The 72,089-nt window shown below is 36.8% G+C and overlaps 1 pseudogene; it reads right to left on the reverse strand.

Moving 5' to 3' along the window:
* Positions 1–28,933: 28,933 nt before the first annotated feature.
* LOC116913880 lies at positions 28,934–38,409 on the reverse strand (annotated as a pseudogene).
* Between the last annotated feature and the right edge of the window lie 33,680 nt (positions 38,410–72,089).

The raw sequence follows: 72,089 nt of genomic DNA on the forward strand, positions 1-72,089 counted from the left end.
CCTATATTTGCTAGCAAAACTTGAGTAAGTACACTGAATTTCATTTCAATGTTCAACCAGAGTGAAACACATAGACATTACAAGCTATGCTCCTGTCAGTCACTATAGCTGCACACTATGGTATCGCCAGAAACCATATTATGAGTGGGAACCCATTTTACTCGGTGTCATAAAGCACAGTAATTTTTTATATAGAAATGGCCAAGACACAATGAGAACATTCACTAAATTATAATGAAAGGGACTCACCAAGTAGTGTCAGTAAAATTTACGTGTAGAGATAAAACTAACTTTTTATGACTTGTTCCCTTAAAGACATCTCAGTTGCTGTTTGTTTTCTGTGGAAGATGCTGAGGAAGTTAGACTTTTGTTTTCTTTTGTTTTGTGACATAACCTCACTGTATAGCTCTAGCTGACATGGACCTCACAGTGTAGACTAGGCTGCCCTTAAACTCAGAGAGATACACTTATCTCTGTGTCCGAATGCCAGAATTAAAGGGGTGAGTCACCATACCTGGGAAGGAAGCTATATTAATGGTGATCAACAAACAGACTTATCCTTTACCCAGCTACATTGTTAGAGAGAGCCAGTAAAACAAACGATTTGAATATGACCTGGAGTCCTGTGACACCCTATGAAAATACTCATATGTCCATTAATAATTCCAATAATACTAATAATCTGTACACTCCCATAGTGAATGAATGAAAGTGAAAATAAATGTCAATTCTGATATAACAGAGATGTTACAATTTTTTGGCATAGATTTCAATTCAGCCATGGTAAAAATGCTTCAATGTGTGTGTATCGTATATCCATATAAAGCAGGTAGATTTCAATATGAGCTTTTCGAAAGACCTTTAGTGTAATTTATCCCTCTATGTATTTCATCCTCTATACTACCTTACTTTAATTAACTCCAATTTAAATTCCACGTGAATCTGAGGAATTATTGTTGGTTGACAGGTGCTGGAATGTATTCCATTTTCTATAAGAGAATATTCCCCATGTCAGCCACACTTGAGCGGAAGGATACACATCAAAGAATAAGTAAGGAGCACAATTTGTTTTCTATGGCTTAAAATACAAACAACAACCACAAAGAAGAGGCCGAAGTGAATGAACAGCAAAGGCATGCGGATCCGGCAGGAAATGTGGGAGGGTTTTAACAGGATCCAAACACTGAAAAATTCTCCAAAAATAATAGAAAGCAAGCTAAAAAAGCATCAATCCCCATTTATAACCATAATCATAAAATGAGCTCCAAAATAGTTCTAGAGTTTCTGATTACAAATGCAAATTTAAAGAGTGTATGAAAAAGTTGTAAAGTAAATGGTTAATTCGCAGGCTCATTAAATTCTTGTTCTTATTTTAGGGAAAAACCTGAATGGAAAGAATGTGAATAAGGAGATAATGTTAATTCCACAACCCACGGGCAATTGTGTGAGATCCACAGTGCAAGGACAGGTGCCTCCCTATGAGCATTTACTCTGGAAGACACTAAATTCCCTGAATGTACAGAAAAATAAAATTGATCATTGATCATAATTAACTACTGAAACATGATGGTAAACATCTTTCTGATGAGATAACCCATACTTTGATTGTGGTAACCACACTATTCAATCTGGAACTTAGGAGCATCTTCCTTGCTGACAAATTTTTATTACGCTGCAAAATGAAACACAGGCTTCTGTAGAATGGTCACTGTGAGAGTCACAGTACTGTTGTGCTCGGAAAAATTTGCCTACTGGTACTAAAGTGGTATGACAGTAATTACATTAGTCAATTTCATTTCTGATTAGATTAGAGACATACCATATAGGAGGGAGTTCATTGATGGTACTGTGAATCTGGTCAAAATGTTGGCATCTCAGGAAATAGTGAGACTTATATGATAAGCTGCTACTTTTTCCTGCCAAATTGCCTTATAAACATGTGTGTTATTTTGCCCAAAGATTGGTGATGCTCTTAGTATTAGCCAGAGAATCTTCTACTGCAGGAGGACTGCTATAGAAACTCTTAATTGCATAGTGTTCCAAGAATTGGTGACTAGTCTGAGAACTAACTAGGATTTCTACAGAACTCCTTTGAATACCGTGAGGCATTGAGGAAGGGATAGCGAGGAATGAAAGTACCACTGAAGGAGGGAGGGGGCTAGAAATTGCAGTCATTTGGGCTTCACATGGACATTGCGCTCATTAAAAGACTGCATCTGTCACTATTTGTTTAAGACCTGTATCAGACTGGGTATTCAAAATTTTATCATGGCTGAAGTAAAACCTTGTGAAGTTCTACCTCTCCCTGAGGAGCTGTAGGTAATTAATGCTTATTGGTGGAGGGAAGAGATTTTATTCAGATTTATAGTTAGTGGTGTTATCCATATACTGTAAATTGTCTTTCATTGATGCTCATGTAGGAATTAATGCAACCAGAAATAAGTAAACTCATTAGGTGACAAAAATGATATGAAAGATACAGGTTAATGTAAGTTAAACAAATACATTCAATGATTCATTAAGCCTGACTTACATTGAATTGTCTCATAAGTTTGACACCACTGTCCTATCGAAATGAACAGATGTTCATTCATATCTACTTACAAAGAGTCATAGGATAAAGCTCAGCAGTGGAATGGGATAGCATACATAAGGATCTGTGGGCTGAATATCTAGAAAATATGCAGCATGAAAACTAATCGCACAAAGTCAGAGAAAACTGAAGAAATGTCACAAACCTTGAATCATCACACAATGCTCCATTGCTTTGTCCTGTGATGCAGGTGGGGAATCTTTGCTCTTGAACCACAAATACCCAGAGATACACACATTTGCCAAAATTTTAAGACTCCCGTGAACCACTTTCAAATAGATACAATTTCAAGTAAATCTTAAAGATTGCCAAAACCAACGTTATTTTAGGCAGATGCTTTTGCCAAAACATCTGTTTTTGTTTCCATTCCTAATAACTTCCTTCGAGCCCAATAAATCTATCAAGGTAAGAACAATTTACTTCAGCTTGGAGAAGCATGGATTTACTAAGCACTAATAAAGTATCAGGATGCAGTAAATGTTGGATTTTAAGGTGATACTCTCTTTTCCTAAATTGAGCTCTTTGGCTTTGGTTTGCTTTGGCAAATTCCAGTCTTCCCCAGGGTTAATCTAAATACAGTTTGTACTGTGATTTTCAAAAACGCATGTGACTGCTTCCTGCTTTAATTTATTTTCCAGTGCACCCAGATCCTAGTCAACACAGCATTGTCAGACTTGGTTTCCGTTTTGATTGAGTGATGTACTGAAAACAAGGACAATCTCAATCCACACATTTAATCTCGTGCTCATCTCCTGTAACCAAAAAGAGTGATTTGATGACCTTTATACCAATTTAGTGGATGTTTGCCGTGAGATGGGCCAGTTCGGTTTATATAACTTCCTTCTGAAGTATGTGAGATTCAGTCATTGTTTCCAGTATGGCAATGCTTTATGGATTTTTGAGTAAATCTGGATAAATATTTTGGTTTAATTTGTAGTTTCATGAAAAAGGGAAAAAATGAAGAAATTAAAAGGCTACTGATTAAGTTTGAAGTTTCTTTTTTAAATTCATTTGATAGTTATGCTGGTAAATTGCAGCCACTTGTGGGCAATTTTTTTTTTAACAAAAGCATTTCATTAATTAGGAGAAAAAACTTTCTTTATGATAGCAATAAGAAGAGTTGGAAATTTGTTATGAAAAAAAATTAAAAGATTAATTTAAGCTTAACTGTGATATTTCAAATATTAGGACAAAACCCCACAGTTTTTGTGTTAGTGGTATTTTTGAAAGGATAATACTTATTATCAATTCATGGTATCATATTTTTCTAAACTTTAAGTTTACAAATATTCTCCACTTAACACATTATATTGAAAATGAGTCAATACTTTTGTTATGGGATGGGATGGTTAATACAGATTATTGACTGGACAGAATCTAGAATCTAATAGGAGTTAAGCCTGTGACTAGGATGAGGACTAGATATTATCTAGATTCAGTCAGTTGAGATGGGGAGATCCAGCTTAACTTATGAACTGAAATAAAGGAGAAAAAAATCAAAGGGCAAAATGCATTAGTTTGTGGGTGCAACTTGAGTAGCTACTTCAACTTCCTGTTTTCCAGGATTTCCTCAGTGATGGACTAAGCCCTTTAACTATGAATCAGAAAATCACAGTTTCTTTTATTTTGTTGTTGTCAGGTTATGTTTATCACAGCCACAAGATCAGTAACCAGCAGAAAGTTTCTACATAGGAGTGGAAGGATTGAGGATGACCCTAGGTGAGACCTTTACCCACACTATGGACCTGGAAAGATAACTTCCCATAGCCAGGCTAGACTTCCAGAGGAGGGAGGGGAACATCAACCCATCCACAAACCATTCAACCTGAAATGTGTTCTGCCTACGAGAAGGTCAGGGATAAAGATGGATCAGAGATTGAAGGAATGGCCAACCAGTGACTGGCCCAACTTGGGAGCCATCCCATTGGAGAGAGCTAAGCCCTGACTATTAATGATATTCTTCCATGCCTACCAAAAGGAACCTAGAATAATTGTCTCCTGAGATCCTTTATGCTGCAACTAATAGAAACGGAGGCAGAGATCCACAACCAAATAATATGCAGTGCTCAGGGAGACTCGTGGAGAATAGAGGGAAGAATTAGAGTAGCTGGACTGGTCATGGACCTAGAATAAAATAGCTTGAGCCCAAGAGGCCTCACAGATACTGACCTAACAACCAAAAAGTATGCATGGGCGGACCTAAGCCCCTTACAGATATGCAGCAGACATCCAGCTTGGTCTCCATGTGGCTTACTCCTAACAGTTGGAGCGGGGTCTGTCTCTGTCTCTCTTGTGGTTCTTTGGATCCCTTTCCCATAGCCGGGCCTCTGTGTCTGGCCTCAGTAGGAGAGGTGCACTTAAATCTGCTGGGACTTGATGTATCAAGGTGAGAGGGTACCCATGTAATCAGTAAACTCCTGTTTACTGAGGAAAAAGGAAGGGGTGGAGTTTAATGCGTTAAGGGTGGAACAAGGAGGAGAAAATAGAGGGGGGCTGCAATCAGACTATGAAGTGAATAAATACATTTTTAGGGGAAAAAGCGAACGAAATATAGCTATGTGGTACTTACTCCTCTGGACCTGTTTTGTGGAAAGTCTATGAAATAGTTTTAGAAAGCCCCTGAATGCTCCAAGCAGTGCTTGACAGTTCATTTTGGAGCTAGTTTGGAAGATGAGAATGGAAAGAGAAATGTGGACAGTGACAGTAATGACCAGTTCATTAGATTTCAGAGCTGAACAAGAAATGTATTGTGAGCTGAGCTTCAGGCCATCATTTCTACAACCCGGTCCAGAATCTGGCTTTATTTGGTTCATGTCTTGAGAACTTGAATGCAGATTCTCACAGGAATAATGGTCCAATTTCAAGTCAAATCAGCCCTCAGTCTGTGCCATGGCTCCTGTACAGTGCTCTTACTCAGGTCTCCAACGAAGAAGAACAAAGAGATTAAAAAAATGTGAACGTTACTGAGGATGTTTGTGTGCGAGAAACTTTAATGGTTTTAACAAAGAGAAGGCAGATTAGAAACCAAAGCATTGCTTTAAAAGGACCGTGGTGCACTTGACTAATAGAATGGAAAGATGCTGTAAGAACAACAGCTCCTGGAACACAGTTCTGTCTGGTAACAATGCAGATTCATTTCAAAGAACAAAACCTAAATTGAGAATGCTGCTGAAATACTCCTATGCTTCCTGAAAATGATCGTGTAGGGACATAATTATTTCAGTATCAGCACATGGAAGCTGATGTTCCTGGGGATAAAGCAGACGTGGATCCATACTGATCTAATAACAGAGCTTGACAGAGCTGTTGACATCAATCTAATTCTGAAATCATGAAAGATGCAATATTGAGGGTGTCACGTGTCCTTGCTTCATAGCTTCAGAATGATTTGAGGTCAGGCAATGTATGTCATTTTTAGAGTTTATGTAAGAAGTCCCCAGAAGTCATTGCCTTGAAGCTGTAAATATGAAGTTTAGGTTCAGAGACCTAAACTATCAGAGACTAGACTAAGCTATCAGAGACCCCAGTAATTGTAGATGCCAAGACTATGCACATCTGCTGAGAAAGTTACCGTCTTGGAACTGATGCAGCCCAAGGATAGGAAATGTCTGTCGTAGTTATCATAACATTTGGGTTGAACTGCCTAAGACATTTAAAATCCAGATAATTACATCATGTGTCCCGATGCTGTATATGGAGCTGCAGAATTTTGTGTTTTGCCTGCCAGGCTTCAGTTAAGTTTGGTCCATTTTTTACTTGATATAGTACCATTAATCTCTTTAGGAATCTTAATTGTACTAGAAGTAGGGGGTTTGTTTTGGTTTTAGAGAAACTCACAGTTAAACATTGTTCAGCATCTGCCTTGAGAATTGGACTTTCAAATAATGGAGTTGTTAAAGAATTTCAAGACTTCTGAAGACATTTTGCTTTATGAGAGGCCCCTGAAAGAATGGGACAAGAGGTGGTAGTTATGGTATAATGAGATATGGATGGATGACAAATGAGGAAAAAAATGGACTTCTAATGGTTAATAGTGGCTTTTGATTTGGCAAGGTGTAGAGTCATTTAGGAAAGAAAGCTCTAAAAATAATTTTTTGATTAGGTTTGTTTCTTGATATGTATGTGGTCAATTATATAGGTTAGCGTACCTGAGTTGGACAGACTCACCCTAACTAATAGACTGAATAAAAGGAAGAAACAGCTCTGAGTCTATCATTCACTCTTTGATCCAACCTTGTGGAGGATGCAGTGGAAAAAGCTATCTGAAGTTACTGCTGCCAGGACTTTCCTAGGTGTATGGAATATACCCTGAAACTGCGAGCCAGAACAAATCCTTTAATCATTAATGTGATTGTATTGGGGCATTTTATGAAACAAATAAAATATGTATTAGAACAGGGTCAACATTTCCAAACACTATAAATTATAAATCTCTCAAGATCCCCAAATATTGACATTTAGATCAAATTAATTTAATTCACTGTACTAAGTTTTGGGAAGGATGTTTCTCATTGTTTATATCGCTGCATGTAAGTAGATAATGACCACTGTCTTACCACAGGAATATTCTTTTTTTTTTTTTTATTAACTTGAATATTTCTTATATACATTTGAGTATTATTCCCTTTCCGGTTTCGGGCAAACATCCCCTCCCCCCTCCCCTTCCTTATGGGTGTTCCCTCCGACCCTCCCCCATTGCCGCCCCCCCAAGAACAGTCTAGTTCACTGGGGGTTCAGTATTAGCAGGACCCAGGGCTTCCCCTTCCACTGGTGCTCTTACTAGGATATTCATTGCTACCTATGAGGTCAGAGTCCAGGGTCAGTCCATGTATAGTCTTTAGGTAGTGGCTTAGTCCCTGGAAGCTCTGGTGGCTTGGCATTGTTGTACATATAGGGTCTCGAGCCCCTTCAAGCTCTTCCAGTTCTTTCTCTGATTCCTTCAACGGGGGTCCTATTCTCAGTTCAGAGGTTTGCTGCTGACATTCGCCTCTGTATTTGCTGTATTCTGGCTGTGTCTCTCAGGAGCGATCTACACTTCTGCACTTCTTTGCTTCATCCATCTGGTCTAATTGGGTGGCTGTATATATATGGGCCACATGTGGGGCAGGCTCTGAATGGATGTTCCTTCAGTCTCTGTTTTAATCTTTGCCTCTCTCTTCCCTGCCAAGGGTATTCTTGTTCCCCTTTTAAAGAAGGAGTGAAGCATTCACATTTTTATCCTCCGTCTTGAGTTTCATTTGTTCTAGACATCTAGGGTAATTCAGGCATTTGGGCTAATAGCCACTTATCAATGAGTGCATACCATGTATGTCTTTCTGTGATTGGGTTAGCTCACTCAGGATGATATTTTCCAGTTCCAACCATTTGCCTACAAATTTCATAAACTCGTTGTTTTTGATAGCTGAGTAATATTCCATTGTGTAGATATACCACATTTTCTGTATCCATTCCTCTGTTGAAGGGCATCTGGGTTCTTTCCAGCTTCTGGCTATTATAAATAAGGCTGCGATGAACATAGTGGAGCATGTGTCTTTTTTATATGTTGGGGCATCTTTTGGGTATATGCCCAAGAGAGGGATAGCTGGATCCTCAGGCAGTTTAATGTCCAATTTTCTGAGGAACCTCCAGACTGATTTCCAGAATGGTTGTACCAGTCTGCAATCCCACCAACAATGGAGGAGTGTTCCTCTTTCTCCACATCCTCGCCAGCATTTGCTGTCACCTGAGTTTTTGATCTTAGCCATTCTCACTGGTGTGAGGTGAAATCTCAGGGTTGTTTTGATTTGCATTTCCCTGATGACTAAAGATGTTGAACATTTCTTTAGGTGTTTCTCAGCCATTCGGCATTCCTCAGCTGTGAATTCTTTGTTTAGCTCTGAACCCCATTTTTTAATAGGGTTATTTGTCTCCCTGCGGTCTAACTTTTTGAGTTCTTTGTATATTTTGGATATAAGGCCTCTATCTGTTGTAGGATTGGTAAAGATCTTTTCCCAATCTGTTGGTTGCCGTTTTGTCCTAACCACAGTGTCCTTTGCCTTACAGAAGCTTTGCAGTTTTATGAGATCCCATTTGTCGATTCTTGATCTTAGAGCATACGCCATTGGTGTTTTGTTCGGAAATTTTTTCCAGTGCCCATGTGTTCCAGATGCTTCCTAGTTTTTCTTCTATTAGTTTGAGTGTGTCTGGTTTGATGGAGGTCCTTGATCCACTTGGACTTAAGCTTTGTACAGGGTGATAAGCATGGATCGATCTGCATTCTTCTACATGTTGACCTCCAGTTGAACCAGCACCATTTGCTGAAAATGCTATCTTTTTCCATTGGATGGATTTGGCTCCTTTGTCAAAATCAAGTGACCATAGGTGTGTGGGTTCATTTCTGGGTCTTCAATTCTGTTCCATTGGTCTATCTGTCTGTCTCTGTACCAATACCATGCAGTTTTTATCACTATTGCTCTGTAATACTGCTTGAGTTCAGGGATAGTGATTCCCCCTGAAGTCCTTTTTTTTTATTGTTGAGGATAGTTTTAGCTATCCTGGGTTTTTTGTTATTCCAGATGAATTTGCAAATTGTTCTGTCTAACTCTTTGAAGAATTGGATTGGTATTTTGATGGGGATTGCATTGAATCTGTAGATCGCTTTTGGTAAAATGGCCATTTTATTATATTAATCCTGCCAATCCATGAGCATGGGAGATCTTTCCACCTTCTGAGGTCTTCTTCAATTTCTTTCTTCAGTGTCTTGAAGCTCTTATTGTACAGATCTTTTACTTGCTTGGTTAAAGTCACACCGAGGTATTTTATATTATTTGGGTCTATTATGAAGGGTGTCGTTTCCCTAATTTCTTTCTCGGCTTGTTTCTCTTTTTGTGTAGAGGAAGGCTACTGATTTATTTGAGTTAATTTTATACCCAGCCACTTTGCTGAAGTTGTTTATCAGCTTTAGTAGTTCTCTGGTGGAACTTTTTTGGCATCACTTAAATATACTATCATATCATCTGCAAATAGTGATATTTTGACTTCTTCTTTTCCGATCTGTATCCCCTTGATCTCCTTTTGTTGTCTGATTGCTCTGGCTAGAACTTCAAGAACTATATTGAATAAGTAGGGAGAGAGTGGGCAGCCTTATCTAGTCCCTGATTTTAGTGGGATTGCTTCAAGTTTCTCTCCATTTAGTTTAATGTTAGCAACTGGTTTGCTGTATATGGCTTTTATTATGTTTAGGTATGGGCCTTGTATTCCTATTCTTTCCAGGACTTTTATCATGAAGGGGTGTTGAATTTTGTCAAATGCTTTCTCAGCATCTAATGAAATGATCATGTGGTTTTGTTCTTTCAGTTTGTTTATATAATGGATCACATTGATGGTTTTCCGTATATTAAACCATCCCTGCATGCCTGGGATGAAGCCTACTTGATCATGGTGGATGATTGTTTTGATGTGCTCTTGGATTCGGTTTGCCAGAATTTTGTTGAGTATTTTTGCGTCAATGTTCATAAGGGAAATTGGTCTGAAGTTCTCTTTCTTTGTTGGGTCTTTGTGTGGTTTAGGTATAAGAGTAATTGTGGCTTCATAGAAGGAATTCGGTAGTGCTCCATCTGTTTCAATTTTGTGGAATAGTTTGGATAATATTGGTATGAGGTCTTCTATGAAGGTCTGATAGAATTCTGCACTAAACCTGTCTGGACCTGGGCTCTTTTTGGTTGGGAGGCCTTTAATGACTGCTTCTATTTCCTTAGGAGTTATGGGGTTGTTTAACTGGTTTATGTGTTCCTGATTTAACTTCGGTACCTGGTATCTGTCTAGGAAATTGTCCATTTCCTGTAGATTTTCAAGTTTTGTTGAATATAGGCTTTTGTAGTAAGATCTGATGATTTTTTGAATTTCCTCTGAATCTGTAGTTATGTCTCCCTTTTCATTTCTGATTTTGTTAATTTGGACACACTCTCTGTGTCCTCTCGTTAGTCTGGCTAGGGGTTTATCTATCTTGTTGATTTTCTCAAAGAACCAACTTTTGGTTCTGTTGATTCTTTCTATGGTCCTTTTTGTTTCTACTTGGTTGATTTCAGCTCTGAGTTTGATTATTTCCTGCCTTCTACTCCTCCTGGGTGTATTTGCTTCTTTTTGTTCTAGAGCTTTTAGGTGTGCTGTCAAGCTGCTGACATATGCTCTTTCCTGTTTCTTTCTGCAGGCACTCAGCGCTATGAGTTTTCCTCTTAGCACAGCTTTCATTGTGTCCCATAAGTTTGGGTATGTTGTACCTTCATTTTCATTAAATTCTAAAAAGTTTTTATTTTCTTTCTTTATTTCTTCCTTGACCAGGTTATCATTGAGTAGAGCATTGTTCAATTTCCACGTATATGTGGGCATTCTTCCCTTATTGTTATTGAAGACCAGCTTTAGGCCGTGGTGGTCCGATAGCACGCATGGGATTATTTCTATCTTTCTGTATCTGTTGAGGCCTGTTTTTTTGACCAATTATATGGTCAATTTTGGAGAAAATACCATGAGGAGCTGAGAAGAAGGTATATCCTTTTGCTTTAGGGTAGAACGTTCTATAAATATCCGTTAAGTCCATTTGGCTCATGACTTCTCTTAGTCTGTCTACGTCTCTGTTTAATTTCTGTTTCCATGATCTGTCCATTGTTGAGAGTGGGGTGTTGAAATCTCCTACTATTATTGTGTGAGGTGCAATGTGTGTTTTGAGCTTTAGTAAGGTTTCTTTTACGTATGTAGGTGCCCTTGTATTTGGGGCATAGATATTTAGGATTGAGAGTTCATCTTGGTGGATTTTTCCTTTGATGAATATAAAGTGTGCTTCCTTATCTTTTTTGATGACTTTTAGTTGGAAATTGATTTTATTTGATATTAGAATGGCTACTCCAGCTTGCTTCTTCTGACCATTTGCTTGGAAAGTTGTTTCCCAGCCTTTCACTCTGAGGTAGTGTCTGTCTTTGTCTCTGAGGTGTGTTTCCTGTAGGCAGCAGAATGCAGGGTCCTCGTTAGTATCCAGTTTGTTAATCTATGTCTTTTTTATTGGGGGAGTTGAGGCCATTGATGTTGAGAGATATTAAGGAATAGTGATTATTGCTTCCTGTTATATTCATATTTGGATGTGAGGTTGTTTTTGTGTGCTTTTCTTCTCTTTGTTTTGTTGCCAAGACGATTAGATTCTTGCCTCTTCTTGGGTATAGCTTGCCTCCTTATGTTGGGCTTTACCATTTATTATCCTTTGTAGTGCTGGATTTGTAGAAAGATATTGTGTAAATTTGGTTTTGTCATGGAATATCTTGGTTTCTCCGTCTATGTTAATTGAGAGTTTTGCAGGATACAGTAGCCTGGGCTGGCATTTGTGTTCTCTTAGGGTCTGTATGACATCAGTCCAGGATCTTCTGGCCTTCATAGTTTCTGGCGAGAAGTCAGGTGTGATTCTGATAGGTCTGCCTTTATATGTTACTTGACCTTTTTCCCTTACTGCTTTTAATATTCTTTCTTTATTTTGAGGCGTTTAGTGTTTTGACTATTATGTGACGGGAGGTGTTTCTTTTCTGGTCCAATCTATTTGGAGTTCTGTAGGCTTCTTGTATGCTTATGGGTATCTCTTTTTTTAGGTTAGGGAAGTTTTCTTCTATGATTTTGTTGAAGATATTTATTGGTCCTTTGAGCTGGGAGTCTTTACTCTCTTCTATACCTATTATCCTTAGGTTTGATCTTCTCATTGAGTCCTGGATTTCCTGTATATTTTGGACCAGTAGCTTTTTCCGCTTTACATTATCTTTGACAGTTGAGTCAATGATTTCTATGGAATCTTCTGCTCCTGAGATTCTCTCTTCCATCTCTTGTATTCTGTTGGTGAAGCTTATATCTACAGCTCCTTGTCTCTTCTTTTGGTTTTCTATATCCAGGGTTATTTCCATGTGTTCTTTCTTGATTGCTTCTATTTCCATTTTTAATTCCTTCAACTGTTTGATTGTGTTTTCCTGGAATTCTTTCAGGGATTTTTGCGATTCCTCTCTGTAGGCTTCTACTTGTTCTCTAAGGGAGTTCTTCACGTCTTTCTTGAAGTCCTCCAGCATCATGATCAAATCTGATGTTGAAACTAGATCTTGCTTTTCTGGTGTGTTTGGATATTCCATGTTTGTTTTGGTGGGAGAATTGGGCTCCGATGATGCCATGTAGTCTTGGTTTCTGTTGCTTGTGTTCCTGTGCTTGCCTCTCACCATCGGATTATCTCTAGTGTTACTTTGTTCTGCTAATTCTGACAGTGGCTAGACTGTCCTATAAGCCTGTGTGTCAGGAGTGCTGTAGACCTGTTTTATTGTTTTCTTTCAGCCAGTTATGGGGACAGAGTGTTCTGCTTTCGTGTGTGTAGTTTTGTCCCTCTACAGTTCTTCAGCTGTTCCTGTGGGCCTGTGTCTTGAGTTCACCAGGCAGGTCACTTGCAGCAGAAAAGTTGGTCTTACCTGTGGTCCCGAGGTTCGAGTTCGCTCGCGGGGTGCTGCCCACGGGCTCTCCGCGGTGGCAGCAACCAGGAAGATCTGCACCGCCTCTTCCGGGAGCCTCCGTGCACCAGGGTTCCAGATGGCCTCCGGTGTTTTCCTCTGGAATCAGCAATGTGTGTAGAGAGCAGTCTCTTCTGGTTTCGCAGGCGTGTCTGCCTCTCTGAAGGTTTAGCTCTCCCTCCCACGGGATTTGGGTGCAGAGAACTGTTTATCCGGTCTGTTTCCTTCAGGTTCCGGCGGTGTCTCAGGCAGGGCTCCTGCCTCACCTGGGCCCTCTCCCACGGGAGCTCAGAGGCCTTATACAGTTTCCTCTTGGGCCAGGGATGTGGGCAGGGGTGGGCAGTGTTGGTGGTCTCTTCTGCTCTGCAGCCTCAGGAGTGCCCACCTGACCAGGCGGTAAGGTATCTCTCCCACAGGTTCTGGGAGCAGAGAGCTGCTGCGGGCCGGGATCCACGGGTGTGGGACTTCCGGTAAACACAGGATGTGCCTGGTCCTAGAGGGATTCTGCCTCTGTTGTCCCGATTCCACCCGGCAAGTCACTTGCAGCAGATAAGTTAGTCTTACCTTTGATCCCGAGGCTCGAGTTCGCTCGCGGGGTTCTGCCCACGGGCTCTCCGCGGTGGCAGCGACCAGGAAGATCAGGAATATTCTTATATTACTGTAGATAGCGACACAACAGACTGCTGTGTAAAATTCTTGAGATTCCGATTTTTACGCACATCCTTAGAAAGCATGCTATTAGCCTCATTTTTTCTGTCTCATGCTTTTTAATATTCTTTTCTGACAGGCTATCCAAGGGGATGATTTTCTCTGAAATGTCACAAAGAAGTGAAATTATTACCAGTAGTGTTCAGTTTCATGATTTGGGAACAGAACTAAGTGCTTCCCCACTATTAATTCTTTCTGTCTTTGTTTTCTTTCTGCTTATTGATATGTTGAAGCTAAAACAAGTGCATTTTCATATGTGTGGAAAGATAATTTTTTTATTTCTTAGAGTTTAATGTTGTGAAATTTGTGTCATAAGTTGATATAGATTATAATTTAATTCATATTTAGTCAACAAACTGTTAGCTCATCAAAAGAATCAGATCAGCCTCCGTTTTAGAGTTCAGAAAGATAATTGGAGAGTTTTTATATCTTCGTTTTATTTTCTATTTTCAGACATTAATTTCAGTTTCAACACATAAGCCACTGTCTTAGGGTTTCATTGCTATAAATGCACAGATATGATGTAGGCAATTCTTATGACGAAAACATTTAACTGGGCCTGGCTCACAGTTTCCGAGGTTCAGTCCATTGCCATGGTGGAAAGCATGGCAGTGTACAGGAAGACTAGATGCTGGAGGAGCCAACAGTTCTACATACTAATCAGAAGGCATCAAGGAGGAGATGGTCTTCTTCGAGCGGTCAGGATGAGGCTGTGGATGACTCCACTCCCCTGATGCTGCTGTTCTTTGTGGTCATCCCGTGGTACTGGCATCTCGAATACACTGTGTTTCCCCTCTGCAACTAGGACGCATTTTCACCAATATCTTCTCATAGGCGCTACTCATGGTACGAAGCATCAACTAATTTGCATGCACCTTCAGTCCTGGGTCTTCACCGGACACCGAGGCTGCATCTTCACCAATAACCTTTCCTGGCCTCTCACAGTGCCAAGCCTCAACTGCTCTTCATAACCCCTTCAGGCCTTTAAAACAGAACCACTTGCCAGCATTCATGCTTTAAGAAAACACTTCCCAGAAAGATTTCCCCTGGCTGATGCTGCCCTCCTTTACAGGAATAATAATGAAAATAATAATAATGATTATTTTACTTTACCTCCAGATCACAGACCTGCTCCTTCTCCTCCTAGTCTCACCATTACAAATTCCTCTCTCTACTGACCCCTCTTTTCCTCAGAGAAGGGGAAGCCTTCCATGGGCATTACGCCACCATGGGACATCTGTTTCTAGCAGGACTGGGCACATTTTCTCCCACTGAGGCCCAACCATGTAGTCTAGGTAGGAGGAAGGGGATCCAATGGCAGGGAGTAGAGATCTTGTTAGGGGACCCACAAGAAGACCAAGCTGTATATTGACTACTAATTTGTAGGAGGCCTACATGCAACCCCTGCATTCTGCCTAGTTGGTAAATCCATCTCTGTGAACCCCATAGGTCCAGGTTAGTTGATTCTGCAGGTCTTTTTGTGGTGTCCTAGACTTCTATGGCTTGCTCAATGCTATCTCCCATCTTCCATGACACCCCAAGCTCCTCCTGATGTGGGTCTCTGCATCTAACTCCATCTACTGCTACATGGAGCCTCTAAGGAGACAGCTATGCTAGGTACATGTAGGCAAGCATAGTACAGAATCATTAATAGTGTCAGGGGTAGTCCCTTTCCATAGAATCTTTCCTCCATTCCATACCTCCAAATAGTCGTGGAGATGTCCCTATCACTTTCTGTTCTTATTCACAGCTGTCTCCTTCCAGCCCTCTCTCACCTGCCTCCCTTCACATGATCACCATCCACATTCCCCTTCTCACCCCATATCTTACCTAGTTTCCTCTTTACATCACAATCTGAAGACTATTTTGTTTCCCTGTCTGAATGAGATTCTTATCTCCTCCCTTGGGGCCCTCTTGTTTCCCAGGGTTTGTCTGTGGATTGCTGCATGAATATTCTGTGCCTTATGGCTAATGGGTTACATCATTCAGGATATTATTCTCAAATTCCAACTGTCTCTTCTTAAGCACCATTTATTTCTTAGCTCCATCTGACCAGCATAAATTGTCCAATAACTCCTTCTACTCTTGACACCAAAGTGGGAGCCACATGTTGGAAGGTGTCAATTTTTGTTTCTTTCTGAGGTTGCCTTATGGCCACCTTGTTTATCACATCTTATTTAGAGATAATCCTTGCCTCCGTACCCTGGGATTGAAGGCATGCGACACCATACCTGGACCTATGCTTTTATTTAATACCTTTCACAAGATATTTATAAACATGACCACTATGCTTCAAGATCTGGATCATAGTTGTGCCCCTCCATTTCTGGATTGTACTTCATTCCAGACATAGTCAAGTTGACAACCAGGAATAGCCATCACAGCCAACTTTCCAATTTCTACTCAAACTAAAAACAAAATTTAAAGGCAAACATTTTCCACATGTTTGAACATATTATCAAATAAAATTTATCTGAAAGCATCCTTCCATTTTCATGAAAAACAACTTACATTAATAGTAGCACATTCATTTGAATTATTATTTTATTTACCAAAGGCATTCTTACTGTTTTTATTCATAAGTAGAATATAATCAACATTCACTCACAGCATATTTTCTCCCAAATAATAGCACCAATAATATCCACTCTTTTTTAAATGGAACAGTGTGCTCACCGAAACAATGCTTGCTCCAGGATTAGTGGGGCAGCAATTACTTATGGTTATTAAATTGAATTGCACTTATAATTAATCTTCAAAAATAAATTCTAGTTTGATAATTGCATTTCATTCATGCTTAAAGTTTCATTCATATTATCTTTTGCTTAATAAGCATAAAACAAAAGAATAATATGCCTTATTGCTGCATTACTAACATTAGAGTTAAATGATAAATGCATCACTCAAAATGACCTATCTGAGCATAAATATGCTTTGAATCTTTCATTTTAAAATGATGTTTTCAGTTTTAAAAGGAAACTTTTGCAAAAACCACTTGGATTTCCTCACATATTAATTTCACATATCCTTTTTGCATTAGGAAACATAATCTTGGAAAGACTTTGTAGCAACCCTCAATGGGGCTTTTTGTTATTCATATATTTTGGCTTGAACATCACCCATGTAGTCAGTGAAAGTGGCCCTTAAGTAATTAAAGCAAACAGTTCATTTATTCATATTAGTATTTATTTTAGCTATAAATCATCCTTGCCATTTACTGGAGTCTGTGCAAGTTTAGTGCTTCAAATATTATCCTAGCTTTTACATTTCACCACACCATTTCCAGACATAGTGGAGAGTAAAACCAAAGATGAATTCAACTCCATAAGAATACTTCGTATACTAATTAACATAATAAATTTTTGAATCTTGTCTTTGAGGATATATATATGTATCAACCACCACATGTATCATTTTAAAAATCTATTTATGTTTTTCTCTTCACCCGTGTTTTGCTATTATTACTTTGGGGTTAGGTTTTTATTTTCTATTTTTTTTTCATTTGGAAATATAACTCAACCTAAAGGATGACTTGTTTAGAATATAAAACAAGCTTGTGATAACAGAAGCATGTGCTTTGTCAAGAGATTGATTTTATTGTCCATTTTATCATTTGTTCCACTTGTCGAAATGAATTAGTTTTAAAACTACTCTTAATTTTTGTCCTGCTTAATGGAATGGTATAAAGGGTAAAAGGAGAAAAAGGAAACTCTCAAAACCTTATCATGTGTCCAACTAAATATCTCCCTTTGTTGTCCTACGTTCTCGGCAGACTTGAGGTATATGATTCACATATATTATTCCTTAAATATGGATGGGGGAATCTTACTCTATGCATTTTATAAATGATAAAACCTCAACTTTGATAGATAAAAATGTTTATTCACGTTTCTGCAATGAGTCAACCAAATATCAAAAGAATAAGGTTTGTCTAACAGAACTTTGTGATTTATAATGAAGAAAACCCTTTTATTGTGAGTTATCTTCTCATTGAGAAAATTGATTACTCAAAACTCTTTCCAACTCTTTAGTATCATTTAAAGAATTGGTGTCACTATTTTCTACTATTTACATTTAAATTTAACTTAGTTTTTAACTACATACTACAATACATAATAAGTATGAGTTATCCTAAATATAAATTAATGAATCATAGATTTGGCACTCGAGAAACCTTGCCTAGTGTCACACAACTTATAAACAGCTGAACTTTTGCCTTCTACCACACTCTGTATTTCCACTAAATTGGAGCACTATCCTCCTCCCTGTGTGTACCTCACCCTCCAGTTGTGGATTCTCTGTCAGATCCCTACCCCTTAACTCTACCTGCCACCCAGAAGGCATGCTCCAATTGAGGACACCCAGGCAACAATAGAGACAACCAGATGGTGAAAGAGAAGCACAAAACCATAGACAACAGAAGCAAATGTAATACGACACCATTAGAACCCAGTTCTTCTACTTCAGATAGATATTTAAACATACCCAAAGAGTAAGACTATGACCTTAAATCCCACCTCGTGAAGATGATAGAGGCCTTTAGAGAAGACATAATTCCCATAAAGAAATAACAATCATTCATTATTAATATCTCTCAACATATATGGACTCAGTTCACACACACAAAGGCACAGACTAATAGACTTTATGTAGAAAGGGATTCTCATTTTGCTGCATAGAAGATGTATAACTCAACAATAGATGTAGATACTACCTCAGAATAAAAGTCTAAAAATTGGTTTTCAAACAAATAGACCCATGAAACAAACTGGAATAAAAATTCTAATATTTACTGAAATAGATTTTCAACCAAAAGTCATCAAAAGAGGTTAGAAAAACACTTTATACTCAAAGGAAAAATACAACTAGATGACATTTCAATTCTGAACATCTATGCCCCAAATGAAAGAACACCCACATTTATAAAAGAAACTTTATTAAAAGATACACTGACCCCACACAATAATAGGGCGAGACGCAAGACTTCAACACCCACTCTCACCAACAGATAGGTCATCAAAGCAAACGAAACAGAGACACAATGAAACTAACAGATGTTATAAACCAAATGAAATTGACAGATATTTATATAGCTGTCTATCCCAAAACAAAAGACTCTCTCCTTAGCACTTCACATAACTTTCTCCAAAATCAACCATATATTCAGGCACAAAACAATCCTAACCAGAAAGAAGAAATTTGAGAGAATGCACAATGTTCTCACAGATCACCAGTGATTAAGACTGGATTCAAAAACACCAGAAACAACAAAAATCACACATAGCTGTGGAAGGTGAGCAACTCTCTACTCAATGATCAGTTGGTTAGGACAGAGATAAAGAAATTAAAGACTTTCTATAATTTAATAAAGAATAGGACACAGTATAACCAAACTTATGTGACACAATGAAATCAGTGCTAAGAGAAAATTCATATCTCTAGTAAAATAAAAGCTGAAAAATCGTTCTACAAAATCCCACATCCCTTCATGTTAAAATTCTAGGAGAGATCATAGGCACAAGGCAGATATCTAAACATGATAAAAGAAATAGAGAACAACCAATAGCCAACATCTAATTAATTGGAGAGAAACTTGAAGCAATCCTACTAAAATCAGAGACAAGGCTGTACACTCTCTCCCTCTCTATTCAATAGATTACTTGAAGCTCTAGCTAGAGCAATTAAAACAACAAAAGAAATCAAGGTGATAAAATTGGAAAAGAAGAAGTCAAGATATAACTATTTGTGGATTATATGATAGTGTACATAAGTGACCCCAAAATTTCTACCAGAGAACTGATAAAAACCTTCAGCACACTGGCTAGATGTAAAATTAACTCAAAGGAATCAGTAGACTTCTTTTGTAAAAATGATAAATGAGTGAGAAAAATATTAGAAAAACAATATCCTTCATAATAGTTATGAATAATTAAAATATCGTGTTATAATTCTAATGAAGCAAGTGAATGATTTGTATGACAAGAACTTCAAGTCCCTGAAGAAAGCAAATAAAGAAGATGTTAGAAGATTAAAAGATTTCCCATGCTCATGGATTGGCAGGATTAACACAGTAAAAACTGCCATTTTACCAAAAGCAATCTACACATTCAATATAATTCCCATAAAAATTTCAGAATTTTTATAGACATTGAAAGCAACTCTCATCTTAGTATGGAAAAACAACACACCTAGGATAATAAAAAATAAAAAAATGTCTGGGCAAATCATCATCGCTGACCTCAAGTTGTACTACAGACCAATAGTGATTAAAACTGCCAGTTTTTGGTACAGAAGCAGACACAGTAATCAATGAAATAGAATTGAAGACTATGAAATAAACCCAGAAATCTATAAATACTTGTTTTTTGACAAAGCAAAACCCAACAATAGAAAAAAGAAAACATCTTCAACAAATAGTACTGGTTAAACTGGATGTCTGCACAGAGAACAATGCAAATGGATCCATATTTTTCACCTTGCACAAACTCAAGTTTAAGTGGATCAAGGACCTCAAAATAAAACTGGATACACTAAATCAAATAAAAGAGAATGTAGTAAATAGCCTTGAGCACATTGGTACAGGAGAATAGAACACCAATGGCTCAGTCAAAAGTTGATGATGAGACCTAATAGAACTGGAAAGCTTCTGAAGGCAAAGGACACAAAAGAAAACAAAACACTCATAGGATACAGAGGAAGTGAGTGAACTATGTGGGTGAGTGGGGGGATGGTAAGGCAAGACCAGCTGCTGGGAGAAAGATGAGAGCCCTAAAATGTCAGGAGAAAGAATGTTTGTGGTAGGGGTATAATTGAATCTCTATGAAGTTTCAAGAATTTCCACTTATCAATTATTGATCTTAGAGCCTGCCTCTTAGTGTCCTGTCCATGAAATTTTCTCTTCAGTCTCTGACACTATTTCTGATACTATGTTGTGCTTGCAGACAGGAGCCTAGCATGGCTGTCCTATGAGAGACTCTACCAGAGCCTGACTGAGACAGATGCACGTACAGCCAAGCATTGGGTGATGGTTGGAGAACCCTGTAGAAGAGCTAGATGAAGGGTTGAAGGAAGTGAAGGGAATGGCAACCCATAGGAAGACCAACAATATCAATTATCCTGGACCCCTGGGAGGTCTACAAAACTGGAACACACACCAAAGAGCATACAAGGGCTGGTCCGAGGACACTAGCACATATGTAGTACAGAGCTGCCTTTTCTGTCTTCAGTGAGAGGGGATGTCCCTAGTCCTGTAGATGCCCAAGGCTGATGGGATACCATGAGGCAGAGGAATGGAGGACACCCTCTTAGAGGCAAAGGGGAAGGGAGGATACAGGGAAGAACTCTGAGAGGGGATTGAGTTGGGAAACAATATTTAGGATGCAAATAAACAAAACAAACAAATAAACAAATAAAATTTTAGGTATGTCTTCATATGCGAGCATACATGCGACTATTTTGAATATGTGCACTGAGTTCATCTGTACGCTATGCTAAACAGCCCAGGAGGAGTCCAGTGAAGGATATCACCACTTCTGAAACTAGAATCATAGACTGTTGTGAAATGCTGTGTCCTTGCTCAAAATTGAAGCCAGGTCATTTGAAAGAATAATTCATTTAACTACTGAGCCCTTTCTCTAAGCCCTGAGGTGTGTGTATGTGTGTGTTTGTATGTATGTGTTGTGTGTATGTGTTGTGTGTGTGGTGTGTGTGTATGTGTTGTGTGTGTGGTGTGTGTGTGTGTGTGTGTGTGTGTGTGTTGTGTGTGTATGTTTTCCCATTAAAGTTTGTACATATTTTGGCTTTTAACATTTTATCAGAAATTGAGTCTACAAATATGACAGTATTTTTTCCTATTACAAAACTTATATTTTCATCTTGAATTGTTTTGTAATTTTTAAGTGGAACATTTTGATATAAGTTCACCTGGTTACTTTTTATGATTTTCCTTCTAGTTTGTAGTTTAATTATTTTTCCTTCCTGGCATTTGGAAGATTTATCCAAAATAATATTTGCCCATATCTAGTTATAAAGAGAGATTCTGAAAGCTTCAGGCTTCATACTTTAGCAAACATACATGCTAATATTAAAATGTAATCATGGATTCCTACTTATTTGTGATTGTACTAGAACACCATTTAACAATGCATCTGCATTTTATTACTATAGTAAACATACTTCCTTCAATTTTATATGACACATTTATCATGAATTATAAAATATTTAAAATTCCAATATTTTGTAGAAAAATGCCGTTTATAAGTTCAGTAATCTATACCTGTAGTTTTGATTATCCATTCCTGAGAAACCATGTCATATGAATATATTCTTTGTATTTTATATTTGGGAAAATAATAACTTTAGAGGCAAAGACTTTCAAACTTACGCTTGTAAAACATGACAATTCTAATGAACACAAAGGTTTATCCTTAAACCTTAACAATGTAGGGGTTTATCTAACAGGCGTGATGGAATTGAAAAAGACATGACAGACACAAATACAGAAAAGTTATGACTGTGTGGGCCGTATACTCTGATGGACATGTTTCCACAGCATGCTTTGAAACCAAGTGTGCTAATTGTATACACACAAATGAGGAGAGAAGAAGGGTTTACTGTAGCGAACCCCAGGAACGAATCTCTGGAGTGACCAGTTTCAGGTTCGTTGTCCACAGAGAAGGAGCAGTGGTTGACAGTTATTGTGTGCACTGTCGACATCTATAGTTGGACCAGCTTTGACATTTCTCTAAACCTGACCTGGGGAAGTTCCTACTATTCCTTGGGTCTAAGATATTGGGGTCTTTGTTGAGAGAGAGAGAGAGAGAGAGAGAGAGAGAGAGAGAGAGAGAGAGACAGAGACAGAGACAGAGAGAGAGAGACAGAGAGAGAGACAGAGAGAGACAGAGAGAGACAGAGAGAGACAGAGAGGGAGAGAGACAGAGAGACAGAGAGACAGAGAGACAGAGAGACAGAGACAGTCATAGACTGACAGAGACAGACAGTGAAACAGAAAACAGATACAGAGAGAAATTAGACATGCTTTTCTCTACAGTTTTATAACAAACATTTATTTTAACTACAAAGCAACAGGACTATGGATACAAAACACAGAATTGTATTTTATAGTCATGATCACTCAAACAAATGTGAATAGCAAAATGTTAGAAATCACCAAAATTTTATTTTGTAATATTGTGACTCTAATGTCAAATGTTTGTAGATGATATCTGAAACAAACACATTTAAATATGCTAAACATAGTTATACAGAAATTTAATGGACGGATAATTATTATGAAATATGTTGATTTTTTATTGCCTATGAAAATTACAATGTAGCACGTCATTTGCTTTTAACTGAGTGAAAACAGATTTATGACACCAGCTGACAGCATTTTGTAAGTAATTGTCTGGGTAACAATTATATTTTATTGGAGATAAATATGAAGAAATAACTAAAGTGTTTATGTAAAGTTATTTATGTAAAGTGTTTATGTAAAGTATTACTTGTCTTCTTCTTCAAGATTTGTCATACATTTGGAAAATGCTAATTCCAAGTTAAATTTATTGTCACAATGTTCAGTTTAGAACATTTTAAAATTTAGATATGAAAAACATATCAAATATGTAAGTCAAAATTTGAAATAATAAATTTAAATTTACATATTTTGCCACATACTCTTCATTGTCCCTATTACAAAACATAAATTTATTAATTCATCAGAAACCTGGAAATGGACAGCAGATAAAACCACAAGATATCAAATTTCTTTTGAAGCTCAAAGCAGAGAAGGAAAGCATCTGATAATCAATTCTTGGCGATTCATACTGACAGCAGGGAAAGTAATCTATACCTGCAATGCTTAAAGAGCGATATGTTTCTTGTAGCCACTGTGAAGGAAGGATGTTCATTGGCAGCGTGGGGAAAGTTTCTGGCCTGCCACTCTTCTTTTTCTTCACACTGGGTCATCATCAGGGTTTCTAGAGGTCACGTTTAGTACCTCAGAGTCTTGCAATATTCCCCATCTAATGTCCAACACCTGACCAAGAGGCTGGCCAATTTCACTCTTATATTCAACATATTGGTTATTACAGAAATGTATGATGCCTCATACATAAAGCTGTTAATTTGTATGCCTTTCTGAAAGTGTGTTTGAACTCATTTCACTTATAGGAGGCATAGTTAGAAGGCATTTGTTGGTCTCTAATTAGGAATTCATAATTCAGAGTTGACTGATTAGTATCATAAGGCCCTTGATCAAGAATTTATATTTTCAAAGCTCCCGTATGAGTTCATTATACATCATTAAGTAAATATGTAACAGAAGGCTCATGATTAGCATTATAAACACTAAAAAATGTTTTTGGGAAGAAATAGCTTACGTTCATTATTAAGTGCTGCTTTGAAAGAATATAGAGTGCATTTATATCACCACTCCTTCATTTTCAAAACCAAAGGTAGGATGGCTGATCTACTCATCTTATGCATCTTGCCTTAAGCAGAAAAAAAAAAGCCCTAAAAGAGCCTAAACAACAATGTCATAGAATGTACTATGCTGATTGTTGTTGTGTGTCTTTGCTAATAAAATCTCTAATGGCACCAGAACCTATTCTGAGGCCTACTTTCATAGTAATATGTTTGAAGGCAGCAAGGCTAGGGAAGTATTTTATGTATCTACCATCTGTCTCCAGTAATCAGATACTGCCAATGTTTACTTCCCGAGCCTGACAATTCTTGACTGCAAACATTTGCTTAGGTCAATACACAGAAACTGTTGTAATTGTCAGTGACATGCATATCACTGAAAAATTTAGGAACAAAAAGGGGAAACATTTATTTTGTATTTACAGTTATACAATAATTTGCAGCGTGTATTCAGATACAAACATTATATGGTAAGTGCTTGCATAAATTCTAAGCCAGGAATTTGGAAACAATATATGTTATGTTTTTAAAACCAAAACTTTATTCACATAATAGGAAATTGAACCAGTAAATCAATGTGCATAAACTTGTTTATTCCTAATGATGCCTTATAGAGTGAAACTTTTGGGTGGACATATATGGTAAAGATTATATAGATTTTTTTCTTGTTTTTAATCTTTTTTTTACTATTTTGGGGGCTCCTAGGTATTTTTCTGAGAAAAGGCCTTAAGTAGTCTTAATGACTTGCAGTAAAATATGTAATAGAAGATGACAGAATTCTTGATTATTGTCCCCTAACCTCCTATTAAAGGCCTGTGCTATACAACCAGCTTCTTCTTCATTTTATTTTAGATTTATGATAAATTCAAAGCAGTGCCAATAAACATAGCTGGCTGAAGGTTGTTCTCATTAAATGTCCCTTCTAAGTCATGTTTTCTCTAGGGCAAGCCTATGCCCATTTGTTACACTATATTGCAAATAGATTTCTTCTGGGTACTTCTTAATAGATTTTTCTGAATGTTGCTTGTTTACCAGTGAAATTACTTGGTCATATGTTGAAAATCTGTACCTAGAAGGGGCTCTCTGTACTTTTTCTTGTTTTTTAATTTTATTTTTCTTGGACATCTTATGTATTTACATTTCACATGTTATCCCTTTCCATCTCTCCTATACCCCTCTCCCCTCCCCCTGCTTCTATGAGGATGCTCCCACTCCAACCCACCCACTCCAATTTCAGTGCCCTGGCATTCCCGTACACTGGGGGAATGAGCCTTCAAAGAACCAATGGCTTTTCCTCCTATTGATGCTGGACAATGTCATTCTCTGCTACATACGCAACTGGAGACATGGGTCCCTCCATGTGTACTCTTTGGTTGATGGTTTAGTTCCTGGGTGCTTTGGAGGGCGCTGGTTGGTTGATATTGTTGTTATGATGTTGGAAACCCCTTCAGCTCCTTTGGTGTTTTCTCTAACTCCTCCATTGAGGTCCCCTTGTTCAGTACAATGATTAGCTGCAGCCATCCTCGTCTGTATCGGTAGGGCTCTGGCAGAACCTCTCAGGAGACACCCATATCTGGCTCCTCTTAGTAAGCAATCTTGGCATCAGCAATAGTGACTGGGTTTGGTTGCTGCATATAGGATGGATCCCCGGGTGAGGCAGTCTCTGGATGGCCTTTTCTTCAGTCTCTGCTCCATTCTGTCTTCCTGGATTTCTTCATATGAGTATTGTGTTCTTCATTCTAAGAAGGAATGAAGCATCCAAATTTGGTCTTCCTTCTTGGGATTCAAATGATTTGTGTACCTTTCTTGGGTATTCTAAGCTTTTGGGCTAATATCCATTTATTAGTGAGTGCATACCATGTGTGTTCATTTGTGACTAGGTTACCTCACTTGGGATGATATTTTCTAATTCTATCCATTTGTCTGAGAATTTCATGAAGTCATTGTTTTTAATAGCTGAGTAGTACTCCATTGTGTAAACGTGCCACATTTTCTGTATCCATTCCTCTGTTTAAGGACGTGTGGGATCTTTCCAGCTTCTGGAGATTGCAAATAAGGCTGCTATGAACACAGAGCATGTGTCCTTGTTAGATGTTGGAGCATAATTTGAGTGTATGCCCAGGACTGGTATAGTTGAGTCTTCAGGTAGTACTATGTCTGAGGAACCTCCAGACTGACTTCCAGAGAGGTTGTACCAGCTTGCAAACCCACCAACAATGGAGGAGTGTTCCTCACCAGCATTTACTATTGCCTTAGGTTTTGATCTTAGTCATTCTGACTGTTGTGAGGTAGAATCTCAGGGTTGTTTTGATTTGCATCTCCCTGATGACTAAGAATGGTGAACATCTCTTTAGGTGCTTGTCAGCCATTCGATATTCCTCGGTTTAGAATTCTTTGTTTATCACTTTTCGACTTTTTGGCTAAGATCAAGTGTGGAGAATTCTTTGTTTAGCTTTGTATCCCATTTTTAATATGGTTGTTTGATTCTCTAGAGTCTAACCACTTGAGTTCTTTGTTTATCTTAGATATTAGCTCTCTATCAGATATGAGATTGGTAAAGCCCTTTTCCCAATCTATTGGTTGCCATTTGGTCCTATTGACAGTGTCTTTTGCCTTATAGAAGCTTTGCAATTTTATGTAGTTCCATTTGTCGATTTTTGATCTTAGAGCATAAACCATTGGTGTTCTATTCAGGAAATTTTCTCCTGTGCCTATGTGTTCGAGGCTTTTCCCTACTTTCTCTTCTATTAGATTCACTGTATCTGGTTTTATGTGGAGGTGCTTGATCCACTTGGACTTGAGCTTTGTACAAGAAGATAAGAATAGATCGCTTTGCATTCTTCTATATGCTGACCTCCAGGTGAACTAGCACCATTCACTGAAAAAAAGCTGTCTTTTTTCCCATTGGATATTTTTAGCTCATTTGTCAAAGATGAAGTGATCTTAGATGTGTGTGTTCATTTCTGTGTCTTCATATGCCATTGACCTATCTGCCTGTCTCTGTACCATATAGTTTTTATGACTATTGTTCTCTAATACTGCTTGAGGTCAGGGATGGTGATTCTTCCAGAAGTTCTTTTGTTCTTGAGAATAGTTTTCACTATCCTGGGTTTCTTGTTAAGCCAAATGAATTTGCAAATTCCTCTTTCTAACTCTATGAAGAATTGATTTGGAATTTTGTTGGGGATTGCATTGAATCTGTAGATTGTTTTCAGCAAGATGGTCATTTTTATTATATTAATCCTGCCAATCCATGAACATGGGAGGTCTTTCCATTTTCTGAGATCTTCTTTGATTTCTTTCTTCAGAGACTTGAAGTTCTTGTCAAACAGATCTTTCACTTGCTTGGTTAGAGTCCACAAAGGGATTTTATATTATTTGTAGCAATTGTGAAGAGTGTCATTTCCCTAATTTCTTTCTCAGCCTGTTATCCTGTGAGTAGAATAAGGCTACTGATTTGTTAGAGTTAATTTTATATCCAGCCACATTGCTGGAGTTGTTTATCAAGTGTTCTAGGGAGAAATTTTTTGTGATGACTGAATTATACTATCATATCATGTGCAAATAGTGATATTTTGACTTCTTCCTTTCCAATTTGTATTCCATTGACCTTCCCCTCCCCCCCGACCTTGACCTCTTTTTGTTGTCAAATGCTAAGGCGTTTTTTGTATTTTAAAGTTAACAAAAATGCAATTTCAATCTTTTGTTGTTGTTGTTGTTGACAAGAACTATTTTTATGGTCCAAAAGAAACCTATTTTATTCCTCTGAAGCAGGGATTAGGAGTTGGATAATTCTTCTTAAATTCATGATGATTTGTGCAAAGTGAAATAGATAAACCTAGTCATTGAATACAGTTGTCCCACTGGTCATTTAGAAAAAGTGTTTCAAAAAGTTTTTTGTGGAAAATTTATTTTATTCTATTCACATAAGAGATAATTTATTTAATGTTTAACATGAAATATGGTGTATAATATTTTATATAAATTCAAATCCACATTGAGACTTAAAACAGTGGCAAAGGACAAAGTAAAATAAAAGACATCTATATACAGTTGGACATGATTGTATTATGTACACTAGCTCATATTTACATACTAATCATCTTAGGTCAACAGAGGATTAAGCACTCTTCTGTGTCTTCTGTAAAATGCATTGTTTAATCTTTTGCTTTCTTTCAGCATCCTCCTTAAGTAGTCCTGGTGATTATTCTCATGATGAACACACCCATTGGATGCTCTGCTGTAATCTGTTGTAATTGTTGACCACTATAATCTGCATATGTATTCCCATCCCCACCCATAGTTCTTTCTCATCATTATTCCATGTATAATCATACTTGCCATAGGCAGTAGAGTTTTGATCACTACCATAGGCCTTGCTATAATTTCCATTACTTGACCATAATAGTTTTTAAATCCTTGGTTCCAGTTTTGGCCTTGAACACTTCCATGTCCCCTAGCACCACCTCTTACATCCACCATAGCACTTCCCCCCCATATTTTCCAGTTGCTTTTGCTGCTTCTAAACATCTTTGCACAATTTGACTTTGTACTTTTTTAGAACCTACTTGAAAATATCTGCTTTGTAAGAAATTCTTTTTTTTTTTTACTTTTCTATTTTTCGGAGCTGGGGACCGAACCCAGGGCCTTGCGCTTGCTAGGCAAGCGCTCTACCACTGAGCTAAATCCCCAACCCCAAGAAATTCTTTTACTAGATATATATCCATACCACATCTATATATGTGAAAAAATAGAATCCTCTTCTTTCATTACTTTATGTATTCATGGGAAACTCATCATTTCCTATATCTCCAAAGGCTGCAAAATATTCTTTAAATTGTTCTTCTAAACTATCTGGACTCTATTAACCCACTAAAATCTTTTGTAGAAGGGTTAATTTCCCTTAAAGCCTTGGCCCATTTGTGATCTATAAATTAGCCATTCACTTTGTATTCTTTCATGTCCAAAGTCTCATCCATACTGGCAAAATCTTTAAAAAGCACGAATCTAAATCCACTTGCTCTTCCAGGGGCTGGATCTGTTTTTAATTGTGCAATCTACAACTTCTCCTAATCGAGACAAATATTCAATATTTTTCTTGCTTGTACTCAGCATGAGCATCCAATAAACATTTTACCATTATCCAGCAAAGGCTTGCTACCATTGATCATGGCTCATTCTGCAAATTCCTCTATGTATCTGTACTCATTAATGTACTGCATAGGTTTAGACCCATTGGCAAGGGTGCGCTGGTCCACAGTTGTGGTGGAGCATTGTATGGAACTATATATAAAATGGCAGCAGAAGATATGTGACCTTTTTAAAAGTATGTCATTGATGCTTTCCTTTTATTTTAGTTTTTAATTATTTTTATGTATATGTGCATGTGTTTGAATGTGTTCATGAGAACCATGTGCATCCAGTATCCCATAGAACCCAGACTTTTATCTCCATAACTAGAGGTACAAGTAGTTGTGTCCAACTCTATGGGTGTCTGAATCTGAATACATTCCCTTTGAAAGAACAGTAAAATTTCTTAAATACCAAGCCATTTTTTTCATCTTCTGTAACCATATATTTTTTTCTATTTTTTGTTCTCTTTTAAACTATAGCAAGTCATAGTATAATGTCACTTCATATGTAAATTGTACTTCTATATATAAAGTGGTTTTAACCTTGGTAAGAAAGTTAGAGTCCTGTAGTAAGTATGGCAAAGCTGAAAAGATCCTAGACCATTCTAAGTTTCTTAAAACCTGTTCTGCACCCTGTGGCTGTTGATTTTAGTTGTTTATGTGAAAGGTCATGGGGAGAAACTTTGCCAGTACACACAGCCAGACATGATTTCAAAACTGATAATTAAACACTAGAGAATATTTCCAATAAAATAATCCTATATACTAATTACTTTAATTTTCTATAAGAGGAGAAGAGGCAGTGATTGGAAGAAGAATTCCCTTGCAACTAATTAAATTTCATTTCCCTCGGTCAGCTGTTAACATATATTAGAAAATTCACGATTCTTTTATGAAGTAGAAGTGGGAGAGTGGGAATGGCTGCATTTTCATTGGGGATCTTGAACAGTTGCATTGATTTTGCGTGGAGACCCCAACTCTGAATGGCACTGGTAATAATGATGATGGATGGTGATAAATAGAGTCACAAGCAACAAGAGTAAACTTATATGCCATGTGTATTGTCCTCAAGCAATACATACTTATTCTAAGAGTTTAAATTGTGAATATTCTTATCGCCATAAATTTAAAAATTAAATCAAGGGGAAAAGGAAGTCAATGATTTGCCAAGTGTGGCTCATGTATTGAGAACCAAGATTGGTTTACACCTTCAAATTACAAATAGATTCTAGTTCTTACTTTAAAATTATTTTATGTCTGTTAGGTTTTCTGGGCAGTTTTTGAAAGAGTGGATCATCCAAAGGGTGAATAATTCATCTGAAGTTGCATTAAATACGAAGGTTAGGTCTCCTATGTCACAAGGTGACAATCGAACTTGTTTTGCATGGAGCTTTCACATTCTCTTTTGTTGAATATGTTATATCCAACTCTTGGTTATAGCTTAATGGACCTTGTCATCTCTGAAAATATATCTGCTGGAAAAGTATTCTTTAATGTTTATCTTCTGAGTTCTGATGCAGCTGTTGGTTTGGAACTTGTTGATCACACTCCTTGAAATTGTTTATCCAATAATCAAACTTGTTTTATTCCACATAATTAATCAGATAACACTTCTCTTCACTTATTTTTTTAGCCAAGGATTCTTGACTTCATATGACTTCATAAATCTATTCTTGAAAACAAATTTTCATTTATTGGTCACTAAATTTCCCATTGCTTTGTTGGGACAGTTGATATCATCTAATCCCATTGACCTGATATTTCATCCAATAAAATATTTAATAAAAAGAAGAACTAATAACCCAGTGTAGAGGAATGCTAGGGTGGTTAGGCAAGAGTGAGTGAATGGGTGTGGAAGCACCCTCACAGAGGCAGGGTAAGGGGGTATGGGATAGGGGGTTTGCAGAGGGGAAACATGGAAAGGGGATAATATTTGAAAGATAAATATATAAAATATCCAATTAAAATGAAACTTATAGACAGTATCATTAGGAAAAAGAACTACTCTATCAATTTGGAAGTATTAATAAAATATACAAATGGAAGAAGAATTTAACAAAAAAAGAAAGAAAGACTGACAACCAGTAAGTATAATAATTCAATATAACTAGTTCTAGTCCGTGACTATTTAGGAAAGTCACTAGAAATGTTTGCGAGGTTTGCTGTTGTTGTTGTTGTTGTTGTTGTTGTTGTTGTTGTTGTTTTCCCTGCTGGTACTAGCTAATGCCAGGCGTATCCAGATATTCCCACCATTGTACAGTTCTAAGCCCTCCCTCTGAAACTTGTCTATATTTGTAACTTTTTTCTAATTATTTTCTCATGCTTTTCATAGAAAAGTGATATGTAAGTACGATTCCTGCATCGCACTTACCTCTTTGTACATTCCTCCTCATATAAGCTTGTTTTATCCCGCTCTGGTGGAAGATGTAATGTCTCTCCCAGTATTCTGTGCCCAGTTTCTGTTTATGACCCTAAGAGTCTCAATGTGCCAAGTATTTTCAATTCTTCCCAGATGCTAGATTTTAGTCGTTTATGTGCACATTCTTTCTCTGACACTGTAAGATTTATTGCCCAAATTTCTCTCTTGAAAACACTCTTTCTTGTTCTGAACAGTCGCTTTGTCATGGTTTGTTTATTTTTTTTAATACTGTCTAGAGTGCCATTGTTCAGCCTTTACTTACATTTTATGATGAAATGCACTAAAATAAAATATTATACCAGTGGTCATGTCTTATCAAAGCTTGCATCTATGCAGACTATGAGCTAAGTATGAGGACCCATTTCTACAATACCAGAAGGTATGAGAAAAATTTAATCTAACTTCTCTCTCTCCCTCCCCCCCCCTCTCTCTGTGTGTGTGTGTGTGTGTGTGTGTGTGTGTGTGTGTTACTGTGACCAAAGTATTTGATAAAAATGTACGAAGAGAGGAGAGGTTAGTATTGTTCTAGAGTGTCATAGCTTAGAATTCAATCTAGTAGAAAGGGTATCACATAATGTCTGAGTATAATTTCTGAGACAATTTAATAGCAGTTTATTGCTTGACCCTTGACAAATAAAACAAAGAAACTTGTACTAAAAATCATAATTGCTATAATCACTCAGAGGCTATAATAGTAGTTATTTCCTCCAGCCAGCTTCTACTCTCTAAAGTCTCCATACTCTCCAATGACTTCAAAATATTGTCACCATCATGGGGCCATTATGAGTATCATAAGCCTTATGGAATCCTTTCAGGTTCACTCTTCTCCCCAACCATCTCTCAATTGGTTTCCTTTCAGTTCTAGGTTACTGTAAGATTACATATGATATTTTTAGTAGATATTTTTGTACAGCTGTCCTTGACATACACTTGAAGCAGTATAGCATTTTATTCTACATAACTGGAAATATTGTATGCTTGTAGGTAAATAATAAAACTGGTGGTCAAATAAATGACCTGGAATAGTGTCCTATTTTATAAACTTGGAACATATTTACTAGCACAATTTTTATGAACTTGTTCATAAACACTTGAACTTATGCAATACTTGTTTGCAATTTTCAAAATGTGGTACATTTGTGAATCTAATTTGAGGCATTTTTAGTATTTTCTGATGTTACCTTTTCTATGTTCCACATATCAGAATACTGTCCATTTGTTTTGCAGAAATCATCTCTCAAATAATTATTCTAATAAATATTATGCTAGAAAGAAATATTAAGTCCTCCTTTATAGTCCTATAGTGCTTAATATCAGTAGACATTAAATTAGTTAATCATTGTATGTAAAAATAAGTCTTATTATTAATTCAAGAAAGCTTTTGTGGGTTTTCCATGAACACATTTATTTTCTCTAAATAGAAACATATTAATATCTGGCATTATAAAGGAGAAAAATGATACATGGTAATGGGTTAGTACCTTGCACAATTCTGTATCTACTAAAAGCAGAACAGTGAACAGCATATATGAACTATATTTAATTCTTTTATTCCTTGATAAAACATGTCACCCCACATAGTGAGTTGGCTTTGAAGTAACATAATAGATGGTTGTTAAATAGTATATGATGCATAAAAATTAGTTCAATAATTATGCATAAATGTAAAAGTTTATTCCTGTTTTTATGTAGGGTAATGTATCTATTCGATTGCTGTTCACATGAGACAATACACAAAGCAGAAAAGTCTGTACAAACCAATTTACAGTGATGTAACATTTGTCATTGTTAATGTCCCCACCAGGAGTGGAGAAGTTAGCAAACATAGATGTCAATCCACTAGGTACATAATATTATCTGAAGTGCTAAAGAGGAAGCCCAGCTGGTAAGTGTACTTGCTACTAAGCCTGAGTTAATTCCTAGAACTCACGATGTGAAAGAATCAAATGGAACTCCTCAAATTATCTTTCTATCTCCAACGCAAGCCCATATGAAGGCACTCATAGTTTCTTACCACAACACACACACACACACACACACACACACACACGTACACAAGCATGCACACACACAGTCACACTTATACACACACGCACACTCAAACACACACACTTACACAACTGTACACACAGATATACACATACACAAACCTACAAATATACAAATACACATAAACACATATACCCCACACAAACATACACACACATCCCTACACAATACACACAGGCATAAATATGCATGCACATACACATAATAAATAACTACTTTTAAAATTCAAAAGAAAAAAACTCAAAATTTTAGAGAAATATCAAGTGAAGTTTTAAAGAGAGTTTATGAAATTATAAACAGAAATTACCATCTTTGCAAGAATTTTCCTCTTTCTTTTAAAATTCCAGTGACATTATTTTGTGAAGGTAAAATCCTTCATGTTTTATCATCTCACTGTTTGGAATAAATGTTTTAGGAACATAACCATAAATCAATGAGAACAGAACATTTTGTACATTTGTTATTGCCAGGGTGATGAGCTTTCTGTATATTGTGATGACATGAGAGAAGGGATTTTGACAGAAATGCTGCTGTCTGTTCATTTGATAACACCCACTGTTCACTGCCATTAATTTTTAACTGATTCTGATATATCTTTAACCATTTAAAGTCATATGTAATGTGAAGTATGGAAAAGCAGTAAACAATGATGAATGCTAAAGATGTTAACACTAATTCCAGCATATATATGAACCATTCTCACTATGTAGACATCAAAACAACAACAAAAAGACCACAGTTTCTTTGCATAAAAGTTTTGAATCCGGCATTAATATTCTGACCTTCAGTAATAGAACACAAAGAAATTGTACCTAGGATTTAAACCAAAAGCTATAAGTAGAATGCTTGGATCTGGTGAAGAAACAAAACTTGGTCTATCATTGACAAGGTTTAACATTTTCATGATGAAAAAGAAAACACCTCTATAAATTAAAGGCCCTATGTGATGAACATACAGATTGTATTGTACAAAAAGGGGAAAACTCCAACCCCTTCCATCAAAACGAGAAACAAGAAAGCTAATCATTTTCTCCACTATTATTCAATATAGTGCCTAAAGATTTAGCTTGTACAGAAAACAAGTAAAAGAAATACAGGTAAAGAACAATATAAAAAAGGTAGTAAAATAAAAAATATTTGTAATTAAGATCACCTATAATTAAGAGATAAAAGCCAAAATCCTGTCTATAAGTAATTCAGGCGTAGGGGATGGAAAAGACTGAGGCAACTTGCAGCCCAATAACTGGTCCAACCTGAGATCTATTCCATGAGCAAGCATCAATCCCTAATACTATTAATGTTATGCTTGAAAACAGGAGCTTGTTGTCCTCTGAGATGCTTCGCCCAGCAACTGACTCAGATACATACAGACACCCACAGCCAAAAAATGGATGTAGCTTGGCGACTCTTGGGGAAGAATGGGAAGAAGACTTGCAGGCCCCAAAGGGGATAGAAACTCCATAGGAAGACCCAACAGAGTCAACTAACCTGGACCTTTGGGGATCTCAGAGTCTGTAGTACCAGCCAAAGAAAATACATGGGATGGACCAGGACCTCTCTGCTCATATAGCAGCGTGACCTTGATGTGGGTCCTGAACAATTGGAATGGGGGCTATCCTAAAAGAAATCTTTTAGTTGGAATGTGTTGTCTGGCTTCGGTGGGAGAAGAAGTGCCTAGACTCACAGATCCTCGAAGTGCTTAGAGGAGGACAGATACCTAGGGTCCCCACCTGCTCAGAGAGAATGGGAGGGGCAGTAGGGAAAAGCATGTGGGGAGGGTGTATAAGAGGGGACAGTGAGCAGGATACAAAGTACAAAGTGAATAAGTAAAAATACAAAATTTAATCTAGAGGGGGAATGGATGAGCAAAAGACTGGGCATATAGACTTTTGAGACCTAAATGTCCACACCATATGAAATGGAACACATTTGAAAGATCTCTAAGAATGGTTTAGACCAGTCTGCCCTCCAATACTGAACTGGGCTTAAGAAGCTGTTCAAAGACAGAACTTGAGAGTAATGCCATGACAGTAGACAGAGGCAGTACTGTTGAAATTCAACCAGTCACTGACCTGGCTGAAGATATATATCTTGGATCAGAAAAAAATCATTGAAAAAAGGAGGATGCTCTTAATTTATAAGATTGCGAGGAAGAATAACATACATTACAAATCTAACCATCTCCATCTCCATAGAACTATCCTCCCTGTTAATAGTAACTTTATAAGGTCATAAATTTCTTGTATCCAATTACATTCACAGCTTTCTGGTATGTGACAAATAAGAACTTCTTTATTTTCTTATTCATCAGCATGTACCAAAGATTGGGTTACAGGCTCAGTAGTTTTGAGAGCTTGGATTATTGGTTTAGATATTCTGACTCACAACTACCTATGGCAGAAGCTCCTTGTGCTACCACTGGCAGCAGAATTCCCACAATTCCAGGTAAGCCCAGTCAGCAGGCATCAATGCTTACTCCAAGCCCTTTCAGCTAGCTATCTGCAATATCACTCCTTCTGCTTTTCTCTATAGCCAAGCCCATAACTCCAGCAGAAGCCCCTTTCTCTACCAGATGCTATACCAATACCTGGACCCCAGAGATCATGCCAGCATTCAGAACTGCAGAACCCTAGAATGTGAGGATCCAAACCCAGAGAGGTCACACGAGCTGCTAAAATCACAGCAGAAGAAACCTACTAGGTCTGAGACCCAACTAGTTATAAGAATCATAGGTCTCTTAGGTCAAAAGACCAGAGAAGAAGCAGAAAGGATGTGGAAATCATCCAGACTACAAAAAAAAAATCAGAAAGAAGCACCTACCTAAGCCTATAATCACCCAAACCCAGATGTTAGAATAAGAATTCAATTAACAAGAAGTAGGGCAATATGACACCATCAGGATGGGCTATTCTATTAGAGCAAACCCTGGGTATTCCAACGGAGCTGAAGCACAGGAAAGTGACATTAATGTCAATTTTATGAAGAGGTCCTTATAAATAAATAAGTCCCTTTAAAATACTCCAATGAAGCACAAATAAGTAGTTAGAGGAAAAAATACTTCCCTTAAAGGAAGCCAGGAAAAAACAGAGTTGAAAGAATTGAAGAAATCTGTTCAATACTTAAAGTGGTAATACAATCAATAAAGAAAACACAAACTGCAGAATCGTGTGGAAGGAAAGTTTAAATAAAAGAGCATGAACCTCAGATGTAACTATCACCAAGGGAATATAAGAAATGGAAAAGAGAATCTCACGCTTAAAGATACATTAGAAGAAATTGTTACATCAGTCAAAGAAAATGTAAAACTAAAAAGGTCCTGACAGGAAACATCTGGGACACTATGAAAAGATCAAACCTATGAATAATAGCAATAAAGGAAGCGGAATACCAGCTCAAAACCTCAGAAAATGTTTTTACAAAATCATAGAAGAAACATTTTCCAGATCTTAAAAGGGAAATGCCTATAAAGGTACAAGAAGTTTGAAGAACACCAAATATAGGAAATCAAAATAGAGAAAAACCGTACCACCAGCTAAAAAATGGATGTAAAAACATCGTTCTACTGTATGTAAGAAATGTACATTGACATCAAAGATAGACATTAATTTAGAATAAAAACTTAGAACAACATTTTCTAAGTAAATGGACCCAAGAAACAAACTGGTATATCTGTTTGAATACATAATATCAGATTTCCAACCGAAATGAATCAAAGAGATGGAAAGAGCATTTTATATTCACCAAAGGAAAACTATACCAAGACGATATCTCAATTTCGAACATCTATATGACCCCCAAAAATGAACCTTTTCTAATAGAAACATTCAATATCTAATGGCATATTGAAGCCTAGACAGTAATGGTGCAGACTCTAACAATCTACTCTCACCACTGCGAGTTCATCTACACAAAATCTAAACAGAGAAATAATGGAGCAAGTAGGCATTCTGACTCAAAGAAACTAAGATATCTCTAGAAATTTTCACCAAAGACAAAATAATATACCTTCTTCTCAGCAACTCACAGAACTTTCTCTAAAACTGGCCATGTACTCCATCACAAAGTTTCAGTAGATAAAAGGAAATTGAAATAACCACTTGTTTCTTATCAGTGCATTAAATATTAAAGCTGTATTTCACAGCAGAATCAGTGGAAAGGCTACACACTCATGCCACTGAACAACTCCCTACAGGATGTCTACTGGGTCAAGGCAGTAATAATAGAAGAAATTTAAATATAAAAATTCCTACAATTAAAACAAAATGCTGCACACATCCAAATTTATGTGACCCAATAAAAGGATGCTAAGAGGAGAGATCATAGTATTAGATAACTTCATAAACAAATTTGAGAGATCATGAACTCACAACTTAAGAGCACACCTGAAAGCTCTAGAACAAAGAACGAAAACACACCCAGCAAGAGTAGAAAATCAATAAAATAAAACAAGGAAAACTATTATGGTCTGACCCCCACCACCCAGCATAGATACTTTTGTTCTATGCCTGACAGCTATTTCATACTGTTGCTATAATATGCTTACCCATCAATGACACAGAAAAGTAACTTGACTCTGAACCAGGTCATGCTGACCACATCCCCTGTTATGCTCTACATGTCTTGAGGTTTGTTAATCTTAGTGAATTCCACAAAACTTTGGGTAAAACACATCAATATGTACTGCTGTGTCTAAAATGGCTTGAGTCAGAAGTCATCATCAGGCAGAACTTCCTGACCAGGCTTATGAGCACATCGTGAATTTATTTTTGTTTTTGTTTCCTTTATAAGCTGATAGAAAAAGATGTTTCTTATTGTACCTCAGATAATTCTGAGCTATGTCCCTGATCCTCCAATCAGTACTATGGTGTGCATTCAATTAACCATCCCTGTCTGACTGAAAATAATGTTCATGCAGTTTTTGGTACTATAATCTGACACAAACATAAAAAAACAAAATAATAAATCAATCAATCAATAAATAAACAATAAGTCAATAAAAGATAGAGTTGGTCCTTTGAGAAAATCAACAAGCTAGACAAACCCCAATTCAAATTAACTACAAGCAGAAAGAAAATATAAAATGTATCAAAATAAGAGAAAAAATAGGGGAACATAACAACAGACACTGATGAAATCCAAAATTTTATTGAATGATACCTCAAAATCCTAAACTCTACAAAATGGGAAAATTTAAAATAAATGAACAATTTCTTAATAACACCCTTTACCAATGTTAAATCAAGATCATATAAACAATTTAAACAGACCTACACCATCTAAAGAAATCTAAGCATTCATTAAAAGTCTTCCAAACAAAGAAAAGAGTTACGGACCAACTTCTATTAGAAATATTGATGCATACTACTCCACATAATAATCACAAAATTATTCCAAGAAAAAATAAAAAAGATCGTGTATATTGATTAAATAAGCTGCATCTCTGAGATACAGAGATTGTTCAACATAGAAAAATCTATTGATATAATCCACTATATAAATAAACTGAAAGGAAAAAATAAAATGATCTTCTCATCCAGTGTTGTAAAAGATTTTAAAAATCCAACACTTTTTCGTGTTAAAATTCTTAGAGATATCAGAGATAGCTAAATATGAAAAATAGAATTTACAGCAAGTTTATAGCCAACAACAAACCAAATGAAGAAAAACTCAAAGCAATTCCATTAAAATCAGGGGAAAAAAGGCTCTCCGCTCTCTCCATAGCTATTCAATATAGCACTTCAAATTCTTGCTAAAGCAATCACCATGCCTCATTCTTAACTCTACTAAGAGCTATAAAAACTGCATGTTATTGGCATAAAAACAGACAAGGTGATTGATGGAATCAAATCAAACATATAAAACCATATGCCTATAGATACATGAGTATGATATAGAATCCAAATGTAAACAATGTAAAAAGTAAAGCATCTTTAATGCAAATTGCTCTCCTAAATGAATGTCAGCATTTAGAACAATATAAATAGTTCCCCACCTATCTCCCAACACAAAACTCAAGTTCAAGTAGATAAAAGACCTTAAAGTCATAAAATCAGATATACTGACCTTGATAGAAGAGAAAATGGTAAATTGAACATATTACCTTCGGAGACAACTTTCTGAACATAACACCATTAACTCAGACACTAAGATTAACAATTAACAAATAAGACCTCATGGAACTGAGGACCTTCTGTAAGGCAAAGGACACCATCAATAGGACACAATCACAACCTACTGAATGGGAATAGATTTTCGCTAATGCTGCTTCTGAGAAAGGTTGACTACATATAATCTGAAACATATAATTCACTGAAAAACTAAAATCAACAAAACAGTCCAATTATAAATATGTTACCGATCTAAAATAGAAAATTATCATCAGAGGAATCCCAAATGGCTGAAAATCACTTAATGAAATAATCACCCTTCTTAGCCATCAGGAAAATGAAAATGAAATGACTCTAAGATTCAGTCTTACCCTTGTCAGAATGGCTAACATCAAGAACAGAAAAGGTGGCTTATTCTAGTTAGGATGTCAAGCAAGAGAAACAATCCTCTACTGTTGGTGGGAATGCCAAGTTCTAGATTACACTTTGTAAATCAATAAGTCAGCTTATCAGAAATTTAGGAATCAATCAACCTCCAGACCTAGCGTTACCATTCCTGAGTATATAACCAAAGAACACTCTGTCCTACCATGAGGATACTTGTTCAACTATGTTCATTAAAGCTTTGTAATAACCCTAATCTGGAAACAAACTAGACGTCTGTCAACCAAAGTATGTGTAAAGAAAATATGTTATTTGTACAATAGAGTATTATTTAGTTATTTAAAAAAGATCATGAAATTCTCAGGAAAATGGCTGGAACTAAGAAAAATCATTCTGAATGGGGTAACACATTCCTAGAAAGATAAACATTCCTAACAGTCAAAACAGATGCTGTCACTTACTTATACATTTGCCTGCATTAGGGACCACTTTTTCCTCCTACTGAGCTTTCTTTTCTATCTTTACTATGAAGGGAGGTGCCTAGTCTTACAGAAAATTGAACTGCATGCTTGGTTGATAGCCATGAGAGGCCTGCCTTTTTCTGAAGGGAAACTTAGGAGGAGTGGATGGTGGGAGAAAAGAGTGGGAGAAACTAGGAGGAATGAAGGGAGAGGGAACTGTAGTTAGCATGAAAGGAAAAAGAATAAATTTAAAGAAATATTTTAAAATTCTGAGTTCAGATTCAAGTTTTTATCATTTTCTCATTCTTTTATGCAAATGATTTATATTATCTCATCGAAAAATTATTCAACCCATCTTCACAATATGAAGTCTCTGCTGGATCTTTTCTCAAAATTAAGTTGCTATTCATATAAACCTATTCAATATTCTTATTAGGTACTCAATAATCATGTCTGACCCACCACAATGGCTGCATACTCTTTTCTATTACCCACAAAATCTATACTCTGCACTAGATTACTATGTGCTATAGAGAGAATAGCTTTTTATTTTATTAATGCACCATCTGTCAATTAAAATGTCTATGGCTTAGGCAGGAAATTGAAGGTGGGATATCTGGAAGGAGAAAGAATTCTGGGATAGATCAGGTGGGAGATTCACTGGGAAAATATGAGATTAACACATGGGACCTGAGCACAGATATCAAGATACATGAAGCAGAATGTTTAGTTAAATCCAGTCAGAGAAGAGCCTAGATATAGCCAAGATATTTGTAAATATATTTTAAGTCTGAGTCTCATTTCTGGGAGCAGGGTTCTATGAAAGAGAACTAGGTCCTAAATGCTACAGTATCCTACATGTATTTCTAGATATAATCTTGTTATACTCCCATTATGAGCATTAAGCATGGATGTTAGGTTTTCTGACATTTATGTTTTATCTCCCATTTTAGAAAGTGTGTCACCTTGATAATCAATTATTATCTTACTCAAAGAGTTAATTATCTGTCACTTACCCCTGTCAGTGTATGTTTAACACAACCACAAATATTTCTTGTTTGTATAATTTATACCTTTATTTCCCTGTCATTAGTCATTTCATTATTTGACTTAAGTCACTGAATTCTTAATATCTTTAATGATTCTATTTTATAACCTGAAGAATATTGTTCAGCAGGATAAATAGTATAATTAAATTAACAATTATTAGGCACTGTAGAATATTATAGATGTAAACTGTCAATTATATTAATGTTATCAATTTTTTAATTTCAGCAGAAAATGCCATTTAGGAAAATGATTAACAAGAGGCAAGTTTAGAAAAATCTAGTATTTCCAACATCCAGTGAAATGAGTGAGAAAAATCAGACATGTATTTGGTTGATAAAAGAAAAGTATATACTTTGTATATTAATATTTATATGAAATGAGTATTTTAAATTGATGGAACAGTCACAGCCCATCACATTGATTACTTCTGTGATAGCTAATCTTGACTGTCAATGTGGCAGGGTTTAAAACTACAATGGAAGCAAACATCTGTCCACATCTTTGAGAGAATTTCTTGATTAGCTTAGTTGACATGGGAAGACCTACTGGAAATGTTTGGGTGACTATTCTATGGGTCAGTATCCTTGAATGAGCATTAACAAAAAACTTAGGAAAACAAAAAATAATAAAAGTAACTGAGCACTAATATTTATCTTCCGTTGATTCCCAACTTCAGGTACAAATGGCTGCCACAAACTTCTTCGATCAAGACTTCCTTTTCACAATGGTCTGTTTCCTAAATTGGTGAGCCAAATTAGGCTCAATCTACTCCACTTTTTTTTAAAAAAATTGAGTTGGTAAGGGTCCTTTTTTACAGCCTCAAAACAAGAAACAACAAGCTACACAACCCCAAAGAAATCAAAGTTGACATAGCATAGAGCTACTTGCACACGGATAGACTATTTGTGTTTCCTTTGTTATGAACTCAACTCAGTATAACTGTTCATCAATAAAAGAAATGATAAAGTAAATGGACTATGATTCACACTGATAGAATTTTATTCAACTGTAAAGAACAAAATAAATGCAGCAGCAAATTATTATTTTAAGATTTATAAATAAAATGCCAACTAATATTAAAGGTTAAATGTTAAATGTTGATTATATAAAATGATTGTATGTATACATGCACATATACATTCATATATATGCAAATTCATTCATATACATACATACATAATGAATATACATGAGATGAGAGCTGGCCCCAGCCTGTGTGAATACACTGCATATGCTGAGCCCAGAACATTTCTTTAACTTTTCTAACTATTCTTTGGCCTAGGACTGGAAGCTTTTAACCTCAGACAATCTTATCTTCCAAGCTGACTGAATCGATTCAGCTCTTCTAAAATTCTGACTGAATTCCATTGCTTGGACTCATACTAACTTTGACAGTATGTTCTAACCTTCTGACTCATTCTTTCTCTGGATCATTTTGTCTTTACCTTTGTCTAGCTTGTGCTCTCAATAACGTGACTGTAAAACTACTCTACCAAACTGCCGTACAAACATACACACATAGCATACAACACACACAACATATACACCACAGGCCTCTATCTGGCTGCTCTTAAATAGCCCCTCTTTTACTGTTCTTTTGTGACTTAGTTATAGCCTACAACTGATTCGATCTGGTAAATCATTCTCTGATCCATCATTTCGTCTGCTTCTCAATTAGACATAATTTTCAAGCATGGCTGCTTCCTTCTACAAACTAACTTTATTGTTAACTGTTAAAGATTAAAAGTATGTATTAAGGGAAGGTCTGTATTCTAGGCACATGATCCTGTAATCCAGGGTGAATCTGCATTTTGGCAATACCAAACCAAAGGGTCTTAGAATGTGGTCCCTTGCCAGAGCGATCATGCTGCTGGATTAAAATTTTTGTACATATATAATGAGTGGAAGAGAAGAGTTGGGGTGGCTAGAAATGTTTAAAGAAGGAACACAAGAAGTTGATCAAAATGGATGGTATACTTATTTGAGAGTATCACTATAAAGGTAAATAGTATGTACAATGAATATATTCTATTAAAAATTGCAATCATGATTTAATTTATTTTGAAATTAAAAAGAATAATGGCATTTGCACACAAATAATGAGGATTCCTGAAGGCAGAAAATGGAAGGCAATTTTATATAACAACAACAATGCAGTGATCAAAGAAAACAAAACAAAACAAAACAAGACAAAATATTCCCACATGTGGATGTGAATAAGGATTTTGAAGGAAAAGCACAGAAGTAGGTATGTTTTGTTACTCTCCCCTCTGTAGGTTCACAACTAGTCCCTGAGGCTCACATGGCTACACTATTGACAATCAAGTAGCAGCAATTTGGAAGCATATTAAATGTAGAATACAAAATAACAGGAGTTTACCTTTGGATTTGGAACATTGTATCCTTCACAGCAAGGCCATCTTGTTTTCATACAAAGACCCTTTAGGTTATTTCTACTTCAATTCATTGGGAAGAGAGTAACTGAGAAGCCTATTTCCATTTAGCGTACTTGGCACTAGAGTACAAAATTATGCATTCATCACACCATTTTTTTATTGTAAGCTTTCATGAAATTACTTTATTTGTAGTATTACTGAAATGCAAACATTTTTAGCCTTCTCTTTCTGAAAGGAACAATTTTATAACAACAGCAGAGTAATTATGCCGACAAGGTTACAGTCCTCTCAAGGCTTCTCATCTATTAGAGTTGTAACTTATATTTCCATATTTAAATCAAGAAATTAATGTTCATAATTCTGAACCACAAAACAGAATTCAGCATGTAAAATTCATATTTAATAGCCTCTGAATTTAATCTTTAACTATGGGGCATGCAATGACCATAAAAGTTGTAAAGATCATTTTTCATAGGAAATATAATTTAAAATATGAAATAGTTAGTATATGAATTTCCTTATTTATTCTGTAAATGAACATATCGTGTTGAATATGTTCTCACATGGGGACATTTTGCCCCACTCTTTCCTGTGGAAGCATTAGAAAAATGAAATAAAATCGTCTCTGACAGAGTAAAATCAAACCCAAGGCAAAGTTTGATTTTCCTCCCTACTGGTTTCACTTAAAATTCATGAGCACAGACTGCAAAAGGAACTCAGCAATGCCTAGAGATCTAATATGTCTCTCCAGTATAATCATATCACACACTTGAGACAATTTTGTACCTTTAGTTTTTCCCTCAAAATCTAACCCCAACATTGCTTCACTCTCAATTAAAGGGCCCATGCAACATTTATTTTAAAGAATCAGATCTATTCTATATTCAACACTAACAGACTTTATATTGATTGAATGAAAACATCAGGACCATTTTAAAAATTCCATCGTAAAAATATTTTGAAACCAAGGAGAGAATAAGACCAATATTCCCTATGATCTTAATAGCTATCATACAAATTCAGGAAACAGTAAGTACAATGGTTTGTCCCCGTGAACAGCACAGATAGCATTTGACAAGACAGTTCAATTGGGCAGTGCTTTTGCTGAATTCCCAGTATACAATTCACAGACCATACAAAGCACACAAAAAAAGAAAGACTAAAGTGTGTATGCGTCAGTCCTACTTAGAAGGGGGAACAAAATGATCATGGGAAATAGAAGGAGGGAAGGACTTGGGAAGAAAAAGGGAGGGTGAGGGGAAAAGGGGACCAGGATCAGGTGTGGGAGGAAACTGGAAGATGTACAAAAGGGGTGTGGGAAGGTAGAGTGGTTGGGGAGGGGGAACACCCTCATTGAAGAAGGGGAGGGGGATGGGATAGGGAAATTTGAACAGAGTTGTGTAGCAATAGAGAATGGGGAACTGGGGGTAGCCACCAGAAATTCCAAGATGCCAGGAAAGCAAGAGGCTCCCAGTACCCAACTGGGATGTTATTAGCTGAAATACCCAACTAAGGGGAAGAAAAAGCCTGTAGAAACCATATCCAGAGGTTAGTCACAGCCCAGGTTGAGGGATGGGACCATCCACCAATCTCCAAAATATTAATCCAGAATGGCCCCTGTCTAAAGAAAATACAGAGAGGAAGAGTAGATCAGAGTCTGAAGGAAAGGCCATCCAGAGACTGTCCCATCTGGGGATCCATCCCATATATAGACATCAAACCCAGTCACTAATGCTGATGCCAAGAAGTGCTTGCTGAAAAGAGCCTGATATAGCTGTCTCCTGAGAGGCTCTGCCAGAGCCTGACAAACACAGATGCAGATGCTTGCAGCCAACCATTGGACCCAGCACTGGGAACCCAGTGGATAAGTTAGGTGAAGAACTGAAGGAGCCGAAGGGGTTTGCAACCCCATAGGAAGAACAGTATCAATCAGTCAGAGCCCAGGGACTCAACCACCAATCAGAGTACACATGGAGGGACCCATGGTCCCAGCTTCTGAGGGTGGCCTTATCTAGCAACAATGGGAAGTGGAGGTCCTTGGTCCTGCCAAGGCTCGATGATGCCCCACTGTAGGGAATGCTAGGGCGGTGAGGCAGGAGTAGGTGCATTGGTGGGTGGGTCAGGGAAGCACCCTTGTAGAAGAAGGTGGGAGGGGGTATGGGATAGCAGGCTCAGGAACGGGAAATCAGGAAAGAGAATAACATTTGAAATGTAAATAAGTAAAATAACCAAAAAAGAAATAAAAATATTAAGACACTTAAACAACAAGTGATAACCTATTATTGATATGTTGATCCATGAGTCTTTATTTTGAGATCTTATTAAATTCTGAGATGTGCTTTTACTACATAATTCTCTTGAAACTCGAGCTTGATCAACGTGCTTTCTGTTCATTCTGTTCAGCGGAACACTCACTATTGCCTGTTTCTTACATATCCCCTGAGTTGCACTTCTAGAGTCAGACTCGGCAGTTTTCTTTGTTCTTGGGTACAATCTGGGTCTCATGTCAGGATGAAATAAATTTTCCTTCCTTGCTTTCTCCGTGTTTGAGAAAAAAAAAGTCATTTTTCATACAGGAGTCTATTGCACTATTTATCACGGGCTCTTCTGTTGTCGTCACTTAGGTGTGTTTATCTCCTGCATGACTCTCAATCCCTTTCTCGGAGGTCAAAACAATATTTTATCCATTATTCTTCCCCAGTTCGTACCTACAATCACGTGTGCCATATGGGTTAGTCAGCATAAATTGCTTATTACATTATATTTTGTGATTTAAATATCTCATTTAAGTGATAAATATAAGGTAAGATGTCGGCATTACTTCATCTAATATAAGAAAGTTTGTAGTGTGTTCAGTGAACAATGCAATATTAGTTCCCAGAAAGTGAACTACATTTATCGTGATTAGGTCCTTACTAAATCATTTAAAAGCTAGACATTAATGAAACTGCACGTTATAATTTTACAAGTAAATTTAAGTATACCTTTAACTATAGGCTATGCTCCAAGTATCATTGTAAGAGAATAATTCATGCATGTTGTGTTCTAAAATAACTTTCTTCAATTACTCAATGACTTTGCTTTCCAGTAAATCACGTGACTAGGCAGTTCCTAAACTACACAGTTACTGGAAATTGCTAAAATTACATTTTAATTTAAAATATCATCATGCTATGAAAATCTTTAAAAACATTATAAATTATGTTTCATCAATAATCAAGTTATACCCATGAACAAATTCTTTTATGCTCGTATGGAAATATATTTAAAATATAACTAATTTCTGGAATATATTGGTATAAGTGTTGGTATGATTTTAAGACAAAATATATTATTGGGGAATATATTATTGGGGAAATATGTGTTTTGACAGATTTTTAGCTTTGTTTTGTTGTTTAGGGTTTTTTTTTCTTTTGATGGAAAAATTAGTTTGCTTTTTAGTTGCTTTTATTTTTTATCAGGATCTGGTTTGTCTGTGTAGCCCTGGCCATACTAGGACTCACTCTGTAGCCTGGAACTCAGAGATCTGTTCCTAAGTGCTACAATTAAAGTTGTGCACTAAAACTGTCCTGAAGTTGGGCAGATTGTTTAGAAGTTATGAAAGCATTTGAGAGCAAGTATTTTTATTAAATAACAATAATTATAATCACATAAAAATATAAATTTAATTTACAGTAACTCACATACAAATAATTGAATAATTGACAGAAAAAACTTATTAGGTAGGTGGTTAAAAAAAGAGAGAAATGCAGTGAAAGGCTTCAGAAAACCAGATTGATAATTAATGATTTTATGTGTTTCTCAATAAATCTTGTGAAAGAGAAAACCACAAAGGAAACAGGACATAAAGTAACATGTAATAAAAAATTGTTATTCTATAAAAAAAATTGATAGCCCAAGAATGAGTTTACTAGACTGTAAAGGTCCTTCCCATTTTTGGGAGGAAAAAAACTGTAAGTTACTCATATGTATCTTGACTCACTTGCATACTGTACAGAGAAGGAAGGAATAATGAAAAAAAAAATGTGTTCTCTCTTTAAACCCATTCCTGGGAAACAGGTTAATTCCTCTGGCTGTGAACTGATACATCTAATCAGAAGTTCTTTACTGTTACCCTTCCCCTCAAGAAAGCTCTTGCAAGTAGGTATATAAAACCCTCACCCTCCCTTTTTTTAATTTGTGGTACAAAATTAAATACAATATAAAATTATAGTCCTTAATTTTAAAGAAAGAGATTAGATTCAGAAATTTTTCTCTCTGGGTTATTAATATTACTTTGTCTTCTTATATTTTTACTTCCACAACGTCAAAGACTAGTGTTTTAAACATTGATAGTGAGCTTTTACTTACTCAAATATCAGTCTTCAGAGATCTATGTCAGGCTAATCCATCCTATCTTCATCGTCCACAAGTTAGAGCTGGAAAATAAAAAGGGAGTGAGATAGAAATAGAAAATGTGTTCATTTTCAATTTGATTTCAGTTAACAGATAATGACATCTAAGGACTGTCCTTGGAGAAGATAATTTAAATTAGATAGTGCTTAGTTATAGAGTATTTAACATAGTCCAAGCTCATTTTTTTTTTAATTGTCAGCAAGAGAGAGTGAGATGTATTATGCACAGTAAGAGGAGTTCTAATCACTATAAACAAAGATGACATGGATTACTGGAAGTAAAACAGAATGTGGCAGTCAGTACATTTTATTTTTTTATTCAGTGTTCCTTAAATCAGTTTTATTTGTGTACTGAACTCAGAGGTCATCTGCAGGTGGTATACTTAGCAATTATTAAAAAGAAACAAATATATTGATTAAATTTTAGAAATGAATGAGATATTTAGTTAAATCAACAAGAAGACTAGAACAAAAAAGTAAAAATAAAAGTGATTTAGCACCAAGAAAAACATTGAGAGCAGACCTATCATTTCCTAGTCAGACGATCAACTATTACATCTCCCAAAGCAAAGGTAGACATTCATCGATGGCAGTGACAGTGAAAATCATGGGACTTTCTTGATTGGTCAAAGTAAGCACAACTATTAGATGATAGGTTTGTGACTTTTTAAAATATTTATTCTGAGACAATGTCTCATTATATAATGCGGGCTGTACTTGAACTTAAAATTGATTTGTTTCTTCTTTCTCCTGCATCGAGAGAGAGAGAGAGAGAGAGAGAGAGAGAGAGAGAGAGAGAGAGAGAGAGAAAGACAGAGAGAGAGAAATGGAGAATGTGTAGAAAGTGAGTGACTTTGTATTTTACCCCATCCTAAATGGGATATCACCATGAAACCAGATAGTAACGTCTCAGGGAGCTTTCAGGCTGAGGAGCAGGAAAGGATGAATGGCACCAAATCATCAATGTCTTACAGAGAAACAAACAAACAACAAACAAAACAAAAAAAACAAAAAAAAAACAAAAACAACAACAACAACAACAAAAAAAAAACAGCACTGACACACATAGGAACTCAGAGTTGGGAGCAGGAAGCACAGGGCCTGTAAAGGTCCAAGCAAGATGGGAGCCGGCATTCATAAAGAGGAGAGAGGACCTCCCATTGATAACAAAGAAGCTATTCCCAACTGACAGCTAATTGCCAAGTAAAAACATAGTTTTGTTTTACGTTTTGTTTGCTTGTGTATTTTCCCAGTAGAGGCTCGATGGGTAGAACACATTCCCAATAGCAGATATCTAACACAAATGAATTCAATGGTGTTTTCTGGTTTTGGGGGTTTGTTTGTTTGTTTGTTTGTTTGTCTTTGGCAGTTTCTGATTCTGTGTCTTGATGAGGTGTGTGTGTGTGTGTGTGTGTGTGTGTGTGTATTGGGAGATAGGTAGGAGATCTTGAAGGAGATGGAGAAAGGAAATCATTATCAGATTATATTATATGAACTTTCATTAAAGAATTATTTTCTGTCTCTTGGTGGCTGGAATTATAGGTCTTTGACTCTATACCTGGAATCAAATCTTTCATTTATGACTTTATATCTGTATAAACCATATTTATAAATAACTATAGCCAACATCTTTTTTTTGAGAGCCTCCAACAGAATGTCACAGAAAAAGGAAGAATATAATTGAATTTAAAGGTTGTAAACAAAGTCATAACACTGCTTAAACGATAGACTTATACAGAAACAACTAAATGCCTAGTTGTGTTTTAAAGTGTAATTTTAACATCAAAACATAATAATATATAGGTCAAGACATCATTATGAAATACTGGTCTAGAAAATTAACATCGTTTACATCTATTCACCACACTTTGTCTTTATCTGGGTAATTTACGTAAGTCTTGTGATAGTGCTTTAATGAAGGGAATAGATTGCATTTTCAAAAACAGTAGAAAATAGAATAGCTTATATATATTAATTGATTAATATATTATTAAATACTGTGTGAAGAAAAAAAATAAAACATAATTCTAAACATTCCAAAATTCTTAAATAATAGTGAAAAATAGTATATTCATGGAGTCATGCTATGGGCAATTCATGGGCATTACATCTGACCAATCTAAGACAATTTCACAGAAAAATCCCTGTTTCTGTGGAACTTATGGTGTTTTCTTCTCACGTATCCTTAAATACCCTATGGATCTTAGAGCTGAGAACGCATTGTAGATATATTCATCTGCATTTATTTGGTTGTGAGTTTCTGTAATGAGATCCGTCTGTTGCAAAGAGAAGTTTTCCTAAGGAAGGGTGAAAACTACACCTAAATGTGACCTGAACAGCGACAGAAATGGACACGCTAGTGTGGAAGCCAGAGAGCCAACTCAACCCAACACAAGACGCTCCAGACAACAAAAGAATGCTGGGAGCCGAAGAAATCGTCTTTCCCAGGGAAGAGCACACCAACTCCTTTTTCCAATGCCACATTGTTAGCCTTGAAAAGAAATATGAAAGTATTATTATACAGATTCAACAGGTATAGTTACATATTTAGGGACACACACACACACACATATATAAACACAGCATACATAGCAATTAAAGAAAAAAATCATGAATTTAAAAGAGCAAGAAGACACATGGAAAGGTTTTGTGGGAGAAATTAGAAGGGCAGATGTAACTGAAATACCAAAAACAAAAACAAAAAAACAAACAAATAAACAAACAAAAAACCAAAATCTTAAAGCAGACAAAAGTGTTTCTTTTCCAGAAAAATTACATTTGTAATTTTCTGATGTTCAGATAATAGTGTATTGATAGTGATAGTCACTTATGAACATTGTTTCTATTTTTACACATTTGAAACATGTTGCTGAATAATCATGAAATGTTTAATGATAGAAATCGTCAACATGTAAAACAAATTTAGAATATATATGTTCATGGAAATAAGGGAATGATCATTAAACAAAAAAATCATGTGCAATTAATTTGCTTACATATTTATGTCAGATTAGTAAAAAATCTCTTACATTCCTAGTTATATTAAAAGAGATATTTCATGTTTGGTTGCTTATTATTTCATGTGTGCATTTTTAAGACACTAAAAAGAAACAGTATTGCTAAATTGGATGGAAGAATAAAGTTGAAGAAGACAAAGACAAACAAAAGATTGATATTTCAGCTAAAATTTGAATCTAATGCAGAGAACAGAACAGTGCTTGAACCTATAGTACTCCATTGTGCATAGTTAAGATGAAACTGGTGTGCTAACAGACATTTGCTTAATGAAAAATATTTTATTAATCTTTTAAAAGATCCTAGTATATCCCTGCTGAGTGCCATAATTTTAAAACACAATAAAATGGAAACCTATAAATTATTGAATAAGTTCTAGGACAGAAGGGGCTTGTGTATGAATAGATTAGGTAGCAAGAAAATCGCTACAAGCAAATTCACAAAGTAAAAGAAAGCGAAATTAAAGAAGGGATTGTGATCAGTTTTAAGTAGCATCATTTGCATAAATGATATTTACTCCAATGGCTGGATAATGATAGAATGACTTACATCATATATAATGTGACATATTTAGAATACTTAGCACTGAACCTTAAATGTTACCTTCAATAATGACTTGGCAGGCAATCGTACCCACTAAGCATTAGAAGCATGACCATTATGGGAATAACTGACCACTTTATGAGTGGATTTGAAGTCTTGTAGTGTTACCCCATCACACCATAACTCATGATGTTTTTAGTGGTCAAAAGTTGTGTAAAACTTAGCATAGTGTTTTGTTAAATGATCAAATTATCATACTGCCTTCTAAACATTTATATTTAACATCCATACATTTCTATTTCTTTCAATCTCAGCCAGAGAAGTTTCTTTGTAAGTGGACAATGATTAGTGCATACACAAAGAAAGATAAACATGTTATAACTAAATGACTGAAAATGCAGACTTGGGTCATCTGAAGGCTATGATGCTCCAAGGTTTGGGAAAATTGTGAAAGATTAGGCAGAAAAAAAAAATGAAAGAACCAGATAATTTAGAGGAGCCTTATAAAATGCTGTCTTATGGACTTAGCTTCATTATTACACTTATAAATTTATAGCAACTGGGATTGCCTATACAATGATTGCACTAGAGTAACCTAGTTAACAGTCCAACATCAATAAGGGAACTACTCTGAGGTTATACCATTAGCTAAGAAACCATGCTATTGATGATGTCTGGATTAGAGAGAAATACTCCTTTAGAGTACGACCTCTGGTAGGTTGCCCATGCTCTCCTGGTCAGCCGAGTGCAATTACACATATAGGCAGAACTAACTGGATTTAGTATTTCACAAAATGAAAGGCCATGAAGTTGGAAAGGGAATGTGTGGTGAAGACAAGGGGGGGGGGTTTGAATGGGAAAATAGTAGATAAATATGATCAAGATATACTGTGTCCATATACTAAATTCTCAGAGATTAAAGTAAAATTTAAAATATTAAAACATATTTATTCATATTTTTAATAAAAAATTCTTTATGGGTTCATAACACTATGTAATGGGGAAACTAGCACAATAGGATGAAATAGAGAGTATGCTGGAAGATAAAGATAAAATACAGAACATGGAGAGGGGAAACAAGACATTGAAGGCCATTTGAAAACCTGTATGGCAACCTACTATACCAGAAGCTTCCTCAAACTACTTATGCCTAAAAGCTTCATTAGGGAGTGGAAACTGTCTATCCTGCAGATAAGCTCCTTAAGCAGGAGGGTTAACTACTCAAAACAGCCCCAGGAACTCCCTGAAACAAACCAGACCATCTCCTTTCACTTCCTCTCTACTAGAGAGAAAAATAAAAACTATGGGACCTCTCAGACTAAGGGAAGAGGAGCTACCGAAATGATTCTGAAAGAGAAAATGCAAAGACTCTGAGAGGATAGGAGCCTTCAGGAGAAAGCAAACACCAGGTGAATTAGTTGAAAAGGGTTGATATAAGCTGAGGCAGCTGGGAAAGAAACTCTACAACTGTCTGTAGGTTATTCATTGTGATTCAGGTTTCCAGCTTTGTGAGCTGTCTCCCAAGCTATGTTGGACTTTGATGATTCAACTGTCTTTGAGTCATTTCTGTTTCTGTTAATAATCCCTCACTGATCTTTCTTCTGTATGTTACCCTAATAAACACATCGTTTCCCCAAGTGTGCTAGAGTCCGAGAATCACTGAAGGAATCACTCAAATCCTACGCAAAGACCATTTATTTTGCACAAATAACCAGCATACAGAAGTTAACCATTCAACAAAATGCAGACCAATGGAGGGAATGTCAGGGATCCTTTTATGCACAGCTATGATTTTCAGAAGGAATTGGTAACCTCTTATATGATTGGTAGGGGCAAAACAGTGACATTAGTGTAATTTTGATTAGCTGCCAAGATAGTTTCCTTATATTTGGTGAAAGCTTGAAGAATTTTGGAAACAAGTCCAGTTCTGGCCTTGTTATCCCCTCCAGGTACGTGTCCCAGGAATGGACTCTGCTCCAGACTGATCCTCCCTAAGTCAAGGTCATCACTGATCAATGGCCCATTGTCAATGGCTTCCCATAAGGGGCCCTGTTTGCTTCCCAGGGAATTGAAAAAAATTTATTCCCAAGGTTTTAGACCTCTAAAGTGGTGTCCACGCTTTAGACTTTCATGGGTTCTCTATCTGGGGGATAGTAGATGTTTGTATTTTGTCTCCCTAGGTAAATTTTTGTTACACAGTAACTGCATTTAAAAAAAAGTAATCCACATGGAGTCACCAGCTAATGTGGGAGAAGAAGCCCCAACAAAACATCTTATGCCATCAAATAAAATCTCTATCTACAGGAATGAGTTCTATCTTGCTGATTCTTTGGCTGAAAAGGTCCCACAACACACCTTAAAATATCACAGGCTATTGTTATTGAAGGGACTCTGGACAGCATGCTTCTGGCAAGCCTTACCCTTCTCTCTCATTCTCTCTGCCTTGTTCAAAGCTATCAAGTTATACTCCTAAAGCTACCTATCATCATCTATCCCTTTGCCTACTACTTCTGTTTGAGGCTAAATACTAAGACTCGGCTATCCAAGTGTTGAAGCTCGGCAATCGAAAGCCCCATTTAATTCACCTCAAAATATACTCATCAAAATATACCACTCATCAAAATATACCACTGCATCCTAGCCTATGCTCACACAGACCTCCTCGTTTTCTCTTCTTAACAGTTCTTCCGGCAAAGTCTCTTGTTGCTGTTTTTCTGCCTGAATCAGAAAACACCCACTTTAAATTTTCTTTCCAGTTAAATAAAGGGGTCGCTCTGTGAAAACAGGTGTTTGGTAGGATCCAAAGGGAATCCCACTGAGTGAGGTCTCCCAATCGCTAAGGTTATTGGCCATCCATCACAATCTAAGGTTCCACTCCTGAAGACAACACTTATTTAGCTCATAAAGCACAGAGAAGTCAAGCGGGAGACTAATTATGAGCCTCACTGCCTACTGATTAACATTTATTCCACAGGAGTGTACTCTGCATGGCAGGGACAGTAAGGTCATCATCAATATTACCTAAAGCCCCACATTGTAAACCAGCAATCTATCTGCAAGATATGCTTGTGCAAAAATCGCACAAACGTTAAGTGTAGAATCAACCACTTTTTGACTGGTTTTCAGGTTTATTTCATGAGATGGGACACACACTTGACAATGATCAAGTAGACAAGATATGTGACGAGGTATGTAATGACCCCAGGGGAAAACCTACTATATTATTCTAATAAAGGTAGATAACAATACAGTGATTCCTCAGGACAGCTATATCCATAGATCAACTCATCAGTCAATGCAAGTCAGAGAGGTTTCTTCCTGCAGTACATAGAAAATGAAATAGAGACCCATGACTGCACAATGCAGAAGAATGAGAGACTTTGAAGCATTTAGTCCTAAATGAGATGTCTTCATTAAAGCCCTCCCCTATATCCACTTTCCTCTCTCAATGGTTGGGCCTGACCCCTGTGTTTTCATATGATGGATGACATCAAGTAAACAATGACTTCTGTCTTAGTCAGGGTTTCTATTCCTGCACAAACATCATGACCAAGAAGCAACTTGGGAAGGAAAGGGTTTATTCAGCTTACTTCCGTGTTGACATTTCATCACCAAAAGAAGTCAGGACTGGAACTCAAGCAGGTCAGGAAGCAGGAGCTGGTGCAGAGGCCATGGAGGGATGTTTCTTACTGGCTTGCTTCCCCTGCCTTGCTCAGCTTCCTTTCTTATACAGCCCAAAACCATCAGCCCAGGGATGGCACCACCCGCAATGGGCTGGGCCCTCCCCACTTGATCACTAGTTGAGAAAATGCCTTACAGCTGGGTCTCATGAAGGCATTTCCACAACTGAGGCTCCTTTTTCTGTGATAACTCCAGCTTGTGTCAAGTTGACTCACAAAACCAGCCAGTACATCTTCATAATACAACATGACCAAAGTCCACATGAACACATAAAGATTATGGCTGCGTGTACAAGACCTGCCCAGGTTTAAGCCACACAGGTCCAACCATTGAGAGAGGAAACTGGCCATAGATGTTCACTCCTAACTAAGAAGCTGTTTTCAATTGTTATCTGAAAACAAAGAATCAATCAATTTTAGCTAATGCTGATGTGGTATATCAACCACACTTCAGTGTAGATGACACATCAGAAATAGTTGACCAAAGCAAAACAAATTCAATAATATTTTGAATGAACTGTTTGTTTTATTCTGACCTTTCCCACTTTTATTGACCTTTTGTTTATTTGAGGTTTTTTTTTTTGGGGGGGTGGGCAAGAGCTTTCTTTTGTACTTTTAGCTTTTGTTAATTGTTACTTTTACATTATAAAAGAAAAAGACATAAAAATTGAGGTTATACAGGCTAGGAGATAGAGGAAATTTGGGAGGAGTCGTGGGAGGGGAAACATAATCAAAATGTATTTTATGAAAATATTTTAATAAAATATTTCATGAAACAAACATGAAAAATATATATTTAGTCAAATTATGAAATAGTGAATTGTTATTATCTTGAGAGAAATATCTTCATTTCTAAATATGGTTTGAATAAATACATAGAATGCAGGCTAAAATGCTATCCAATTTCAACCCAATGCTTTATCAGAAATTTCCTTTAAAGCTATTCTGATTCACTGCTGTGTTTGTATGTATGTATGTTTAAAACACAGTCACATAATGACAAAATAGAAAATAATGAAACTAATTTGATATAATTTGTGCAATTTTCTTAACAATTACTAGATCTGCTACATATTTCTTCTTACATACATATGCACCTCATAGATAAAAGGAGAGAGTGAGATGGAAATGACAGGAAGGTCAGTCTCAGGTTCCCTTTTAAGTTCTATTCAAAACTTTAAGCTTTGTGCTTCTATAGGTTTGTACACCATTACAGTACATTTTTGAAAGTTAAAAAAGTAGCTTATTCTTTTTCTTGTTTTCTCTTGTTACTGAGTGATCCTCTAATAAGAGAGTTCTGGTAAGCCAAAGTCCTTCACATATAATGAACTGGAATGGTGTATCTTATAATCAATCTAAGCTCAAAATTCTCCTCGAATTCATCAAACTGGAAAATACTTCCAGCAGCCAAGTATGAAATAAAACAGACACATTTCAACAGAAGTATTTTGTCTGTTAGAAAAAAGTACTTATTTTTGACAAAATGACTGATTGATTAATGCACAAAATGAAAACAAAAACAAAAACAAAATAAAACAAAACAAGGAGAGGTTTCTTGCTACATGTATTCTACAGTACTCTTATTAGTTTGTTATAAAGAGCAAGCATGTTGATATATTGAACAGAATAAAATACAAATCAAATCAATATACTTCTTTAGGACACATCAGTAAATTTAAATATACATGTTAAAGTTATACATCATTCGATTGTTTTAATTATACTTATATTGTACTAAATGTATGCATCGGACTAACTTCCTGGCTAGGATTTTTAATTTACTGTTTACTTTTTCTAGTTGTAAGTTGAAAAAGGAAAGAATGGAAGGTAGAGACAAGAAAAAAGGAGTGAAGGGAGAATTCTAGACAAAGCATCCCACAGACACTGTCATTCTCTTGTTATTGTAGTCAGGATTTAGCTAGAAAACCCCATTTGATCCTTACAATATAGGCAAGTGGTCTCAATGTAAATTATGCATAGAATACCCATCACAGAAGAGAAGGTTAAATAAAGTGGCTCTAAATAATCTTTGAAGCTTACTTACATTAGATAAAGTTCAGCTTAATGGTCACTCTGATTTCAGACAGAATATGAAGTCATTGCATAGTTAGCATGGATGTCAGGATGTTTTGCAATATTTAAAATTTGTTTATTTATTTATTCATAGGGCTCCTTTCTGCAAGCACGACATAGCATCAATAATAGTGTCAGGACTGGATTCCTGCCCATGGGATGGATCCCAAGTTGGTCCAGTCACTGATTGGCCATTGCTTCAGTCTCTGTTCTATTTTTGTTCCTGTATTTCTTTTAGATAGGAACAATTCTGGCTCAAAAATTTTGAAGGTGGGTTTTTGTCCTTATTCCTCCACAGGGGGCCCTGTCTCATGCATTTAGAGTTAAGAATAAAATTTGAAGTTTTGCATTCCAAAAGATTCTGAGAGGGTCACTATATGATACCTTGTAAAATACATGTTATTATCATATCTCCCTAATTTTACTTTATATTAATGATAAACAATGTTGTGTAAGGTAGAACATAAGCACAATATTTTAAATGTTTTATACATAGAAAATCTCCCTTAACACATAGCTTGTTTAGTATATACAAAGTTGTTTAGTATATAACTAGGTCATTTAGCCTATTTCCAAGTAACGGTTCCCAAATCACTATATAAATTAATAGAGACATCTCAAAGAGATTAATTATAGGTAGGAAAAGATGAACAGAGAGTGAAAAGGCTGCCATGTTTTTGCCATTTGACACTCTTCTTTTACAGTGTGATGTTTGACTCCATTCAGCCCAAACACAGCTATAATAGTTTATAACAGATTCTATGCTTCAAGTTCACAATCTCATTGATTTTCTCAGTCATTCTCCTTGACTATAACAACAACAATAACAAAACTTAAGAATAAAGTTAGAACAGAATGAATTACTCGAAAAAAGTAAACACTGGAAGTGCTCTTATTTGAGGTAAAATCTTCTGATTTTTAAACCTAGCATGACTTCACTGCTTCATTTTGAGAGAAAACAAAAGGGTGTTCAGTGATTCTAAAATAAACCTTGATTATTATATAGTATTGGCCAGGGCTCTTCTCCTTAGAGCTTCAAAGATATTATTTTCCTGAAAGTCCTCTGTTAAATGTATCTTCTGAAGACAGAAGGGACCAAATGGACGGAGGACAATTCAAGCTCACCTTTTTCTGGGAGTTATGAGACAGGCTCCCCAAGATATCCTTCTCCCCAGAATGCATAGTCACTTTTGACTTTGCTAATTTTTCAATTACTCCATATTATGTACTCAGATCTGAAGATTTGCAGCTAGGAATAAAATAAAGCGGAACGTAAGCAGCTTTTTTTTTCCTCCTAGAGAAGATACCGTTATAATACATGTGATACAAAGGAAGAATGGGAAAAATCTGAGGACAACTTTAAGAGAAGAATGAGAAAAAAAAAAGAAAAGAAAGGACATTACTATTTTTAGTTATGATGGAGGGAGTAGTTTGTTGTAGATAAAAGGGTGAGCATAGCAAGAGGCAGGGCTATCTTGGAGTGTTGCAACTACACATGACCCTGAGTCACTTGAAGCGACCAGAGAAGTTGAAGGGATGAGAGAAAGCTGATGCCACAGCCGGGAGTCCCAAAAGCGGAGGCTTAAACAAAACAGGTGAGTTATATAGGAAAGGAGTCCCAGCTCCAAGGGTTGGAGTGTTCAGCGAATGGTGAGGTATCCAAGCCAGGAGGACCCAGAGCAGGACCCAGTAACAAGTAGGGTCTGAGATATGATAGGAGAACAAGGTGGCTTTGTTTGTTTACTTTGTTTGTTAAGTAGGCACTACAGCCATTTCTCGTGGGTATGAAGTCTAACAAGACAGAGACAGTAGAACAATAAAATAGGAGAGAGAGGGAAGACAGAGGGGGAGAGAGAAGGAAGAGAGGGAAGGGGAGAGAGGGGCAGAGGGATGGAGAAGGAGGGGGATAGAGAGAAAAAGAGAGAGAGAGAGAGACTCTATGAATACATAGTAATAAGAATGTTTGAAAAAGCATAATAAATATATTTATATAAAATTATATATTTAATGCCAAACACACACACACACACACACACACACACACACACACACACACACACACACACACACACACACACAAGCCACATACTATGAAACAAAGCCCTAAGTAACAGGCATGAGAAACCTTTCCAGTTGTTGATCAGTGGATTTCATGAGATTCCCTGAAAAATAGAGGCTATTTTTATTGCCTTTGAGTGCCACTCAAAAATGATAGTACCTGTGCTGGACATAAGCTGAAGTCATCTGAGAGGACACAAACATAATGAACAAAATGCCTCCATGAGATCCAGCTTTGTGCTTGCCTGTAGGACACTTTCAAATTAGTAATTGATGGGTAATTGTAGGTGGTACCATCCCTGGACTGGTGACCCTGGGTTCTATATGAAAGCAGCCTGAGGAAGACTTCATGAGCAAAGCAGTAAGCAGCATCTCTCCATGGCTTCTGCACCATATCTTGCCTCCAGGTTTCTGCCTTGTTTGATTTTTCAGACCTGATATTCTTTGTAGATGAGCAGTAACATTCAAAAGTAAAACAAATGAAGCTTTTCCTCCCCAGGTTGCCTTGATCATGGTGTTTCATTATAGTGATAATGACCCTAACTAACATTTTTATCTATTGCTAAAACACAACACATTTCTGACATAAAGTTTGGAGGATTTAACCTGTATCTCAAATGACAACCTTCTGTTTAGCACTATCTTTCACACTGCCATGCAAACTAGCAATAGAGAAAAGCAATCAATAACCCTACCCAATTTCAATACATATGAACCACAAAATGACCAATGACGCAAGGGAGCTATAATGGTGTGGCACATATCTGGGTAGCAACCATCACCTCTCTAATTAGACTGAAGACTCAATCAACAGAAGAGAAATCCTGCCTGGTACCTAGTCAACTACCCTTGGATAATGAGATCACAGACATAAATGACCGTGTTAGAAATACTCACAAATTTATACCCACAGAGAAGCGTATATCCCACCCTTCATCAAATGAGCTCATATTTTTTTCAGCCTGTGGAGACCATTGCAAAATATCTACAACTAGTCAAAATGCATGGAAGGGATCATGGAGCCAACATATCAATTATGTAAAGCTCCTTCACCTAAGGTACAGGGAACATTGAAGATAGATTCTAAGTGTCAGAGGTCCATGAAGTCTGTTGAAAGATTATGTGTCCTAGATTTGACAGAAAGCTGCAGTCATGAAACATCAAGAACATGCCTGCCTAAACTAGACCTGAACAAATCCAAAAGCAATAAGCATTTTAGTTCATGGGGCTCATGGGCTCATTTAAAGAACAATGAACCACTCCTGATAGGGCAAGATTTACTTTTCGTTCAAATGATAAACGTTCTAATTGGTTATCTAATACCATGTGATCAAGCCAACAAACATAATACATACAAACAACCCCAATGGATCCAACAGGTTTTGTATATATGTATAATCATATCTATCTATCTATCTATCTATCTATCTATCTATCTATCTATCTATCTATCTATCTATGCTTGCGTGTAGACAAATATGTACGTATTTGAGCCTGTGTGTTTATAACAGCAAATTAGAGAAAAAGAGGGTTTACATTTGGGAGGAATATGGAGGACTTGTAGGAGGCAGCCAAGCTTCTGCTGGGAAAGGTCCACAAGTGTAGTGCAGACAGCTCTCCCTATGGCAAGGCCTGAGGAGTTAGTTCCACACATCATAAGGACCTGTGGGAATCCATGCAGAATCTCTCGGCCTTCCCGAGGGAGTGCTTGGTTCACATTGGATTTACATTTGCATTCTCAGTTTTGCTGATGACAGATTTTGCTCTGTCTACGACAGATATTTCTTCAGAGTCAGAAAAAGAAAGGTCAGGTCCTGATGCATTCTTGTTTGTCTCTGAGGTCTAGATTACTATTCTTTTGTTTGTTAATAATGGTGGTGCATTTGATTGAACACAAGGCCCTGGACTGGGTACATAAGCTAATGTCCAGATGTTCTCTTCCATTGGGAACATAGTTCTGATAAAAAAAATTTCCCAACTAACTATTCCAAACAACAGCTAGATGATTATCAAAAGGTTGGAAATGTCTTCCTACACCATTGATTCAAAGACATAATTAGAACTTTCTGAGGTAAGCAAAGCAAGAACAAGGAACTGACTCAGGTGACTAATTTTCTGAGATCCCTGGGCATTAGAGAAATTAGATATCCTGACTAGGATATGGGGATATTCTATGTGCCAATAACTGAATCAGAATGTCCTTGCTATGTAGTATATTACTTGTCTATAATGTAACTGCAGTTGCCATCAACTATGGTCACTTGTTTATGTACCAACGTGCTGTATTAGATATTATCTGACTGCTGGAACTGTTTTCGCTTTCTTGATATAGTTCATGAGTTATCAGGAAGAAATACAGGAATTGAGGAGAAGAACAGGAAAAAGTAGAGTTGTAACATTATCATTAAATGTAGGAAAGAGATTGTACATGAGAAAATGAAAAAAATGAATGTACAAACTTTTATGTTATGATAAAATTAGGTAATAAAAAAAAAGTGGCCTGAGTTGTTTCAATGCTAGATTGTGTGAGCTGCATTTCTTGTCCCATGTTTTCTTTAGCCTATTCCATACACCTTCCTTCCAGCTTTGAAACCCGGGCTGGAATACATAAATATGAAAGGGATTTATGGCAGGAAATTCATGGGGTTTTTGTGTGTGTGCGTGTGGGATGTAATATTTACTCAAATTTCTTTTTCAAAATAGGATGTACTAGAGATTGTACAACCTAAGTTGAAGAATAGGAAGAAATAATTTGACTAGATTACTCTCTCCATATTTGTTTGAATCATTTAATTATTTGGGGAGAGTAAAAAGAAATAAACAAATAAATGAAATCTATATGCAGAAAAATATCAATCATACAAATATGATCTCTGAAACCGTTTAGGCAGTGCTGGAAGGTTGGCTGTGGAATGTACTGAGGACTTTCAAAGGGATATCAATGTCAACATCATAGCACTGTGAAGTACTCAGAAACTTGCTTAAACTTTATTTAGAGTATATTCTGAGGTGGTTTCTGGACGCTATTAATCTTTAAATCAGTAGTCAGAGTGAGTCAGATGGTTGTCTTTAATGTGTGTCAACCTCCTACAGAAAACATCAGAGGCCTCAGTGGAACAACAGGCCGCATATAGACATACTTACTCCTGGCTTGCTTTCTTCAAGATGGAGTACTAGTGTTCATATGATTAGATCAGATATTGTTTGGATATATGACAAGCTCTCCACTAGACCTGGATTTGCTGGATCTTCATCGTAAATATTTCATTTCTATAATGCCTAGAGCCATTCTTATAATGCCATTTACTTAAAATATGTACAATCTTGACTCTGTTTTTCTGAGGAACTTAGGAAACACAGTGTGTTTTTGTACTTAGGATTCCCTAAAAAAATTTGATTTGTAAAGTCACACATGGAAGCTTGTGCTTCATTCATTTTCCCCGTTGCACATCATTAAAATTTTCATGTTCATCGGGATATCGAAGTATTTTCTGTGACTTGTTGACAAATGATATATGAAAGTTCTGAATAGAAAAATAAAGAACATTTAAATGGTGAGTTAATATGAAAACTTTCTATGAACAGGAGCTTGTAGTCTTAGTTTCATTTACTAGCAATGTCCAATTCTAAGGTAAGATGCATACACACATGAACCAAAGATGAGAGAACACATTAAGGACAAGAATGGGTGACTCATTTTGATAGGTATGTCTACTGTTAGTCCTGAAAGCATTATACAAATATGTCACCCACAATATAGAGACTTACTGAGATAAGGCATATTAACAAACATGATAGGTAAAAGCACTCTCCAAGTGCAATCTCATAAAAGATTCAGCTACAGCATTCTTTGGTATATGATCAAAAGCCTAGACATCATACATGTTCATCCTTGTACGTTGTTGCTATTTTCATACTAGATATGCAATGAAAACAACCTAAATGTCTTCCAACTACCAAACGGATAATGAAAATGTATATATATATATATACTACAAAATAGTATTCAGCTGAGATGTAAAGTGAAATCATGACCTTATAAATTAAGTGGAAGAAACTAGAAAAGATCATATTGAGCTAATTGATCCAGATCAGAAAAAAACAACCAATCAAACTAACAAACCTATCACATGTTCTCATCAGAAAGTCTGAGTTCCAAGTCGTCAGATGTGAATATGTATATTGGAGCAACTTCAGAAACCAGGAGGATACAAAAGGAACCATTTTGAAGATAGACTATATGGGAGGGCGGGGCGCAAAAGGAAGTGGTCAGAATGCGAAACTGAGCAAAATTGGAGGGGAGAGAGATAAAGGCAAGAAAAGGAGGTAGGAGAAAGTACAAGAAAAGATGTCTGGAAAGGCCATAATGTATGATCTTAGTCACCGTGCACTGAAAACAAATACATTGTAAATCTATGTATAGATACACGTATACAGATTAAAAGAATATTTTATCTTTCATCTCGCCTTCTGTGGCTGCAATCCCAAAGGGGAAAATGTCATCTAACAAGAAATCAAATACTAGGCATAGGACTCTCTTTTAGGGCTTTTAGTCACAGTTGTTCAAGAGACTCCCAAACATTATATAATATTACAACTTCCTTTGTTTCCCACCCAGGGGTAGAAGTTTAGTCCCTATTGCTGAAGAAATGCACTTCAGACATAGGACAGAGCAGACTTTGAGCAGAAATAACTAGCTATCGTGGTAAAAGGAAGAGTTGTCAAATGTCCAAAAAAAGGAAACCAACAACAGTCCTTCCAAGCTAAAATGCCTATGAGCCCCACAACCACCCACCATAGCCTGACAACACTGAAGATACAGCAGTGCCACACTTACCTCATTGGCTACCAACGGTTCTCTAATTGGACCTGAGATCCACTCATCAGGAGGGAGACCATGTCTGGCACTCAAATTCAGGCCAAACACCCAGACAATACCTTCTAGATAAAAGATCATTTTCAAATAATCCTTAAATAGCTGCAATTTTCAAAATATATCTAATAAAACTTTCAGTATCTGTCAGAATTTTGGGTTATGGTGTCGATTCTCATTAGACATCTGGAAGCTAACATAGTATTTACTACTTCATTTGTTTTCTTTTTCTTAGTTAGTTAGTTAGTTAGTTAGTTAGTTAGTTAGTTAGTTAGTTAGTTAGTTAGTTAGTTGACTTTTGAGACAAGGTTGCTTTGTGTAGCTGTGGTTGTTCTGGAACCAGTTCTATAGGTGAGGCTGTCCTCAAACTCACAGAGATCCATCCGCTTCTGCATTGTGAGTGCTCTGATTAAAGGAATTCACCATCCCTATCTCCTCTTTACTTTCTTTATTAGACTTACTTACATAGACCACGTATTTAGTGCATGGAAGTGGACCTTTTAGTGGAAAATTATCTCAGATGATTATGTCTGAGGACAGACACATCATGAGATAGAGCAACAAATAGTTTAAGCAAGAGCCTACCATGCAATATTTGGAATATTTCCCCTATTAAAGAAATATGGGAAGGGACACAATCTAAGGAAGAAGGAAATAGAAGATTCTTCAACCATGATTCTCCTTGCTCATTTGTAGCTGAGACAAGAGAACTCATTCATACATATTTAAGTAAATATTTATTTTGGCTCATAGTTTTCAGTAATCTCATACTATATATGAGTTGCTTCATTTCTGAGTATGGAACAATATTAATCAATGTGGCAAGAAACGTGTTCTAGATCTAAGCGGTCCACCTCATGAAGGTCAGGGAGCATCTCATTGTGGGATTTGATTTTCCTATAGTGCACATCCTCTTGGAGACAGGGAGGAGGAATCAGATAAGGAACTGTGGGAAGGGGTGCCAGGAAGGGGCAACAGCTGGACTGTAAAAAATAAAAGTAATACCATGAACTTTTTATTATTTATTTTACTTGTTTACATTTCAAAATGTTATCCCCCTTCCCAGTTTCTCCTCCAAAAGTTCCTCTATCCTTTCCTCACTCCCTCTGCCTCTTTGAGGGTGCTCTCCCACCTGACCACCAACTCCTGCCATAGCAGTTTAGCGGTGCCTTATCCTGGGTTGTAAAGCCAGAAGAACCAAGTGATGCCAGATAAGGAAATCTTCTGTTACATATCCAGCTGTAACCATGGATATCCCTGTGTACTCTTTTCGTTAGTAATTAAGTCCCTGTTAGTTTTGGCGAGGGGCCTCTGTTGGTTCAAATTGTTGTTCTCCCTATGAGGTTGCAAACCCCTTCCACTGCTACAGTCCTTGCCTTCCTTCCTCATTGGGGTTCCCGAGCTCAGTCTAATGTTTGGCAGTGCACATCTGAATCTGTATTGGTTCTGCTCTGGCCGAGCTTCTCAGAGGACAGCTATACCCAGCTTCTGTCAGTAAGCACTTCTTGATATCACCAGTAATATTTGGGTTTGGTGTCAGCAAATGGAATGGATCCCTAGATGCGCCAGTCTCCAGATGACATTTCCTTCAGTTTCTGCTCCACTCTTTGTCCCTGCATTTCCTTTTGACAAGAGGAATTCCGGATTAATATTTTTGAGGTGGGTGATCATACCATCCCTCAGTTGGGGCCATGCCTATCCACTGGACATGATCTCTATAGGTTTATCTCCCCTTTGTTGAGTATTTTGGCTAAAGCCCTCCCTGTTGTGTGCTGGGAAACTCTTGAGTCCCTGGCATCTGGAACTTTCTAGTGGATAACTCCAGTTCCTCCTCCTGCACTGCTATATACCTACCTTCAATTTCCTGAGTTTTTGTACTTCTCCCCAATCTCCTCCCATATCTGAACTGGCTGCCATTTTTCTCTCCCCTTCCTCTTTCCCTCTCAGATCCCTCCCTCTAATTCCCGGAAATTATCTTCCTCCTACTGAGTAGTACTGTGTTATCTATGCTTTGGCGTGATCTTCATTCTTGAGTTCCATATGTTCTGTGAGTTGTATAGTAGGTATTCCTAACTTCTTTTGGGCTGATAGACACTATCTATGAGTACATAGCATGTGTATGTGTTCTTTTGTGACTAGATTTCCTCACTCATGATGATATTTTCAAGCTCCATTCATTTGCCTATGAATTTCATGTAAGCATTGTTTTAAAACCTGAGTATTACTCCACTGTGTACATGTATCATATTTTCTATATCCATTCCTCTGTTGAGGCACAACTGGGTTCTTTCCAGCTTATGGTTATTATAAATAATGTTGGTATGAACATAGTGGACCATGTATCCTTGTCATATATTGGAGCCTCATTTCAGTGTATGCCCAGGAGTGTTATAGCTGGGCCCTCAGGTATCACTATGTCCAAATTTCTAAGGAACTGCTAGACTGATTTCCAGAGTGGTTGTACAAGCTTACAATCCCAGCAGCTATGGAGAATTATTCCCCTTTCTCCACATCCTTGCCAGCATCTGTTGTCACCTGAGTTTTTGATCTTGGCCATCCTAACTGGTGTGAGGTAGAATCTCATAGTTATTTTGATTTGTATTTCCCTGATGACTAAGGATGTTGAACATTTCTTTAAGTACATTTCAGTCATTTGAGATTTATCAGTTGAGAATTCTGTTTATCTGTATCCCACTTTTAATAGGGTTATTTGGTTCTCTGGAGTCTAACTTCTTGAGGTCTTTGTATAGTTTGGATATTAGTCCTTCACAGGATGTAGGGATGGTAAAGATCTTTTTCCAATCTATGGATTGCTGTTCTGTCCTATTGACAATGTCCATTGCCTTACAGAAACTTTTCAATTTTATGAAGTCCCATTTGTCGATACTTGATCTTCGACCATAAGCTATTGGTGTTCTGTTCAGTTACTTTCCCCTGTGCCAATGCGTTCAAAGTTCTTTCCCACTTTCTCTTCTGTTAGACTCACAGAATCTGTTTTTTTTCTGTGGAGGTCCTAAATCCCCTTGAACTTGAACTTTGTATAAGCAGATAAGAATGGATTATTTGAATCCTGACCTCCATTTTAACCAGCGCCATTTGTTGAAAATGATGTCTTTTTTCTATTGGATAACTACTTTGTCAAAGATAAAGTGACCATAGTTGTGTGGGTTCAATTCTGGGTCTTTAAATCTATTCCATTGTCCTGTCTCTGTACCAACACCATGTGGTTTTTATCCCTATTGTTCTGTAATACAGCTTGAGATCAGTGATGGTGAATACCCCAGAAGTTCTTTTATTGTTAAGAATGGTTTCTGTTATTCTGGTTTTTGTTGTTTGTTGTTGTTGTTGTTGTTGCTGCTGCTGCTGCTGCTGTTGCTGTTCTTGTTCTTGTCATTCCTGATAAATTTGAGAATGATCTTTTGATCTCTGTGAAGAATTAAGTTGGGATTTTGATGGGGATTACATTGAATCTATAGATTGCTTTCAGTAATTTGGCCATTTTTACTATGTTAATCCTGATGATCTTTGAGTATGGGAGATCTTTCCATCTTCTGAGGTCTTCTATAATTTCTTTCTTCAGTGACTTGAAGTTCTTGTCCTATAGAAAGCTTCAACTTGCTTGGTTAGAGTCACTCTGAGGTATTTTATGTCATTTGTGACTATTGTAAAGGATATCATTTCTGTAATTTCTTTCTCAGTCTGTTTATCCTTTGAGTAGAGGAAGGCTACTCATTTGTTGAGTTAATTTTATACCCAGCCACTTTGTTGAAGTTGTTTATCAGGCTTATTAATTCTCGGGAGGAACATTTGGAGTCACTTAAATATCCTATCATATCATCTGCAAATAGTGATATTTTGATTTCTTCCTTTCCAATTTCTATCCCTTTCATTCTTTTGTTGTCTGATTGCTCAGGCTAGAATTTCAAGTACTATATTGAATCAGGAAGGAGAGAGTGGGCAGCCTTGTCTAGTCCCTGATTTTAGAGGGATCGCTTCAAGTTTCTCTCCATTTAGTTTGATTTTAGGCTACTGATTTGCTATATGTTGTGTTTACTATGTTTAGGTATAGACCTTTATATCCTCATCTTTCCAAGACGTTTAAAGTGAAGGGATGTTGAATTTTGTCAAATGCTTTCTTAGCATCCAATGAGAAGGTCGTGTGGGTTTTTTTCTTTTAGTTTGTTTACATAGAGGATTAGGTTGATGGATTTCTGTATATTGAACCATCCCTGCATCCTTGGGATGAAGCCTACTTAATCATGATGGATGATCACTTAGATGTGTCCTTGAGTTCAGTTTGCAAGAATTTTATTGAGTATTATTGCATTAAAAAATCATAAGGGAAATTAGTCTGAAGTTCTCTCTTTGTTGGGTCTATGTGTGGCTTAGGTATAAGTGTAATTGTGACTTCATGGAAGGAATTGGGTAGTGCTTCTTCTGTCCCTATTTTGTGGAATATTTTGGACAGTATTGGTATGAGATCTTTGATGAAGGTCTGTTAGAATTCTGCACTAAACTCATCTAATCCTGGTCTGTTTACTTTTGGGAGATTTTAATAACTGCTTCTATTTCTTTAGGAGTTATGGGACTGTTCAGATGGTTTATCTGATCCTGATTGAACTTTGGTACCTGGTAACTGACCCAAAAATTGTCCATTTCCTCCAGATTTTTCCAGTTTTGTTGAATATAGGCTTTTGTAGTAGGATCTGATTATTTTATTGTATTTCCTCGGATTCTGTTGGTATGTCTTCCTTTTCATTTCTAATTGTGTTAATTTGGATACACTCTCTGTGCTCTCTGGTTAGTCTTCCTAAGGGTATATCTATCTTGTTGATTATTTTCAAAGAACCCACTCCTGGTTTTGTTGATTCTTTGTATAGTTCTCTTTGTTTCTACTTGGTTGATTTTAGTCCTCAGTTTGATTATTTGCTGCTGTCTACTCCTACAGTGTATTTGCTTCTTTTTTGCTCCCATGGTCTTTGGTGTGCTGTCAAGCTGCTAATGTTTTCTCCCTCCAGTTTCTTTTTGGATGCACTCAGAGCTATGAGTTTTCCTCTTAGCACTGCTTTCATTGTGTCCCATACGTTTGGGTATGCTGTACCTTAATTTTCTTTTTCTTCGTTTTAATGGATATTGTTTATTTACATTTCAAATGTTATTCCCTTTTCTAGTTTTCCATCCATAAGACCCCTTTTTCATCCCCCTCCCCCTTCTTTTATGAGGATGTTCTCATACCAACCCACCCACCCTTGCTGTCTCCCTTCCCTGACATTCCCCTGGGGCATCTAGCCTTGGCAGGACCCAGGGCTTCTCCTCACATTGATGTCCAGCAAGGCCATCCTCTGCTACATATGCAGCTGGAATCATGCGTCTGTCCATGTGGACTCTTTTGATGGTGGTTTATTCCCTGGGAGCTCTGTTCGGTTGGTATTGTTGTTCTTATGCGGTTATAAACTCCTTCAGCTCCTTCAATCTTTTCTCTAACTCCCCCAATGTGGGCCCTGTTCTCAGTTCAATGGTTGGCTGCTAGCATTCACCTCTGTGTTTGTCATGCTCTGGGACAGCCTTTCAGGAATCAGCTATATCATACTCCTGTCAGCTTGCACTTCTTGGCATCAGCAGTATTGTCTGGGTTTGGTGGCTATAAATGGGCTTCCCAGGTTGGGAAGTCTCTAGATAGCCTTTCCTTCAGTTTCTGCTCCAAACTTTGTCTCCATATTTCCTCCTGCGAATATTTTTGTTCTCCCTTCTAAGAAGGACTGAACGATTCCCACTTTGATCATCCTTCCTCTTGAGCTTTATGTTGTCTGTGGATTGTATCTTGGGATAATCCAAGCTTTTGGGTTAATACCCACTTATCATGGTGTGCATACCATGTGTGTTCTTTTGTGACTGGGATACTTCACTCAGGATGATATTTTCTAGTTCCATCCATTTGCCTATGAATTTCATGATGTCATTGTTTTTAATAGTTGAATAGTACTCCACTGTGTATATGTACCATATTTTCTGTAACAATTCCGCTGTTGAGGGACATCTGGGTTCTTTCCAGCCTCCAATTATTACAAATAAGGCTTCTATGAACATAGTAGAGCATGTGTCCTTTTTACATGTTGAGGCATCTTTTGGGTATACGCCGAGGAGTAGTATATCTGGGTCCTCAGTTATACTATGCCCAATTTTCCATACTGATTTTCAGAGTGGTTGGACTAGCTTGCAATCCCACCAACAATGGAGGAGTGTTACTATATCTCTACACCTTCACCAGCATCTGCTCTCACCTGAGTTTATTATCTTAGCTATTATGACTGGTATAAGGTGGAATCTCAGGGTTGTTTTGATTTGCATTTCCCTTATGACTACATTCTTAACATTGGAGGGTATGTTATGGGTAATAAGGATTGCAATACATACCGGAGAAGGATGCGTTACAACATTTAGGAGTGTTCTCAATTAGGTGACAGGTGGCTGTTTCTAACCAATTAATTTTACATATCTTCTCGTATATTTTAAACAGTTTTATAGACACCTCCAACTGTAAAAACCTGTTGACCTCAGCCATCTTTTCTCTTAAGCTGCTATGAGCTATCACACTTTTTATTCTTACTCTGTACCTTATGCCATCCTGAAGCCTCAATTCACTCAGATGCACATTGTGTGTAATTAATGTCACCAAATGAAAAAGAACATTCACATGTCACCCTGCAAAATAATAGTGTCAAATGGCTTTATCAAAATGTTATCTTTGAATCTCATTTCATGTTGAAAACTATTGTACTTTAGTCTCCTACTGTAAGGAAGAAAATGAAAATAAAGCAAAACTGAAAGATAAGTGAGTATAAATGAGCACTACTAGCAATTGCTAACCTGAGCAACAAAGCCCAAATGAATTACGCATCAGCTGTGATGAAAAGAGAGGCTCTCAAGTCATTGATTTATTATATAAACAAGTGGAGAAAAAAATCAAATGATGCTGAATTGAAAAAAGACAAGGATTTATTTTCACAATAAAAGACATAGGGATGACATAATTAAGTGAGCAAGCATTTGCTTGGCATATACAAATCTAAGTCCTCAGCTCCACCTTCTGTCACGCACATGCACACACACCTGCACAAGCACATGCACATGCATATGCACACACAAATTCTGACATTCTGGGGATATTTCTCTATTGGTAGGGTGGTTTCCTAAGATATACACATCAGGTCCTGGGTTTGGTCCCTAGCACCA

This window comes from Rattus rattus, chromosome 12, assembly GCF_011064425.1.
Source record: "Rattus rattus isolate New Zealand chromosome 12, Rrattus_CSIRO_v1, whole genome shotgun sequence".
In the NCBI taxonomy this organism is placed as follows: domain Eukaryota; kingdom Metazoa; phylum Chordata; class Mammalia; order Rodentia; family Muridae; genus Rattus; species Rattus rattus.